Here is a 53829-nt window from a genome sequence, read left to right as displayed (position 1 = left end):
TTCAGAGTTAGTTCTGGCAGAATTTCAATACCAATTGATTTATCCAGAGGTGCGTGTCAGACAGTGTATGTCGGGGAGGCTGCTCTAGATTGTTTACCTACGTATATTTGTTGAGCATCTTACTCTCTCTGTGCATGTGTGCTCGTCTGCCAGGCTGAGGCTGGCCGTGCTCCATGCAGCCTCCATTTCAAGATGACCGTTATGATAGAAGAGGACCTGGAAGCCTATTTAGTTCGTATGAAGCAGCAACAGTTGAATCAGTAGCTCAAGTGCAACAATAAGTGGTATGTATTTACAGTGCAGGTGATGTAGAAGACTGGATCCAGAGCTGTATTTTGAAAAATGTGAGAAACTATAAAAATGACGTTGTTCAGCGAAACAATAAACTTAGTTGACCAAAATAGCGATACTCTACTCGAGCACAAAGCCAAAACACCCAATAACGGACTAAGCGTCAATATCCAAACTCACACATCTGAGTCTATAAACTTGTCTATAAACTTGACAAACAGCTCACCTGTGGCCTCGAATTAGCAGAACGGACAAGAGCTGCATGAACCTGGCATCAACCCATTCATAACTTTAAACAGGTAAATTGTCAACAAACAGTGATAATTCACTTTAAAGGCAATGCTATTGCACACTTCACATTACACTGGTCAATACTTAACACGTTTATCAAAACAAAGACATCATTTACATAAACCTTACCGTTTTTGATGGACATTAAAAACAGCCCCAAAACGGGAGAAACCAAATAACGAAAGGTGTTAAACTTTTGCCTAAGCCGGGAATTTTATGGGGGGTGCTCATCTACAGCCAGTTCACAGCGGTGGTGACTGGTGAGTAGAGACAGGTTGGCGTTTACCGAGAGAAAAAAACAAATCTAAACATTTCCAAATAAATTATAGGTCTATGATTACCCGACTCTGCTGTTTGTAATTAAACACATTACAATACACGATAGAGTACCAAAGTATGAGTCATCATACCCATAAAACCTAGCGGTCAAAGAGGGAAATGGTTTCAATCGTTTTGATACTATTCATTTTTCCCATAGGGGATTTGAGAAAATGAAGGGTCCATATTCCAGTGAACATTATAACGATTTTAAACTTTTTCTCCGTACCAGACAATTAATATCATTGGCGTAGTTGCATGTGATCAAATGCTACATGCTAGATGTTCCCATTAGAAAACCTATCACATTTAGCCCTATGCTAACCTGCAGAGCTGGCCATGATTATATCCGGTAACCTTGTCAGCTCAGGGATTCAATCCAGCAACCTTTCGGTTACTGGCCCAATGCTCTAACCACTAGGCTAAACTCAGTCCAATTCTACAATTTCGGTTCTTAACATTTTATTTTAAACTTAACCCTAACCTGAACCACTCTACTAACCTTATGCCTAACCTTAAATTAAGGCCAAAAAGCACATTTTTCTTTGCCAATTCTGGCTTTGTGGCTGTGGAATTTGACTTTGTGGCTGTGCTATCTAGTGGAAACCCTTAACAGATGTCCAACGGCACGTCCTGATAATCAAACCAACTAGATCAGTGGTTCTCAACTGGTTTTACATGAACCAGGTTGTCTCAGTTACGATCCAATATTGACATTGCACATTTTTTGTTGTTGCCAAAATGCAGTCTGGAAAACTGCTATAGTGATAGTACATGTACCAATTATATGACTAGGGAACAACAGTCCCACCTTTTTCATCGTAAATAATTCAATTTTGTCCATATTCTTGGATATTTATATTTTTTTTGTACTTGGGCCGATTCTGGGCAGTCATTCATTTTGATTCCGAGCCGAGTCCGATACCTGATTCCGGGCCGATTCAATCAGTTCCGGCTCCCAGGAAGAGGGCCGCTTCTGGGCCAATTCCTCATTGCTAACTGGGTACACCCTCGGGCCTTAATATTAAATTATAATCATCCACTTCGTCACAAATGCGTTATTTGAGTCGAGCATCAAGGACCAGCAGTGTTTTCATTAACAAAAAGGCTTGATGCAAGGGGGGCTCAAACCCAAGGTTAATGTGTGCTGTCATTTTAGAGTTTGCCGCTTTAGCGGTGTGCGCCACCAGGAAGCAATTATGATCACGGTACAAGACAGCTATTTAACAAGCCCATAAGGTTCTTGAACTTTTTTTTAATGATGTTTGATTAACTTAAATAGACCTTTATCTTTTTTTCTGTAAAAAAGCACATGGATGTGTTTGAAATGGATGAACAAGAAATGCGTGATTTTGTCATACAGTATATGCGAAAATTTAATTTTGTCTAAAGTTAGTAGCTAGGTAGTCTAGTCAAGAATGCATCATGCAGTATTGGCACGCTACACTTGAGACAGATCAAGTGGAACAAAAGTAAACCTTGAATGTGGAGGTTTTAAATATCCCTCTGGTGGCCAAGTTGACCTATTGTAAGAAATCAATTGGTTGGTGCATATAAAGTCTAAGATCTTTGATAGGCTGATGCAGAATTTGCTACAGGAAATAATCACTGCCACCTGCTCAGGTTAGCATAGGGCTAAATGTGCCAGGTTATGTCATGGGTACAGCTAACATGTAGCATATTATCATGTGCAACTACGTTGACGATTTTAATTGGCTGATGTGCATTTTGAGACAGACGAAAAGTTTAAACTTAAACTTTTTCTAATGTTCGCAAGTATGGCCCCGAAATGTTCACATGAGCACCTCAATGGACAACACACAACTGACAAACAAGGAACTGTTGAGGATGAAGTTGATGTACATCCATTCATGGCAAAATTAAGAATGGTTTAGATGTAGGCCTAACAAAATAACACATTAAAATGTTTCAGAGATGACATATTTCACATTTTGTTATGTTACAGTCTGAATTCAAAATGGATTAAATAGATTTATTTCCTCACCCATCTACACACAATATCCCATAATGACAGTGAAAACATGTTTTAAAAATGTTTGCTAATCTACTGAAATTGAAATACAGAAATATCTCATTTATTGCTTTTATAGTAAATTCAACACGTTTGAGACAAAACTGACACAGCATGTCTATGAGAGCTGTTCTTAAGGACTGTTTACCTAAGTTGATTTGTTGAGCTTGTACCTGAGGAGTTTGTGTGTGTGTCTGTCTGTGTGTGGGTTTTGTGTGTGAATGTCTGTGGTGTGTGTGTGTGTTTACACATGTATATGTGTGTGAATTTACATGTGTGTGCGGGTGTGTTTGACAGACAGAAATAGATTCCTGGAAAAAGGCTGATTGTCACCCTACAGTCAAGACTCCCCATTGTGAAGGTACATTGGCTGTATGGTTTACAAGGTTAACCTGGTATCCTACACTTGCTGTGGTAAAATAAATATGACGTTACATGTGTTACTTCAGATGTACAGTGAGGGGAAAAAGTATTTGATCCCCTGCTGATTTTGTAGGTTTGCCCACTGACAAAGAAATGATCAGTCTATAATTTTAATGGTAGGTTTATTTGAACAGTGAGAGACAGAATAACAACAAAAAAATCATGTCAAAAATGTTATAAAATGATTTGCATTTTAATGAGGGAAATAAGTATTTGACCCCTCTGCAAAACATGACTTAGTACTTGGTGGCAAAACCCTTGTTTGCAATCACAGAGGTCAGACGTTTCTTGTAGTTGGCCTCCAGGTTTGCACACATCTCAGGAGGGATTTTGTCCCACTCCTCTTTGCAGATCTTCTCCAAGTCATTAAGGTTTCGAGGCTGACGTTTGGCAACTCGAACCTTCAGTTCCTCCACAGATTTTCTATGGGATTAAGGTCTGGAGACTGGCTAGGCCACTCCAGGACCTTAATGTGCTTCTTCTTGAGCCACTCCTTTGTTGCCTTGGCCGTGTGTTTTGGGTCATTGTCATGCTGGAATACCCATCCACGACCCATTTTCAATGCCCTGGCTGAGGGAGGGAGGTTCTCACCCAAGATTTGACGGTACATGGCCCCGTCCATCGTCCCTTTGATGCGGTGAAGTTGTCCTGTCCCCTTAGCAGAAAAACACCCCCAAAGCATAATGTTTCCACCTCCATGTTTGACGGTGGGGATGGTGTTCTTTCCTCCTCCTCCAAACACGGCGAGTTGAGTTGATGCCAAAGAGCTCCTTTTTGGTCTCATTTGACCACAACACTTTCACCCAGTTGTCCTCTGAATCATTCAGATGCTCATTGGCAAACTTCAGACGGGCATGTATATGTGCTTTCTTGAGCAGGGGGACCTTGCGGGCGCTGCAGGATTTCAGTCCTTCACGGCGTAGTGTGTTACCAATTGTTTTCTTGGTGACTATGGTCCCAGCTGCCTTGAGATCATTGACAAGATCCTCCCGTGTAGTTCTGGGCTGATTCCTCACCGTTCTCATGATCATTGCAACTCCACGAGGTGAGATCTTGCATGGAGCTCCAGGCCGAGGGAGATTGACAGTTCTTTTGTGTTTCTTCCATTTGCGAATAATCGCACCAACTGTTGTCACCTTCTCACCAAGCTGCTTGGCGATGGTCTTGTAGCCCATTCCAGCATTGTGTAGGTCTACAATCTTGTCCCTGACATGCTTGGAGAGCTCTTTGGTCTTGGCCATGGTGGAGAGTTTGGAATCTGATTGATTGCTTCTGTGGACAGGTGTCTTTTATACAGGTAACAAGCTGCGGTTAGGAGCACTCCCTTTAAGAGTGTGCTGCTAATCTCAGCTCGTTACCTGTATAAAAGACACCTGGGAGCCAGAAATCTTTCTGATTGAGAGGGGGTCAAATACTTATTTCCCTCATTAAAATGCAAATCAATTTATAACATTTTTGACATGCATTTTTCTGGATTTTTTTGTTGTTATTCTGTCTCTCACTGTTGAAATAAACCTACCATTAAAATTATAGACTGATCATTTCTTTGTCAGTGGGCAAACGTACAAAATCAGCAGGGGATCAAAGACTTTTTTCCCTCACTGTACCTTCAGTTGTCCATTTCCTAAAGAGGCAAGGCAATAATAAGGTTAGCGCTCACATCAACTACTACATTATAGGATTATAGTAGATGGATGTCATGTCCTGTGTATTAGACTAGTATTTCACTGTGGTGGAACTATAGGCGCCCCTATCCATTGGCTAATGGTAAAGCATTCAGATGCATATGACTGGGCCTTGAAACATTGGACATATAGAGTGGGGATGAGGAGCAGTCTACCGTGACAGTTATATCTGATTTCGGGATCGTCTATCGATTTGCTCTCCTTAAATGTTAGACATCTGATTTATCCGTTTCAGTCTCTGAATTGTTTAATCAAACGTATTGCCGCCAGCGCCTGATATCAGGTCATAAAACTACAATCTGTCTTTTAAATTGGCCGCACATGCGTACTAGGCCCAAGCTCGTTTTCCCCAGTTTCCCCTGGCTAAACTATGCTAGTTTTCGTCCTCATTGCCAAACGTCTTAAATACTCCACCCTCAACTTCAAAACTCCTTGCTAGTTATACAGTCATGTAACTAAGAAATTTGCTCATAAGATACTTGAATAGTCATCGCTGGTACGAGATATCTGTCGTTAGATGACGTGGTGAAGGACATCATTGCTACTTAACGTGGAACCAAGTTCAGTTTTGAGATCCACTGGCGTTATTGGTGTGGGTTTAGCTGGACGTTTCTGACTGGTCTTGGAACTGTGACAATGGGCAGCTTCTCCCTGCTTGACTCGATGGGATATGTAGTGATTTTGCTAACACACCCAGATATGTACACAGTCTTGTACCCTTAACCTCTTTTCAACTGACTATCGTTTTTGCTGATTAAATCGGATTTTATATAATAAGGGTAGTTATATAATATAATGAATAATCCAGAAATGTCACAAGTTAATTGACATGAGAACATTTGAGAAAATAGTAACTCTACAGATCGCAATGGCTACAACGAATGGCTAATTACTTCCGGACACTAAGGGTCCACAGAGCTCCTCCTCCTCACCACTCTATAACCCCATTGGTCCATATAACGCTGTCGGCAGCTTGCCAACTGGCTGCTTGAAACTACATAGCATGCAGCACTTGTGCCCTATGTTGCCAATATTTGTAAATAGCCCCTGATAGGCTGGGGATGCGCTAGGGAAGTGCATCGTAATTGCAGGTGAATAATCCATTACTTTGGAAGCATTAATCATGCGCTCTTTATTCCAGAGGACTATAATTGCATGCTTAAACTACTTGAGTTTTCCAGCTCATTTCAATGTCTCACACAGATGATCGCACAACTCAGGGTAAATATTTCACAATAATGGAAATAAAACAAAATTGTATTTGTCACATGCACCGAATACAACAGGTGTAGGCCTTACTGCGAAATGCTTACATACAAGCCATTAGCCAACAATGCAGTTCAAGAAACAGAGTTAAGAAAATATTTACGAGATCAACTAAAGTAAAAAAAAATCTAATAAAAAAGTAACACAAGAAAATTACGTAACAATAACTGGGCTATATACTATTCACTACAATTATTCTGTTTTGATGACAAAGTGATTATCACCTGCATGTAAATGCTTACTGATTTAAGATGGCATTATCATTTAAACGTAAGCACATACTCGATTTAGACATATTTGTCATTCAAACTCGCTTACTAGACTCAGATTTAATTGCAATTCACAGGAAGATGCCCCGGGGATGTGAATGTACAGTGATTATACAGAGTGAGTGCGCAGAGACAGAGGGACCCACATGGCTGGGAGCTGCTGTATCTACAGGTGTGTAATATTGCAGGAGCATAATTACACGCCTGATGCACTTTAATGCGTTTCTGCCTGACATGAATCAGCTGCTCCTTACACAGTCCAAATGGAACACCCACATTAATCCGTGCAGGTGCCTCTTAAGCAGAGCCATAATGTCCTCCATAACGCACGTAATGTCCTCTTTATAGCAGGCGACTGGAAAACCTACATGGGCATGGCAGCCATTGATCAATCCGATTCTGGCCGGCCAAATGTATAAAAAAATAAAGCAAAACTTTGTGGTGTTTATGATTTCTAAGGCAGCGCATATACTAAACGTAGATGTTTATTGAAATGCAGCTATAGGACTGTGAATGGTCCTGGCGCACCAATGTGTATGTATATTACTGTAAATATTGATCACATTCCTTGTGTATTATCATATATTTTGAAACATTGAATGTTAATATTGTGAAACTATGTTTTACATTTTTTTTTTACCTCTGGTTTCAGGAAGTGATGTCACTTAGTACTGCCCCTGTATATAGGACCTTCCACCCCCACCTGGGAAATGGATGCCTGATGAAGACCTAAGGGTGGAGACGTTGTTAGAAATAAATATCACCTGGGAGCATGAGCAGCAGTGAGTGGGGTATTCCTTTCTTTTTTCCAACTAGCTAACGTTGCCCATGCATGGAAGTTAGGCTAGCGAGCAAGCATTTTAGCCAGATAGCCTAGGACAACAAAAAATCAAAACGTGTACTGTTTGATAGACCATTTCGTCAACAGAGGAAGAGGATGGCATTAGCGTTTCTCTACAAGTAGGGCGAGTCAACATGTTTTTCTACTTGCGCACACACACACACACACACACACACACACACACACACACACACACACACACACACACACACACACACACACACACACACAGAAATCAGAACCATGGACAGCCACATCATATTTAGCTTATGTTGATTGGACTAAATTGTTTTTGGTATCTTTTAGTTGTCACTGTATTAGACTAAGCCTAGGTGATTTGATGTTGTTTAAATGTTGAAGTTGAAATGGTGCTGGAATAGTGGAGGTATCTCCTGTCTTGTTTGCGACTTGCGGTAACTCTCTGTGGTTCTAAATCAGTAGTTGTTTAGTCGTCCGAAAATGTCGGAAACATTAATTTGCTTGACCATGCTATAGGTCATGTAACTGTCTGTTACATGCAATATGCTTTGTGGACTTCACCAGACAGAGGTAGCCCTGATCAGCCTATAGGGAGGAGGTGAGCCCTGGCCGTGTGGTGCCAGGACAACAACCTCTCCCTCAATGTGAGCAAGACAAAGGAGCTGATCGTGGACTAGGGCTGAAATGGAGCGTGTCGAGAGCTTCAAGTTCCTTGGTGTCCACATCACCAACTAACTATCATGGTCCAAACACACCAAGACAGTCGTGAAGAGGGCACGACAACACCTTTTCCCCCCCAGGAGACTGAAAAGATTTGGCATGGGTCCACAGATCCTCAAAAAGTTATACAGCTGCACCATTGAGAGCATCCTGACCGGTTCTCGGGAAGGTGTTCAACCTTCCCAAGTTCTCTCACGTCACCCCGCTTCTCCGCACACTCCACTGGCTTCCAGTTGAAGCTCGCATCTGCTACAAGACCATGGTGCTTGCCTACGGAGCTGTGAGGGGAACGGCACCTCCGTACCTTCAGGCTCTGATCAGTCCCTACACCCAAAGAAGGGCACTGTGTTCATCCACCTCTGGCCTGCTCGCCTCCCTACCTCTGCGGAAGCACAGTTCCCACTCAGCCCAGTCAAAACTGTTCGCTGCTCTGGCACCCCAATGGTGGAACAAGCTCCCTCACGACGCCAGGACAGCGGAGTCAATCACCACCTTCTGGAGACACCTGAAACCCCACCTCTTTATGGAATACCTGGGATAGGATTAAGTAATCCTTCTAACCCCCCCCCCAAAAAAAAGATATAGATGTACTATTGTAAAGTGGTTGTTCCACTGGATATCATAAGGTGAATGCACTAATTTGTAAGTCGCTCTGGATAAGAGCGTCTGCTAAATGACGTAAATGTAAATGGTGTTGGAGTAGTGTTTGGCCACTCAGTTGTCGGTGAACAGGAAATACAGGAGGGGACTAAGTACACAACCCTGAGGGGACCCAAGTGTTAAGGATCAGCATGGCAGACGTGTTGTCGACGTTGATGTTGAGACTGGTGTTTTGTGGGTACTATTTTTAGAAGCTGCTAGTTAAGGACGTGTGAGATGTCTGTTTCTCAAACTAGACACTCTAATGTACTTGTCCTCTTGCTCAGTTGTGCACCGGGGCCTCCCACTCCTCTTTCCATTCTGGTTAGGGCCAGTTTGCGCTGTTCTGTTCTTAGAAGTTCTGAATAAAAAATTCCTGATGTTTCGCACAATTCGTGCTTCTTCAGAGGAAGGGAGTAGAACACAGCGTTGTACCAGATCTTCCGTTTCTTGGCAATTTCTCACATGGAATAGCCTTAACCCACAAATGCTGATGCTCCACATACTCAACTAGTCTAAAGAAGGCCAGTTTTATTGCTTCTTTAATCAGAACTACAGTGTTCAGCTGTGCTAACATAATTGCAAAATGGTTTTCTAATGATCAATTAGCCTTTTGAAATGATAAACTTGAATTAGCTAACACAACGTGCCATTGGAACACAGGAGTGATGGTTGCTGATAATGGGCCTCTGTACACCTATGTAGATATTACATTAAAATAGTCATTTACAACATTAGCAATGTCTACACTGCTAATTTATGATCAATTTAATGTTATTTTAATGTACAAAAAATGTGCTTTTTTTCAAAAACAAGGACATTTCTAAGTGACCCCAAACTTTTGAATGGTAGTGTAAATATTTACGCATTAAAACATTTCCACCGACATTCTCGCAAAATACATTTTACAGACACAAAAAGATCCTACCTTGTCTAGCATATTTTGTTTTGTCGACATTTAGAAAGTTTACCGAAAATGTTTCTGTTTCCATCAGGCCTGTCATGACATTTGTCACGCGGGTCGTATAAAGAGGACCAAAGCGCAGCGTGTTGAGTGCTCATCTTCTTTTATTAAAGTATAAAGTGAACACTTAAAATAACCACCCGACAGTTCCGTAAGGTACACGGACTATACGGGGAAAAAAACAACCACCCACAACCCACAGGAAAAAAACAGGCTGCCTAAGTATGGCTTCAAATCAGAGACAACGAAAGACACCTGCCTCTGATTGGAAACCATACTCGGCCACACATAGAAAATGAACATAGAAAATGAAAACTAGAACAAATCCCCATGAAACAAACTAACCACAAAACACACAAAAACAACACCCCCTGCCACGCCCTGACCATACTACAATGACAAATGACCCCTTTTACTGGTCAGGACGTGACATTTTTTTCTAACATGTACTTAACTTGCATAAAAAGGTTGGATGGAAACCTGGCTATCTAGAGCATATGAAAGATAAATATCCCTGGCCCACAATGATGAATAGAGGCTGAGGTGGCATCTTATCATCCAGTTTAGAGAGCAGAGTGATTTTGCAGACACTGTATGCATCTAAGCTGTTTTATGTCTAGTCTGGGGAAGAAATTATTGATATAAAGGGTGGAAATTGTGCTTATTGCTTGTGTTCTGGGTCTGTTCTATCCGTATGGTTGTGCAGCTACATTATTATATTACTGCATGCATCGGTTGAAGCTCAATGTTAAATTAAAATCTCCCTACCATCATATCTAAGCCAATATGGCAGAAATGTCGACGTTTAAAATATGGTTAATTTTCGGTTCTGAATGAATGTTGGAAATACTTTCTCTACTTTTTTTTACTGTACTGTAACGCACTCTGCTGTGCTCTACTTCAGTATCTGTCAAACCTCTCCTTGGGGACTATCTGACATTACATTTGTTTTCTGTAGCGCTAAACTAGCTATACAAGAGTTGAGGATTAGTTAACAAGTTGAATCCAGTGATTCTAGCTCTAAATTACATGGAACGGCCTTGTGTTCCCATGGAGTGGTTTGAGAACCAGTGCTCTACTGTACTGTGCTGTCCAAACTTGTGAAACATAGATGTCTATGATTGGTTCAGATTTGTGTCGGACAAAATCTCTACCAATCATACAAATCAAGATCGGTCCGGACCGGACCAAATCTGAACCAATTATAGATGTCTATGTTGGCAAAATGCATCATGTATTTCTGTATTTTAAAAGTTATATATCTTGAAAACGATTGCTGACATGCAAAACATTTTGGGACTATATCAACAATGGACTAATGAAACAAATACCAAAAGATCGTTTTTGGGTGGAATTCTCCTTTACACTTATGAGTCTTTTAACTATGCATCGTTTCTATAATGGTCGAAGAACTCACATATGTTTCCTAAAACACCACGTACTGTAGGGAGAACTTTCAATAAGTGCGTCGTTAGAGCATGTGTCAATACTGATCGGATGAAAAGAAAGTCAGCGGTGCTCTCGGATCAGCGTTCTACATTCAGATCTTACCTTAACATTAGATACTAACAACGGATCGGCTCCTAGAAAGAAATTATCACCTATGGCTGAAAATATTGTGGCGGCTTATTCTAACGCTTAGGCTATGCAGTAAATCAAATATTTGGCACATCATTGCGCACATGTTGTTAGACCTACACATCATACAATTCTGGTTAAAATTACAGACAGTAGCCTACAATTAGCAAAATAGAACTCAATTAAATAGATTTCAATATGATTAAAATATATAGGCTTATGTAGCCTACTGTATTTATCTTTTAATGCAGTCATCTCGGTTTTCATTTGAAGCATGTTATTACCTTTTGCTTTCTCATAACAATTTCAAAGACACTGGCAACGTTTTATTGTAGTGAACTTCGTTCTGAAGTCATCGGCGGTCACGGAGAGACAGATAAACATCTTGATTCTATGTTTAGTGGAGATCTGTGTATAAAGCAATGTTTCCCAAACTCGGTTGTCGGGACCACAAGGGGTGCACGTTTTGGTTTGTGCCCTAGCACTACACAGCTGATTCAAATAATGAATGCTTGATGATTAGTTGATTAATTTAAATCAGCTGTGTAGTGCTAGGGAAAAAACCAAAACGTGCACCCCTTGTGGTCCCGACGACCGAGTTCGGCAAACACGGGTATAGAGTGATGCAGAAAAGCATCTAAACACCCAGTTAGCTGTTTTACAAGTGGTCTGAGGCAGTCGGTAAATAACACGTGTTTTCAAGTGCAACTTTAGTAACAATGGTTTTGGGAAATTGCTCTGAGATTTAACAATTTGACAAAGGTTCTAACGATGACGTGAGTCTTAAGATACTTTTGGGAAACCGGGCCCTGGACAATAAATAACGTGAGACAGCATTTTTTCTTTTAAGAGAATTTGAAGCGCAAATTACATTTTCGAAAGACACTTTTTGGATGTGGAGATGTTGTATAATTGTGACCGACCGCCTCGATTCGGTCTTATGTAGCAACATTTAAAATTGTATTTTTTTTTACATTGGATAAAAGTAGAGAGGAACAATGGGAAAGTAATTATGTATTTCATAATCTAATCCCAGAAGCGAAGGGAGAAATGTATAGTCACTGGACAAATCGCTCTTTACCTGACCAAGCTAAGGCAATTTTGACAAAATTTACTCAAAATGCTGGCCATACAAAATACTGGTTTAGATTTTGTCTCTGAATGAACAGGTGACATTTGGCAATGGTTGTGGTTGGGGGACAGAATGTTCCAGGCCAGCCATGGTGACTCACACAGTACACAAGGAGACAGTGACAAGGATATCAAATAAAAAGAAAATAAGTGTATTGGTCGTGTACAAAGTTTAGCAGATGTTATAGTGGGTGCAGCGAAATTCTTATGCTAGTTAGTAGCTCTTAATGCAGTAAAATGTCAAACAAGTACACAAATAATTAAAATGTGAAAAAACAAGTATAACAACAAAAAAAGAGATCAAGAACATCGGAATGAATCCAATTAACAACCCAAATAGCACTGTAACAGTAATCAAAACGCTATCTATATGTATGTACACCAGAATAATTTAAACAAGATATACAGCAAACTTGATGATTGAGTTGGAGTCATGCATGGCCACGCAGTCATGGGAGTACAGGAGGGGGATGAGCAAACACCCCTGGGAGGCCCCGCGTGGTTAAGATGTTGTTGCCTACCCTTTGATATCCTTGCCACCTGTGGGTCAGCCAATCAGGAAATATGGGACCCAGTTGCACAGGGAGGAGTTCAGACCCAAAACCCTGAGCTTAGTGATGAGGTTGGAGGGAACTCTGGTGTTAAAAGCTGAGCTATAGTTGATGAACAGCATTCTCACATACAGTTGAAGTCGGAAGTTTACATACACTTAGGTTGGAGTCATTAAAACTCTTTTTTCAACCACTCCGCAAAATTCTTGTTAACAAACTATAGTTTTGGCAAGTCGGTTAGGACATCTACTTTGTGCATGACACAAGTAATTTTTCCAACATTTGTTTACAGACAGATTATTTCACTTATAATTCACTGTATCACAATTCCAGTGGGTCAGAAGTTTACATACACTAAGTTGACTGTGCCTTTAAACAGCTTGGAAAATGCCAGAAAATGATGTCATGGCTTTAGAAGCTTCTGATAGGCTAATTGACATCATTTGAGTCAATTGGAGGTGTACCTGTGGATATATTTCAAGGCTTACCTTCAAACTCAGTGCCTCTTTGCTTGACATCATGGGAAAATCAAAAGAAATCAGCTAAGACCTCAGAAAAAAATTGTAGACCTCCACAAGTCTGGTTCATCCTTGGGAACAATTTCCAAACGCCTGAAGGTACCACGTTCATCTGTACAAACAATAGTACGCAAGTATAAACACCATGGGACCACGCAGCCGTCATGCCGCTCATGAAGGAGACGCGTTCTGTCTCCTAGAGATGAGCGTACTTTGGTGCGAAAAATGCAAATCAATCCCGGAACAACAGCAAAAGACCTTGTGAAGATGCTGGAGGAAACGGGTACAAAAGTATCTATATCCACAGTAAAACAAGTCCTATATCGACATAACCTGAAAGGCCGCTCATCAAGGAAGAAGCCGCTGCTCCAAAACCGCCATAAAAAAGCCAGATTACGGTTTGCAACTGCACATGGGGACAAAGATTGTACTTTTTGGAGAATTGTCCTCTGGTGTGATGAAACAAAAATAGAACTGTTTGGCCATAATGACCATCATTATATTTGGAGGACAAAGGGGGACGCTTGCAAGCCGAAGAACACCATCCCAACCATGAGGCACGGGAGTGGCAGTATCTTGTTCTGGGGATGCTTTGCTGCAGGAGACACTGGTGCACTTCACAAAATAGATCGCATCATGAGGGATTGAAAATGATGTGGATATATTGAAGCAGCATCTCAAGACATCAGTCAGGAAGTTGAAGCTTGGTGGCAAATGGGTCTCCCAAATGGGCAATGACCCCAAGCGTACTTCCAAAGTTGTGGAAAATGGCTTAAGGACAACAAAGTACAAGGTATTGGTGTGGCCATCACAAAGCCCTGGCCTCAATCCTATAGAACATTTGTGGGCAGAACTGAAAAAGTGTGTGCGAGCAAGGAGGCCTACAAACCTGACTCAGTTACACCAGCTCTGTCAGGAGGAATGGGCCAAAATTCACCCAACTTATTGTGGGAAGCTTGTGTACGGCTACCCAAAATGTTTTACCCAAGTTAAACAATTTAAAGGCAATGCTACCAAATACTAATTGAGTGTATGTACATTTCTGACCCACTGGAAATTTGATGAAAGAAATAAAAGCTGAAATAAATAATTCTCTCTACTATTATTCTGACATTTCACATTCTTAAAATAAAGTGGTGATCTTAACTGATCTAAGATGGCGGATTTTTACTGGATTTAAATGTCAGGAATTGTGAAAAACTGAGTTTAAATGTATTTAGCTAAGGTGTATGTACATTTCCGACTTCAACTGTAGGTATTCCTCTTGTCTAGGTGAGATAGTGTGGTGTGTAGTGCAACAGCAAATGTGTCATCCATGGATCTGTTGGGGCGGTATAAAAATGTAAGTGGTTCAAGGGTGTCGGTATGGAGGAGGTGATATGGTCCTTGACTAGCCTTTCAAAGCACTTCATGATGACAGAAGTGAGTGCTTCTGGGCGATAGTCATTTACTTCAGTTACCTTAGCTTGTTTTGGAACAATAGTGGCCATTTTGAAGCATGTGGGAATGACAGACTGGGATAGTGAGAGGTTGAAAATGTTAATAAACACTCCAGTAGGATTTCAATTTATAAGCTGTGATTGTCTGAAGTCCCTGCCAAATGCGTCTCGTGTCTGAGATGTTTAATTGGTCATCGGTAGTCTGTTTGTACTCCACCATGTTTCCAGTCACCTTGCAGTTGTTAAATGTGACCCACCGGCTCGATTTGGTCTTATGTAGGTAGCATCATTTGATAAAAAAAAAAATTGTTTTACATTGGATAAAAGTAGACTCATAGCTACAAAATGGTGTATCATACACTGAAGTTGAGGAAAAATTGTAAAGTAATTGCTTTGAAAGGCTGTTTGAGAAGGTTTGAATCCTAAGCAACTTGCATACACATTGTTTGAAGTACAATAGACCAACATAGCTACTGTAGTATGTCAAAGCTGTGTGCTGGAAAATCTTGGTAGGGCAATGGGTGGAGTAGGTGCTCGCAAATTTCCTTTCCTTTAAGACCAATGCCTACTTCTCACTTAAAACACTCCCATCCCGTATTATCTTTGTAATTACTATTTTTCATCTGTAATGCAGCAACAAAATGTGTAATGAACTCTGTGTGCTTCCATAACATTCCCTGCTGGCAGGATTGCTGCTGTCAGGATTCTGCAAAACCTGCTCCTTTCAAAGTGTTCACTCACCTTTGGCTAAAACTCCATTTACACTCTCTCTACCTTCTCCCCAGTGGAGGAATGAACCCAAGGCCAATAGAGAGGTGTGACATTTCACGTAGCCTACCAATCACAATCTAGAACACCTCTCTGGGGTCTGACATGTTCCTCTCTACTATGTCATGTTTTAAATGTATTATATAGACTGTTGCCACAATAGCTATCTTTTTACCTTTGTCACTCATCGGCACTTGCTATCCTTTGCCTAGTCATTAACTTGATGTTGGTTAGATTGGAACAGATACAGTAACTAATACAGTAACTAAGGAAAACGGGTGGTTCAGCTTGTGTGCTAGCGGAGCAGTTTGTTCCACTTGCCCTATCCGGTAACTCTATGGACCCGGAAGTATCAACTTCAGGGAGGTTGCAGCCTATCGATCTTTGAAGGAGTTCCAGCTTGATTTTTTATAGATGTAGTTTTACTTTCCCCTTTCCCAACTCAGTATGCCAGGGCCCAGTATTTCAGCGTGGGTTAGTTGGATCAATGCGAACCCTACTTTAACTCAGATTCAATCCCCACCAGCTCAATGTCTCAGTCTGCTAGCCAGAGACCCCCAGACCTGCAGTCATCCCTGACAAAGCGGGGACCCCTGTGGGCCCTCTGGGTGTTTTGGGCTCCTGTGTTTGTTGTGAGTCAGCTACAGGCCCCTCTGGTTCCTTTGTCATTACGATATCATTAATCCCACTCTGACCCCCTCAGCCTCTAGCCTGTCAGACTGCAACTGCCCACCTCAGACACGGACAGAATACTCAATTCCACCGCTGACACCAATTACACAACCAGCAGCTCAGAAGCGTAACCTACAGCCCACCTCGTGCTCTGTCTATTTCTCTCTCTCTCTCTCTCTCTCTCTCTCTCTCTCTCTCTCTCCCCTCTCTCTTTCTTGTTTAATCAATCTCAGATCCCTCTCATATCTCTGTCTCTCTATCATGCTCTATCAGCGCTCCTCTGTTCAAAGACTCCAATGTCACTCCTATCTTCTCTAGACATGTAAAGCCTGACAGGGGCTGTTTACGTTCCGCCGAGCAGTTTTCCCCCTGGGTGTCGTGTCATGGTGAAACAGGTTCCCCACAGCTGATCTGTTCCCCCTGTCAGAAAGTAATGAGCAAAGTTAGTCAGTCAGCGTTGACAGTCAGTGCACTATGCCAGCAGTGGGCCCTGCCAAGCCACGGCTGCGGTACTTGTTCCTAGCGGCAAGATGTTTTCAGTTCATGCTATTCCCCTTTTATTTCTCTCTCTCCCCCCATCCCCCCCTCTCTCTCGTTCTTGCTTCACAAGGCATTCATATTTCTTTCTGAAGTGGGTCCCTGGCACCAGGTTGAGACTAGTCTGTGACTAGATGATATGCGAGTTGGCAGGACATAGCTCTGTCCCGTTGGTGTGACCGTTAGTCTACAACAGATGTGTATGGTAAACGTTTTAATGAGATGAAACTGTTTGTTCTGAAATGTGGCATTGTTAAACATCCGTAATAACAATATTTAATCTATTTAATTCACTGTGCACACTGATTAGGTACCATCCATTCATTTGGTTAGTTTCATTAATTTGTTAGTTCACCGGGTAGTTTGTTTACTTGTGCACTGTTTGTGCATCTGTTAATTGAATTACTGTATGCCAACTATAATGAAAGTGTATATAGCCTGGTTTTATTATGTGAGAGTCAAACTGCTACGGACATTACCGTTACAGAGCGCACAACCAGTCCTCCTTCACAATCGCAATAAAAGGCTTCCACTCTGGTTTCAAAAACAAACTAACAAGTCAAACTGGGGTTTTTCCACATTAAAGTCCCTGTATCGCGGGTCCTAAGGTCTGTAAAGAAGTCCCTCAGTGGATTGTGTGTGTGTGCATGCGTGTCAATGTGGAGTGGACCTCCCATACTGCTGGGCGTCTGGCAGTGCTCCAACTCAGTCTGCTGAATGTCCCCTTGTGCAAGACAAGAGGCAGCCACCTGAAGAAACGATGGAAGCGTGTGAGGGAGTAAGTCTGGTGGAGAGGGATGGCGTGCACGGAATAAGACCCTCTGACACATCGGTTGGCGGTTAGAAATGAGAAGGTGAGGAGAGACATAGAGAGAGACAGAGGGGGAGTGGGGTTAGGGGGAGAAGAGAGAGACAGGGAGACAAGGAAAGAGAGAGAGAGAGAGGAACAAACACACAGACGGAGAGAAAGCGAAAAATAGAAATCTCCAGGGCCCTATCACCCCTCCCTGTCACTCTGAAGGATATTGTCCCCAGAAAGATCAAGCTTTCTCCGGGGGCCTGTGTTTGATATTACACTGATGTATGATTTATTTATCTGTCGTTTGTGGCCGCTTTATTTCATTTCTACCCCTTCCAGATGCTGACATTCATCCATCACTCTCTCACATCACATTTGGGCTTGACACAATCTTATATAATTATTGTTTTGTTTGTAGGAAGGGGAGAGGGTTGTTTAACATAACGTAACATTTAAGAGCCTTGGAGCTGAAAAGCTGTTTCTATTATTTTTTGGAGTGTTTTGGCCTGTGTTGCTCTGTTGCTTGGCAATGACTATGGGGGAGACTAAGAATTTGATTGACAGCTGATAGCCGGGGGACATCTAAAGTTGGTAAGAGATCGCGAAACAACGTGGCAACATCTCTATCCTACGTACTTCCTCGTCCATCCCTGACACATTCCATCTGAATTTAAATGGGAAATGTTATGACTTATGTGTCAAACAAATCATATCGTGGTGCATCATGCCAGTGGATTGCAATGACTGGGCTGCTGAGAGGAGGGTGTGTTCAAGAGCTTCCACAGTTTCACCTTATTTACAATGAAAACATTTGTTTGCTTATCATACTGCCTCTCCAATAACCATCTGTGGAGCCTGTAAAAGCAGTAAATCTCTCTCTTTTAGCTTATACACATACCTACAGATCACCTTAAGCACATCTTCAGAGCGCCATAAAGAGAAGATTGAGAGAAGAGGGAGTGGGAGGTGCAGGAAACTGAAGAAAACAAAGACACTTATGTCTTGGCATTTTGTTGGACGTCTTTCTCCCTAATTTGTTTGAATGAATGCATGAGAAGCACATTGCATGAGGGGTTGAAAGAGGGAGACGTGTATATAGAGAGAGGCAGACGGAGAAAGAGTAAGAGAAAGACAGAGTAAGAGAGAATTATTTATTTCAAGAGGGAAAGATGAAGAGGAAAGAGAGAGTGACGGATAGAAGAATAGATTTCAATAGAGAGAGAATGATACAGACTACGAGAGAGAGAGAATGGAATGGTGGAATGAGTGAGTGTTAGGCATATGGAGTGCTAGTTTCCGGCGGTTAGGGTTACACCTCTAACAGCTTTAACAATAGAGCCATTCAACCCTGCGGTGTGAGGTTCAGTAAGCTCATTGACTGTCTAACCCTAGCCTGGTTAGAGCAGGCCTCCCCACGGTTCAACATAGGGGGCTCCAACCCTCAACACACACAGGAAGTCATCTGACAGTGAGATCCCGAGTCCTGGTCATGTGACTAAAGGACACCTTGTCTCCTGTCACCCTGTCACCGTCTCTGTCTGTCTGTCACCCTGTCACCCTGTCTGTCACCCTGTCACCCTGTCACCCTGTCTGTCTGTCTGTCTGTCTGTCTGTCTGTCTGTCTGTCTGTCTGTCTGTCTGTCTGTCTGTCTGTCTGTCTGTCTGTCTGTCTGTCTGTCTGTCTGTCTGTCTGTCTGTCTGTCTGTCTGTCTGTCTGTCTGTCTGTCTGTGTCGCTTTCTCTCTCTCTCTCTCTCCTTCTCCCTCTATCGCAAGATTCAGAGGAAGGATGGGAAGATTCTTTGTGGGGAGAAGAGAAAAAGGGGATAAGATTTAGGGGCACTAAGGTTCCCAGGGAGGAGAAACTCCAACAAGCCCACAAGTTAAGTAGGAAATATCAAGCATACATACAGTCTAGACGTGGAGGGGCCTTCTACTGTACTCTGGGGTTTGCCTCAGTTTTGACAGATCAAATTCATTGTGTGGTATTCTTTTGACAAAGAACAATAGTCCCCAATTTGGCCTACACGGATCATACTGATATCTCTTATGGAAACCAAACTTTTCAAAGTAAAAACACGAAGGACAGCGGGTCACAGGCGTACAGCGTCCGTATTATGAAGTCGTCAGTTGTCAGACAAAGCTCCAATAGTGGTCAGACAAAACTCCCTCAGCTGACGACTTCTTCATATGAATGCCGTACATGGTCCTAAACCCCCATGGCCATGCCTGTCCACAATTACCTCCATTCATTAGCTCCCACCATGTAGCCTGGCAAAGCTAAGTGTCCTGTGAATTGATTACGAATCATGCTCTGGCTTTTAACTCCTGTGTTTGTGTGTACAGGGTTGGGTAGTAACAGATTACATGTAATAGGGATTACATAATCAGATTACAAAAAAATGAAGTAACTGTAATCAAACTGGATTACTTTTAAAAATTGTGTAATCAGATAACAGTTACATTCTGAAAAACAGCTGATACGTGTTTTGGATTACTTTATCAAATATCAAGATATAGGCTACAAGTATTAGCCTTAAACTCACTGAAATTGACCATTTCTTTGCACCTTTTAAAGCTGTGCTGAGCCACACAGCTCGGAAGTCAATGGAAGCTTTTCCCTTCTGTTGTCTTCCTTGGTTGCTTTCCACAGATGTTTTTTAAAACCGAAACCGTCTGACCCCCAGTTACTGGGAGCTGAACCATCCCACATGTCATCAGGGTCTTTGTGTCAAAATAAAATGCTCTATTAGTCCCAGCTCCACCCTGTTCACTTCCCAAGCACTGGGATGACATACTATATAATCAGATTTCTCCTAGATCCGCTACATCTGTCTATTTAAGTCTTTATCATACCAGGCTGTTATGATAAGGGCAGGTCATTCAAATGACCATTTCCTCTTTTACTGGCTACAATCTGCTTGGTGGCTGGATATAGTAGGCCTATAATTTCACAATCCAAAAATGAGAGTTGGGAAAGCTTTCCCTGGAGCTTGACAGTGAAGCTGACCTTTCAGCAGTGCTGGAAGTCTAGTCTGGTCCCACCCACTATGCCACAAAGCTACAACCCAACCCTCTGTCTTTGGGTGTCCTTTCTTAAAGGCTTCAGCATGCTTCAGTTCAGTTCGGCTGGCGGCTAGCCGAAGTCGGCTAGAAGAACTGAATGACCGTGCTCGCATTAAAAGACATTCGCTTGAAAAACGAGAAAAAAGCCAAAAATTGTACTGTTTGTCCATTGTGACACGCCGTAGTCAGAATACAGTTCCTCAAGATAGTCCGAATTAATCTACGATAACGCAAGAAATCTGTCGTTAATTTTGACGTTTTTGCCAAGGAGATCTTAGTCGTGTAATTTTACATCTAACTAAGATGTTTGGTGCAGTATTTCTAAAAAATTTTTTTTTTTTAAAGCATGAAAACAAGGCATCTAGCTTTGAATGACAACCAAGAATTTACTGAAGAATCCCTACTGTTGACCAATCACCAACGAAGGGGCGTAGATTTCGGCTATCTACTTTGGCTTGCCTCAAGAAAAAAAATGTGTGTCCCCGAACAACCGAACATCCCCCCCCCCCCCCCAGAAATCCCAAACTAACAAAAACATCACAAAATGTCGTCATAATATATGCACAAACTCTTCCGAACTGTTTCGGCTGGGAAGCATGTGGACGCCTTAACTCTCTCTCTCTCTCACACAGTTTACCCTAGCCTCAGTGTAAGAAGGAGATAGGTGGGGTGGGGTATCTGGTGTGTACGGGTGAGAACTTACAGACCAGAGGTGTTATACTGCCGAGCCGAAAAGTGACAACAGACCAAGATAATACGTAACCCCTCGGCAGGTTCTGGATTGAGCTGGGAGGAGTTTTAGGGTCTACTTGCCGTAGTTACAGCACTGTAAAAGAACAGCTAGCTTTCCCCTGTTGGCTTCCATGTTTTAATACTCTGTGAAAGTACTAAATATGTTACAAACCGGAAAATGTAAACATATATAGTTGGAGCTACCTCGTAATTTTTTAAGGCATGAAGCAGCATTAGCAAGAGAGGAGCTGAAGCTTGCTTACTGTAAATAAGGTCATTGTTTTGCCCAACAGAGTTGATCAAGTTATTTATACTTAACTTCAGCTAAGCACTTCAGCTTCTCCCTCTTGCTAACTACCGTAATGCAGCTTCACCCCTCTTAGAAATGACACAGTGGCTCATTTTGTAGCTGTTTGTGACCTTACACATTCATAGGACATTGTGTTTGTCAAATTGACCCATAAGGTCAAGCTATATAGTGAAAATAGTTATTCAAAGTCAAGAACATTACCTGGATTCAGTGTTCCAAAGACAAGAACACACACAGTGGTGTCTGGTGATGTGGTTATACTCTAATTTTGCCAAACATTTTCCAAACAAATGAAGGAAAAGCACCCTGTGTAAAAAATTATGTTTCCCTATAGTATTTCATGTTTTATTTCGATTTTTCATGGTTTAATAGAAAAACAAAAACATGTAATGTTCTAAGTCCACAACAATGCTTAAAGCACTTTAGGAGGTGGGTGTAGTTGCCCTTTAGAACATTTGTGCACATAGGGGACTGTACATTATTTATAATGAGGGATACCTGGAGAAATTACAATCTCTCTGAAAGGAAAATGGAGGCCGTCCCTTCAGTCCCTTCAGACCCTGCCCTATACCCCAAATAACAATGAAAACATAAAGTGGATAGCAGAAAACATGCCTACCATTTACCCTCACTCCTAGGACAGACCAGAGCCTTAGATATGCAGTTTAAGAAATGTTTCTTCATTTTGTACTCATTACATGGCAAAGTAGCCAGAAGGTTGTGGATTCGCAGACCACCGTGGACAGGGAGGGGGGGGGTGAAAAGCTATCCATTATAATAAAAGCACTGCATGAATGTATTATCTTATTTGCGGGGTCTTTTATGAAGAAAAAAATTACCTGTTATAAATGCATTTCATGCAATTCCACATCATTGGAGACAAGCAGTCACTGGAGACAAGCAGAATCTGTTTATCTACACCGGCTATTGCTAAAAAAAGAGAATAGTCTAAGTTTGAAACAGTGTTAAAGTTGTCTATTAACTGTAAAAATGTTGTGCAACATAACCAGTTACAACTGAAGTATCTGATCATCAATAAATTCGAGAAAAATACGTTAATTGTTTAACACAGTGGCCACATGTCATCAGGTAGGCCTATATGCACTTAAACAAACAAACATATATAATTGGGAATCTCTCATTTTCTAATTGATTCTGTTTTATTCCATGATATTGTTGTTACAAAATCAAAACCAATCAAATTATATTAGTCACATGCGCCGAATACAACCTTACAGTGAAATGCTTACTTAGAAGCCTCTAACCAACCATGCAGTTTACAAAATGCGAATAAGAATAAGCAAAAATAACAAAAATGAAAGAGCAGCAGTAAAAATTAAAGAGCAGCAGTAAAAATTAAAGAGCAGCAGTATATACAGCGGGTACCAGTACAGTCAATGTGCGGGGGCACCGTTTAGTCAATGTAATTGAGGTAATATGTACATGTAGGTAGAGATATTAAAGTGACTATGCATACATAACAACAGAGAGTAGCAGCGGCGTAAAAGGGGGGGGGGGGGGCAATGCAAATAGTCTGGGTAGCCATTTGATTAGATGTTCAGGAGTCTTATGGCTTGGGGGTGGAAGCTGTTTAGAAGCCTTTTGGACCTAGACCTGGCACTCTGGTACTGCTTGCCGTGCGGTAGCAGAGAGAATAGTCTATGACTAGGGTGGCTGGAGTCTGACAATTTTTAGGGCCTTCCTCTGACCCCCCTGGTATAGAGGTCCTGGATGGCAGGAAGCTTTACCCCAGTAATGTACTGGGCCGTACACACTACCCTCTGTAGTGCCTTGCGGTCAGAGGCCCAACAGTTGCCATATCAGGCAGTGATGCAACCAGTCAGGATGCTCTCGATGGTGCAGCTGTAGAACCTTTTGAGGGTCTGAGGACCCATGACAAATCTTTTCAGTCTCCTAAGGGGGAATAGGTTTTGTCATGCCCTCTTCACAACTGTCTTGGTGTGCTTGGGCCATGTTAGTTTGTTGGTGAGGTCGACACCAAGAAACTTGAAGCTCTCAACCTGCTCCACTACAGCCCAGTCAGGAATGTGTGCGTGCTCGGTCCTCCTTCTCCTGTAGTCCACAATCATCTCCTTTGTATTGGTCATGTTGAGGGAGAGGTTGTTGTCCTGGCACCACACGGCCAGGTCTCTGACCTCCTCCCTATAGGCTGTCTCGTCGTTGTCGGTGATCAGGCCTACCACTCGTGTGTCATCGGCCGTGCAGTCATGAGTGAACAGAGAGTACAGGAGGGGACTGAGCACGCACCCCTGAGGGGCTCCTGTGTTGAGGATACCCTTACCACCTGGGGGCAGCCCATCAGGAAGTCCAGGATCCAGCAGCAGAGGGAGATGTTTAGTCCCAGGGTCCTTGGCTTATTGATGAGTTTTGAGGGCACTATGGTGTATATGTGTTGACTGTGATTAGGTCATGGGAATATGAGAGCATCTGCTAGGCTAAATGAACAAACTAGGCATGCATTGCTCACCACACAGTCCTCAAACCAAAGACTAGCCAAACTCGTGCTTTAAAAGTGAATTCAATGGCACTGTAAAATGAATGTATAGCCTAATAAGGCATTTTTCATTTCATTATTATTTCATATTTAAGTAAATACATAGCAGATCCAAATACAATAGCATATAAGCCTGTAGCATAGTAGGCCTATAATATGTTACACCAAAAACACCTCCTCAGTAATTTCTTATCTGAAGCTGAATAGGCAAATACTTTCCTAATGCGGCCAAAACTCAACAGCAAGTGCGTCGCAGGCGATGCTTTGATTTAAACAAAATAGGCCTACAAGAAATGCTAATAGTTTGTTAACATCATCTGCTTTAAATCACTCGCAAAACAGTGATTCAAGAAGATCTAAATCCGTATTCCCATGAAACTGATTGAGATGAAATTAATTATATTTTTTTACCTTTTATTTATCTAGGCAAGTCAGTTAAGAACAAATTCTTATTTTACAATGACGGCCTACCCCGGCAAAACCCTCCGTTAACCTGGACGACACTGGTCCACTGCCCTATGGGACTCCCGATCATGGCCGGTTGTGATAGAGCCCGGGATCGAACCAGGGTCTGTGGTGATGGCTCTAGCACTGAGATGCAGTGCCTTAGTTCACTGCGCCACTCGGGAGCCCAACTGCATGATTGGCATGTGGAGTCACGTCTTTCCCGGCATTTTGCAGCTTGTTTCTAGCATAAAGCATTGCGGACTAAAGCGTCATTATACTGTAAATGGTTCTATATCATCAAGGCCCATTTTATTTGTATTACAATCTATTATAGCAGTAGCAAGCTTTGGATCCCAGGAAGAGTAGCTGTTGCCTTGGCAGCAGCTAATGGGGATCTGGAATAAAATAAAGAAAGAAATACCTCCGGTCCTCGTTCTCATCTTCATGCTCTCCCACCAGTAAAACATGGAGAATTATCATTCATGATTGACAGTGATAATGGCCTACTTTGAAATTAGGTAGGCCTATCTTAGTGTTTGAGGGTATTAGAAATTGAGGATGGAGGATACATTTGAGGATGCATTTTATGCACCTCTTCTATAAGGATGTTCAATCTGTCGGTATTCGGCACAAACTTTGATTGAGAAATGATGATGTCATTGAATAAAAAATGGTGCGCTCCCTCACCTAAAAGGAATAGCACTACACCACTGCAGAATAGCACTACACCACCGCAGAATAGCGCTACACCACTGCAGAATAGCACTACACCACTGTGCCTCTGCTATAGAAGGTTGTATCGCAGCCTCTGAATGTCATAGAGACAAAAGAAAGATATCCCATATGCATCGGAGTCACGTCTTCCCCGGCATTTTACAGCTTGTTTCTAGCATAAAGCACTGCGGACTAAAGCGTCATTAAACTGTAGACTGTTGTATATCATCAGGTCCATTTTATTTGTATTAAAATCTCTAATAGCAGTAGCAAGCTTTGGACACCAGGAAGAGTAGCTGTTGCCTTGGCAGCAGCTAATGGGGATCTGGAATAAAATAAAGAAATAAATACCTCCGGTCCTCCTTCTCATCCTCATGCTCGCCCTCTCAAACGGAACAGGACATCACTAGGCCTAGTCCGCATGCAGATAGAGTGCATGTTTTGAGGCCAAATTCACGTTTTCTTCAGGGTAACTATTGTGTACATTTCGATCTCTCCCTAGCAATAGTCCATTTGGCTAGCGGTGTTTCTGTACTGTACAATGTCCTGCATGTGATGGTAGAGTTTGCTAAACAAATTCTCTCCCAATTGATACAAATCATCATGATATCATTCTGCCAGGTAGGCCTACTTTGCAGTCAATATTTCATTGGGAAGGTTTTTGGGGAAAGACGTTTTCATCAAACGGGGCATGATGACTGAATTATGCATCGCAAAGTTTCAACCAGACCAAACCTTTTCAATACCTGGTTTGCATACCCACTGTTGCCTTAAGTTAGCATTTACTACCGGCTACCGATGTCATTATTCTGTGAGCTGCTCCATGCATGAGACAACCAGTTGAGACCTGAGCGCTATTGCTGCCTGACAGATGATATTCCGCTGAAACTACAGTAGGCTTTGTGTGCGGCATGCATGAGAATATATTTCACGCGCTTTGCGCTTGTGTACGCTATTTTCTGCATGATTTCTCTATTTTACTATACCTCCACTACACTACTAAGCATCAGGGCGGATTAAGAAGTCAGTATATACAATGTCCACTGGGAAAAAAGTGGGTATAACAGTTGCGCAGCAGCCTTTGTGTGTGGGAGGTTGACAACAAGTGTTTTGTCAACTAACAGCCATCCATATTGAAAGCCTAGATGCTTATGCTGTCCAATTCAATTATTTTGTACCACCTACACAGAGGTGTTCTCAGGAGGAGGAACACATCATTATCAAGGCTGCTTTTAAACACACAAGCGGACAGTCTGAAGCAAAGGTTAAGCTCCTATTAATTACAAGTATTTTTACTCATGTAATCCTCTCTTACCTGTCTCAGCTCAGCTGAAATCAGGTTACAATAGCAAATCGAAATGGAGAGACTGCCTACCTGCCTTCCTATGTACTGTACATTAATGTGAAGTGTAGCCTGGAATTGTCAAGGTCCAGCGACAAATGGCCTCATCAGAGAATAGGCTAACACAGCTTTCTTCCGTTCCCCCTCCATTTATCAGCTAATGAGGAATCTGGCAGTGGCATAGCTCCAGCCCTCTTTTTGAAATAGGGCCCCTTATTGCCAAACAAGGCCTTGTCTCCAGGGCTGTGCCCCAACCCTCAACTTACAAGTCTCAAACCCCCGTCCTTCACCCCTAGTCCCCCTCCGGTCCATGAGTCCCATTGCACCCAGAATCTCTTCTCCATCTTCAGAACTGCAGCTACTTCCTTCATGCATTCCACACTCGCAGTCCCAATGTAGGGTGGGCATCAAAGAGGCAAGTCGTCACTCGGCCCCTCAAACACTCTCCCCTCCAACTCCCTGCACCCCTCCCTGGTTTCAACCCTCTCCCTGGGTGCAACCCTCTCTATTTCTCCATTCAGTTCAGGGTAATGCAGGGAGCATGAATTGTGCTGGAAGGCTATAGAAGGCTAGTCTAAACAGAACATACCCTACTAGTCTTCAGCCTGCCGGTGACTCGTGAAAGATCGTCTAACCGGCCCAACACACACTGCCTAGTTCCTAGTTCCCACGAGTCACAGGCACAGCCATGGTAGCTTTCAGAAGGACATAATCACACTCAGGCATTCCCTTGCCGTTTAACCGTGAAAAGAAGCAATACACATTAATGGAGTCGGCTCGTTCTGCTCACTGTTTCAATGACTTGTATATACAGCTAGTGTCAGACGTTTCTCACAGTCCATCTATGGTGTGTGAGGTCTGGTTTGCAGTGCTTTTGGGGTATTTTCCCTCCTCTGCTCTCTTTCTTAGCTGTAACGATAAATGAATGTAAATGACTCCAGCAGGACAGGGGTTACTGATAAAGGGGAAAGGGGGATAAAGAGGTTGGGGGGTCAGCATGGATAACGTCTGTTGGTCTGTGGGAAACTGGAGGTGGCGGTTGATTTCACTTATCTCCATTTCTTTACTATGACGGAGTGTGACTCAGTCTGGACTGAACCGGCCAGGACTGTATTTTATCACTGACTCTACATAAGCAAACTCCACAAAGCATATCTGGCCCCTATTCACTATCCATACTCTGCTCTGTTAAGCCAGGAGAAGCAAAGAGTGCTATTCCAGGATTCATAGACAGTGACGCATCTTCCTCGAGTCCAGCAGAAGCCACAGGGATCAGTTGTCATCCCTCCTGAAGTGAAGAGATTGTTTATTGAAAAAGACCTATGACATATACAGATCCAGTCAAAAGTTTGGACACACCTGTTTATTCAAGGGTTTTTCTTTATTTTGACTATTTTCTACATTGTAGAATACTAGTGAAGACATCAAAACTATGAAATAACATATGGAATCATGTAGTAACCAAAAAAGTGTTTAACAAATCAAAATATATTTTATATTTGAGATTCATCAAAGTAGCCACCCTTTGCCTTGATGACAGCTTTGGACACTCTTGGCATTCTCTCAACCAGTTTCATGAGGTAGTCACCTGGAATGCATTTCAATTAACAGGTGTGCCTTGTTAAAAGTTAAATTGTGGAATTTCTTTCCTTCTTAATGCGTTTGAGACAATCATTTGTGTTGTGATAAGGTAGGGGTGGGTATGCAGAACATATCTTAGGGCTAGGCCCCTTTTTTCTCCACTTCCTGCCTGAATGACGTGCCCAGAGTAAACTGCCTGTAGCTCAGGCCCCTGAAGCCATATGGACATGCATATAATTGGTACCATTGGAAAGAAAACACTTTGAAGTTTGTAGAAATGTTAAAATAATGTAGGAGAATATAACACAATATGGTAGGAGAAAATCCAAATAAAAACCAAACAGATCTTTTTTTGAGAGAGACCATCCTCTTAGAAAGGCAAGAGAAAGGTCATATTGAAAATTAGCTCCCTGGATGCAATTCCTATGGCTTCCACAGGCTGTCAGCAGTCTATGTTCAAGGTTTCAGGCTTATAACTGCAAAAACGAATAAGAAATAACAGTTTTAGTAGAGGGACACAGTCTTGGAAATCCGTATTTGCGTGCGCCATGAAGACATTACACACCTGCTAAAATCGGTTTCCTATTGAACATACTTATTTCCGAAAGAAATACTATAGTTTGATTACATTTTAGGGTATCTGAGGAGTAAATAGAAATGTATTTTGACTTGTTGAAACAAAGTTTAGGGGTAGATTTTCGGATTCCTTTCTCTGCAAGTTGAACGAGTGGATTAGTCAAATCGATGGCGCCAACTCAACAGACTTTTTGGGATATAAAGAAGGATTTTATCTAATAAAACGACACTACATGTTATAGCTGGAACCCTTTGATGACAAATCAGAGGAAGATTTTCAAAAAGTAAGTGAATATTTTGTCGTTATATGTGAATGTTTCAAACCTATGCCAGTGCAAAAAAATATATTTTGATATGGGGCGCCGTCCTCAAACAATCGCATGGCATATTTTCGCTGTAATAGCTACTGTAAATTGGACAGTGCAGTTATATTAACAATATTTTAACCTTTCAGTCAATATAAGACATAAATGTTTAAAATCCATTATTTATTTGAATTGCGCGCCCTCCAGTTTCACCGGAAGTTGTCCCACTAGCAAGACACCGATCCTTAAGAAGTTGGTAAAAGACCAAGTCCATATTACGGCAAGAACAGCTCAAATAAGCAAAGAGAAACGACAGTCCATCATTGCTTTAAGACATGAAGGTCAGTCAATATGGAACATTTCAAGAACTTTGAAAGTGTCTTCAAGTGCAGTTGCAAAAACCATCAAGCACGATGATGAAACTGTCTCTCATGAGGACCGCCACCGGGAAGGAAGACACAGAGTTACCTCTGCTGTAGAGGATATGTTCATTAGAGTTAACTGCACCTCAGATTGCAGCACAAATAAATGCTTCACAGAGTTCAAGTAACAGACATCTCAACATCAACTGTTCAGAGGAGACTGCGTGAATCAAGCCCTCATGGTCGAATTGCTACAAAGAAACCACTACTAAAGGACACCAATAAGATGAAGTGACTTGCTTGGGCCAAGAAGCACAAGCAATTGACATTAGATCGGTGGAAATCTGTCCTTTGGTCTAATGAGTCCAAATTTGAGATTTTTGGTTACAACCGCTGTGTCTGTGAGACGCAGAGTAGGTGAACAGATGATCTCCGCATATATGGTTCCCACCGTGAAGCATGGAGGAGGAGGTGTGACAGTGTGGGGTTGCTCTGTGATTTATTTAGAATTCAAGGCACACTTAACCAGCATGGCTACCATAGCATTCTGTAGCAGCACGCCCATCCCATCTGGTTTGCGACAAAAACACACCTCCAGGCTGTATAAGGGCTATTTGACCAAGGAGAGTGATGGAGTGCTGCATTAGATGACCTGGCCTCCACAATCACCCGACCTCAACCCAACTGAGATGGTTTGGGATGAGTTGGACCGCAGAGTGAAGAAAAAACAGCCAACAAGTGCTCAGCATTGGTGGGAACTCCTTCAAGACTGTTGGAAAAGCATTCCTCAAGAAGCTGATTGAGAGAATGCCAAGAGTGTGCAAAGCTGTCATCAAGGCAAAGGGTGGCTAAAATATAAAATATTATTTGATTTGATTAACACATTTTTGGTTGCTACATGATTCCATATGTGTTAGTTCCTAGTTATTTCTTGAATGAGTAGGTGTGTCCAAACTTTTGAATGGTACTGTAGTTTAGTATACCTTGAAAGTAATTGAATTCAGATTGTGAGGAAGTCTCTCCGATGCCACCAAATGAGAGCAAGACAAGCAGTGCCGTATCTCAATTCATAAAATAACAACAATTTTTTACCTTAGATATATTGCAGCAATGACCCGCTCTCTGATTTTTGTTGTAATCGTATACTATAGCTTCCAAGGTGGATACTCTAGCTTTTCTGTTTGAAGTGGAGGTTTTTAAACAGTCCTGTCCAATATGGTCATCCACTCTTCCATTTTAGAAGATGTCAATATTGCCCCCCCCCCTTCCCTCCTCATCAGTGCTCCCACCACTCCCTTTGAGAAAGAGTAAACCTAAACCTGTGGTATGTGTGGTTAAGGGAACAGGGCCAGGTCTTTCTTTAAGCAATTGTTCTCCAGTGTGGAGATGTGGAGAAGTAATCTGGCGGTGTTGGGGGGGGGGTCTGTAGAGAGAGAGCTGGAACACATGCTATCTCCATCAGTGTAGCAGATAGAAGAAGAAGAAAAGACAGGGGGAATAGAGGTAAAGGTCACGGCCCTCCTCTTCTTCTCCTATCCTGATGTCCTGGTTACCTCAGAGAAGGAGATATATAGGTTAACTGGTTCAGACCAGAGACCAGACCAGCAACCAGCAGACAGAGCAGGCAGCAGGCAGGGCCAGCTGATTGCAAATCCAGACACACTGCTATTGAGAGCTAGAGAGGGGGGAGGGACAGAAGGAGACGGAGAGACTGTCAGTTGAGACACCGTACCTCCTGTCTGAAAGCTTATAGCTTGGGGAATCTGGATCTAGATTGTTGTGTGTGTATGCTAGCACGTGTGTGCGTTATCTTGTACGTTAGTGTGTGCGTTTGGGCTTGTGCTAGCTGGTGCGTTTGTCAGTTTATATGTGTGTGTACATTTCTTAGTAGTTGAACCCTTCCCATCCATTGAGTGCCAGATAAAGGGAGTGGATAGAGAAGTCCTCTGTGACCCAAACCTGTGTACACTTTCTCCAGTGTAACCAATGCTTCGCACACAGACCATTCTAGTGATGGAAAAGTAGCCAACAAGTTCTCAACATATGTGGGAACTCCTCTAAGATTGTTGGAAAAGCATTCCAGGTGAAGCTGGTTGAGAGAATGCCAAGAGTGTGCAAAGCTGTCATCAAGGCAAAGGGTGGCTACTTTGAAGAATCTCAAATATATTTTGATTTGTTTAACACTTTTTTGGTAACTATATGATTCCACATGTGTTATTTAATAGTTTTGATGTTTTCACTATTATTCTACAATTTAGAAAATAGTAAAATAAAGAAAAACCCTTGAATGAGTAGGTATGTCCAAACATTTGACTGGTATGGTAGATATTGCCAGTCATATATATATATATAAAAAAAGGCAAAGGAACAGCTTATGAAGGTTGTGTCAGCCAAGCGACATGGGTGAGAAAGGCTATTGTTGTCTCCTAAATGATATTCACTTTTTGATTGATCCGCAAATTGATTCACAGAGGAGCAATGCCAGAATGCCAATGAGTGGCTATCACTGTCTAACTGATGAGGTTTTGGAGTTGTTTTGACATCAAGGTGATCTATACAATTACAAGCCTTGCAGAGAGCACTTCACTCCATCACCATAGATATCCCTTTTGACTGACTCAAATGAATTCATGCATCAATTAAATTACAACCTGGTTTCCTGCCCCAGCCAGCAAAAATGTACTTTTGGAGGACACTTTGGTAAAAAAAGGAACTCCTCACGGAGATCAAGGATATCGATGCAGCCTCATAGTTTGGCTGGTTAAATTATATTTACTTGAATAGAATTTGGCTCCTTTGGCCCACTATGGTTGTGTTTGTACCCTTGTACCCAGCTCAGAGAAGCACATTTCTAATACGCTTCAGTGTTATTACGCAGAGAAGAAACACAGCACTCTTTTTTTTCAAACTGAATTCCAAAATGTAATGGAATAGACAGACGCCTAAAAACCTGAATTTTGGATGTTATTTTTCCCTTACAATTTAATGTTATATTGACATTCTGTATGATTAAAAAGTTATCTTAAACGTTCTGTGCTGTTTGTTTTAAGGTTGGGAGACAAATTTGAAAACATTAAAGACATTTCTTTGTACGTACCCTGTTGAACCATATTTGGTCTCTGTTCTTTCTCTCTGTCACACTTTTTGTAGGATCTTAATTTGGGCCAGTTTGCTGTAGCAGGAAAATAATCCTACAGCATCAGGAAATGTGAATTATTATGTTGATTATATTTGGTGGACATTTTTTGTAGGGCAAATCAAGTCAAATTACAAACTTTAGAAGCCTTTTTAAACAACAATTACACTACAAAATTGCATTTCCTGATTCCAGGAAATTAAGATCCTACATCTGTACTACTTCTCTCCTCTTTGTCTGACTTTTTAAACTTTTTTCCCCCTTTCCTTGCGTTGAGAAAAGAGGTCGAAATGAACTGCAGCAAAGAAGCGTACATTGTTCAGGGGAAATTCTAAATCCCACTTTTCTGTAGTGAGACTGATTCCTAAGCTCTATAGGCTCACCGTCCTAAGCTGCTATTAATGTATTCAACCTCTTCCTCGTCTCAATGTCCACTTGTATTAAACAGTGCAGACTCTAGAGCTAGTTGGTGAGGCCTGGCCTTGGTAGCATATGTTGTGGAGCAACTCAGATGCAGTTGTCTGAGCAGACATGAACTCTGGGAACATGTTTGTTTGGAAAGCAGGAGGTTGGTCGGGTGACCTGAGAAATGTTAAACTTATTTTCTGTCTTTGACAGGTAATGTTCAACCATAAGGGAGGAAGTTGATCAACTCTCAAGAACCACTGACACTGCGAAAACTGGTAATGTTGTATGTGATATGGTAAACATTGATTATGAGTATAGGCTAGTAGATAGTATGGTTCCTCACTGCACTCTCCTTATCTCATCTGTCCATGTGGAATCTTAATAAATGCTGTTTTTACTGTGAAATTGATACCACCATTGATAATTGAGCTGATGATTTTGAGTCTGTCGATATGGGCTTCTAGACAGTTTTTGGTTAATTGAATGTCCGGATATCCTAACAGACGTTATTATTTGATAACTTGAGTGAGTGTTCATTTAAAAAAATAAAAAATGTAGGCCTATTTTAACAATGAAAAAGCTTTGTCAAATTAAATTATCCTTGTGACATTTTTACCTACAAGGATATACCATTTGAAATTCTTATTTTAATAAAACAACAACCTTTTTGAATTTAGTTTTTATATATAGGTGTGTTGCGCTACTGCTAGAAAATTATTCCCTCCAGGTTGCCCTGACATCGGTATGCTGTTTTCCTCACTTCCAATAGCAATTACAGGTACTCACCTAACAGAGTTTCCACAAGACCTGACACAGATCAATGCAAAACACTTTTTTTTGTAACAGAATCAGTTCTATCATGGCATAAATCGGACTTCTCTTTCGATGTTGCTGTTAGCCAAACTACCATACCTGAGAAAAGCAGCATGTAACTGTTTACCTCTGCTGTGGGCATTTGCGTCATTCTGAGTGGTCGATGCCAGTCACTACAGGGGAACTCTGTTGTGTTGCAGGCACTTTTCTGCACTTGGTGTTCAGAGTAGAACAGAGAAGGGGTGAGGAGGCAGTGCTGGAGTGGTTTAAAAGGGACTTAATGTCTCAACACAGAACATGTATACGAACGTCCAGGAGCTGTCCTTGATCCTATTCTCTGATGTGAAGTGTGCAATATCTCTGTAAAAGGGAGAGACAGAAAGACAAATACATGGAGTAAGATGGATGGATCGGCAAGGGAGGATTTTATGGGTCTTGGCACACCTCCAAAGTGGAGTAAATGAATGCTGCTTCATTTCTTATAATGGCCAGGGCTGATGGAGATTAGACTACCATACTGGGAACCCTCCTACTTTATTAGTAATAACAACCTTTTCTCAGCACAATTTGTGATGGAGAGATTGGTAATTTGTGTCTTTAGGCAATCAGCGAGACATAAATCATGTTAATGTGTCTCGTTAAGGATTGTCATAAATTGGTTATAAATTGGCAGTTGCGGAGCAGGAAATTAATAAGGAGAAAGGAATGTCCCTTTAAAATGTCAATTTCATTTCAAAGAAAATAAATGACTTAAATCATTCAACTTGCTTTTAATAATACAAATTTGGCACCAACCTCCACTCCTAAAAGAATTTGGGTAACATAACTAATGCCCTCATTGAAAACTTGAAAGGACAGAGGACAATACCCTGTGGTGCCCCTAAAATTGGCCTCACTGCAGCTGGTCTGCCTTATCCTGTGATGCTCCCCACTTACTGTACAACACTGAGGAAGCAAGGGAAAACATAAACATTCCTCATTGCCAAATGTCCAGGCCCAGGGGGAGTGCATGTGACCCTTCTTAACTGATATTGAGGTCACATCCCCCTCAGAAAACAGAGACCTAATGAGAGCCAAGTTTGATTCAGTGGGTGTCTGCCTGCCTACCACTACTTTAACTAAGATATATGTCTACCATCGCCGGTATTGTCTCTGCATCCAAATTATCTGTCAACATTTTTATTGAAACGTTTCATTATGCAACAAGTATAAGATTAGACAAGATACATCATTCCCGATTACTAAATAAATCCCATGTAGTCTTGAGTTGCTTTCCGTGGATTGCATGACTTCACTGTTTAGTCCCGGCTTGTCTCCATTGCGGAGCAATCTGGTTCCTGCCGTTGAATGTAGTCTCCTATTTACAGTTTCATGATGTGATTTGTCTCAGAGAATCTGTGTTAGAATCATGTCCTCCTAGATCAGCCTTTTGGCTACATTCTTTTATAGAATGGTCATATATTGTGGATATCAGGGCAGTAAAAGAAGCTTTGAACGAGATGTGAGGAGCAGTGTCCAAGCAGCAGGCAAAACTCTATACACACACACACACACACCAAAAACTCACACAAAAGCCCCCCACACACTGTCCAAAGCCTCACACCAAAGCCCTCCACACACTGTCCAAAGCCCCACACCAAAGCCCTCCACACACTGTCCAAAGCCTTCCATCATACTCCAGACGTTGATCTGATGGTCTCTTCCTGAGCAGGGGCAGACGTGACTCATTGTGTCTAAAGTTATGTATGAAATAGCAGACCTTAGCGTGGGACCCTGTGGATTCCCCAAAGGGTCCAGGAGGGGATCGGAAAGCCTCCCGCTGCTGGGAATGACTTTCATCCTTCTGGGACTGGAAGCGAATGTATTAGGGACAAGTGTTCGTGATCCAGCTGTCTCAGCTAGCCTGTGTTTGAGTCATCCGTCATCGACAGTGTCGAGTAATCACGCACTTGTTATGTGGAGAATGGGAGGGCGAGAATTGCAATCTTTGAATGGCAGATCTTGAAAGTAACTTTGCAGATTGGAGGTTGATGGGAGGTTGATCTGGAAGGATGATTCACTCCTTTCAGCAACAGGAGTACTTTGGAGTGTTTTGTACCGACAGCTATCTTCTTTCTCTACCGCTATCACCGTCTACAATCATGCACTTGTTATGGAGAGTGGAGACTTCCTTGTTAAAGGTACACTGGCCGATCTGATTGGAGATCAATGTTCTGATACGCTGATTCACTTCTTATGGGAGTGCTTAGTCTCATACAGCTGTTACACGACTATATTATACAGTCCAAAATGATTGGCACCCTTGATAAAGATGAGCAAAAAAGACTATAATATATAGGTGTCAAGATTATTGGCACTCCTGTTTTTAAATTGGCACAGGTGTTGTTAGGCCCAAGACTGTGCCAATATATCTTCCAAACACCGGCTTCGAGGGCATTGTCACTTAAGTGTTCTCCAATCTCATATTAAATTATAGAAAAAGTCTTAGTGCCGTTTTCCTTGCAAATGGATGGTGCGCAAAGTATTAAAAACAGTGGTGCCAATAATCTTGACACCAATATTATTTTTTGCTCATCTTTATCAAGGGTGCTGTAAGGGCTGTCTTCAGGAATGGACCAAAATGCAGCGGAGTTAGTATTCATCTTTCAATTTAATTAGAAAGAACACTATAGCAAACAAACAAACAAAACAAGGAAACTGACAGCCAACAGTCCTGTCAGGTGCAAACACACTAAACAAGAAACAATTACCCACAAACCCCAGTGACAAACAACTCCTACATATGTGACTCCCAATCAGGAACAACGATTCCCAGCTGTTCCTGATCAGGAGTCACAAGACACACACCAGACTGCCACGTCCTGACCCCCAAACTACTACACCAGCTCCATCTGCTGGTCAGGACGTGACAGTACCCCCCCCTCAAGGTGCAGACCCCAGAATGCACCTAACCACAACAACAAAAAACCACCAACAAACAAAATCCCCAACAAAACCCTAAAACAGTAACCCTAAACAATAAGGGAGGGAAGGGAGGGTGGCTGCCGTCAACGACGGCACTGTGCTACACCCTCCCTCCCCAACCCACCTATCCTGGAGGCGGCTCAGGCTCTGGCCGTTCCAGGCAGTCTGGGCAGTCTGGCAGCTCGGGGCAGTCTGGCAGCTCGGGGCAGTCTGGCAGCTCCGGCAGTTCGGGGCAGTCTGGCCACTCCGGCAGCTCGGGGCAGTCTGGCCACTCCGGCAGCTCGGGGCAGTCTGGCCACTCCGGCAGCTCGGGGCAGTCTGGGCAGTCCGGCAGCTCGGGGCAGTCTGGGCAGTCCGGCAGTCTGGCCACTCCGGCAGTTCAGGGCAGTCTGGCCACTCCGGCAGTTCAGGGCAGTCTGGCCACTCCGGCAGTTCAGGGCAGTCTGGCCACTCCGGCAGTTCAGGGCAGTCTGGCCACTCCGGCAGTTCAGGGCAGTCTGGCCACTCCGGCAGTTCAGGGCAGTCTGGCCACTCCGGCAGTTCAGGGCAGTCTGGCCACTCCGGCAGTTCAGCGCAGTCTGGCCACTCCGGCAGTTCAGCGCAGTCTGGCCACTCCGGCAGTTCAGCGCAGTCTGGCCACTCCGGCAGTTCAGCGCAGTCTGGCCACTCCGGCAGTTCAGCGCAGTCTGGCCACTCCGGCAGTTCAGCGCAGTCTGACCTCTCTGGCGACTAAAGACTGGCGGGCAGCTCTGACGACTGTTGACTGGCGGGCAGCTCTGACGACTGTTGACTGGCGGGCAGCTCTGACGACGACTGTTGACTGGCGGGCAGCTCTGACGACGACTGTTGACTGGCGGGCAGCTCTGACGACGACTGTTGACTGGCGGGCAGCTCTGACGACGACTGTTGACTGGCGGGCAGCTCTGACGACGACTGTTGACTGGCGGGCAGCTCTGACGACGACTGTTGACTGGCGGGCAGCTCTGACGACGACTGTTGACTGGCGGGCAGCTCTGACGACGACTGTTGACTGGCGGGCAGCTCTGACGACGACTGTTGACTGGCGGGCAGCTCTGATGACGACTGTTGACTGGCGGGCAGCTCTGATGACGACTGTTGACTGGCGGGCAGCTCTGGTGACGACTGTTGACTGGCGGGCAGCTCTGGTGACGACTGTTGACTGGCGGGCAGCTCTGGTGACGACTGTTGACTGGCGAGGCTGGGTTGACACACTAGACTCCTGGTGCATGGTGCTGGTACTGGGCGTACCAGATTGCAAACACGCACCTCCATGCTAGTGCGGGGAGCTGGCCTGGGGCTCCATTCTTGCCCCGCAAAACTCCCCTTGTGCCCCCCCCTAAAAATTTCTTGGGGGTGCCTCCCGGTTTCCCTTACCTCGCCAGCCTTCTTCCGCTGCTTGGTCCTTTGTTGGTGGGTAATTCTGTAAGGGCTGTCTTCAGGAATGGACCAAAATGCAGCGGAGTTAGTATTCATCTTTCAATTTAATTAGAAAGAACACTATAGCAAACAAACAAACAAACAAACACAAACAAGGAAACTGACAGCCAACAGTCCTGTCAGGTGCAAACACACTAAACAAGAAACAATTACCCACAAACCCCAGTGACAAACAACTCCTACATATGTGACTCCCAATCAGGAACAACGATTCCCAGCTGTTCCTGATCAGGAGTCACAAGACACACACCAGACTGCCACGTCCTAACCCCCAAACTACTACACCAGCTCCATCTGCTGGTCAGGACGTGACAGGTGCTAATCATTTTTATACAATAGGTTACCAGCATATTCAAATCATTATTGACATATTTTCATTAAAAATGTTATTTTTATGAATTTATTCATACTATTTCATCCTTCTACAACATATTTATTTTTATTTTTTATTTAACCTTTATTTAACTATTTAATATAGTCCCGACAGAAATCTAGGGTTGCCGGCTGGTTGTTCATAGCCACATTTGTTTAAGATGTTTTCTAGTGACATTTATTTGAATACATTCATAACAATGAGCTAACGAGGCACCTAGTATAGAAAATGTGCTCACTCGTTTGGACACTGTTGTTCAGAGGAGCTAGCAAACAACACAGCTAACGCAATCACCTCAAATGGAAGCTGGAAAGACTGAAAATTAGCTGCACTTAATTTCGTTTGGCCTTTTTTCAATTGAAATGTATTTTAATATATCATAACAATTATGCCAGCTGATTCATGATTTCGACTGAGAAACACTGCCTGCCTGCCTGTCTCGTCGCGACTCCTGACACATTCATTACTATGGGACTGCTGGGGATTGAATTTGAATATTGAAACAATGTTGCAAATGTCGAAGAGACAGACAGCAATGTCTGTTAGTCTAAAAGAAATGTGAGATAATGTCTAGATGCTTTTAATAGTGGAGATCACGTTTATAAATTGCTCAGGGCTGATGAGACAGTGGATTGCTCAGTCAGATTTATTTATTTGATTTTTTATTTCACCTTTATTTATCCAGGTAGGCCAGTTGAGAACAAGTTCTCATTTACAACTGCGACCTGGCCAAGATAAAGCAAAGCAGTGCGACAAAAACAACAACACAGAGTTACACATGGGATAAACAAATGTACATTCAATAGCACAATAGAAAATGTCTATGTACAGTGTTTGCAAATGTAGTAAGATTAGGGAGGTAAGGCAATAAATAGGCCATAGAGGTGAAATCATTACAATTTAGCATTAACACTGAAGTGATTGATGTGCAAGTAAAGATACTGAGGTGCAAAGGAGCAAAAATAAATAAAAATATGGGGATGAGGTAGTTGGGTGTGCTATTTAAAATGGGCTGTGTACAGATACAGTGACCAGTAAGCTGCTCTGACAGCTGACGCTTAAAGTTAGAGAGGGAGATATAAGTCTCCAGCTTCAGTGACTTTTGCAATTCATTCCAGTCATTGGCAGCCGAGAATTGGAAGGAAAGGCGGCCAAAGGAAGTGTTGGCTTTGACCAATGAAATATACCTGCTGGAGCGCGTACTACGGGTGGGTGTTGCTATGCTAACCAGTGAGCTGAGATAAGGCAGGTCTTTACCTAGCCAAGACTTATAGATGACCTGGAGCCAGTGGGTTTGGCGACGAATATGTAGCGAGGGCCAGCCGACAAGAGCATACAGGTCGCAGTGGTGGGTAGTATATGGGGGGGCTTTGGTGACAAAATGGATGGCACTGTGATAGACTACATCCAATTTGCTGAGTAGAGTGTTGGAGGCTATTTTGTAAAGGACATCGCTAAAGTCAAGGATCAGTAGGATAGTCAGTTTTACGAGGGTGTGTTTGGCAGCATGAGTGAAGGAGGCTTCGTTGCGAAGTAGGAAGATGATTCTAGATTTAATTTTGGATTGGAGATGCTTAATGTGAGTCTGGAAGGAGAGTTTACAGTCTAACCAGAAACCTAGGTATTTGTAGTTGTCCACATATTCTAAGTCAGAAGTGTCCAGAGTAGTGATGCTAGTTGGAATTAGTGCTACAGGATGGAAATTTCTGTTTGAAAAAGTTAGCCTTAGCTTTCCTAACTGACTGTGTATATTGGTTCCTGACTTCCCTGAAAAGTTGCATATCGCAGGGGCTATTCGATGTTAAAGCAGTACGCCACAGGATGTTTTTGTGCTGGTCAAGGACAGTCAAGTCTGGAGTGAACCAAAGGCTATATCTGTTCTTAGTTCTAGATTTTTTGAATGGGGCATGCTTATTTAGGATGGTGAGGAAAGCACTTTTAAAGAGCAACCAGGCATCCTCTACTGACGGGATTAGGTCAATATCCTTCCAGGATACCCGGGCCAGGTTGTTTAGAAAGGCCAGCTCGCTGAAGTGTTTCAGGGAGCGTTTGACAGTGATGAGGGGTGGTCGTTTGACCTCGGACCTACTACGGACACAGGCAATGATGCAGTGATTGCTGAGATCCTGGTTGAAGACAGCAGAGGAATGCGGTTTTAATCATTCAGCATTCAAGATTAGACCCATCCGTTGTATAAATTGGTATATCCTTATGGTCTGTGCTTATGTACTGCCCTCTTCAATTCAAACCACAGGTTTTCAATGTTTTTTTTTTTACAATAGACTGAGATGTCTATTGTAAAATGTTGATTTTGTGGTCAATTATCCATTTCTTTGTGGATTTTGATGTGTGCTTTGGGTTATTGTCTTCCTGGAAGATCCACTTGCGGACAAGTTTTAGCCTCCTGGCAGAGGCAACCTAGTCTGGCTAACACCTAACTCAAAGTCTTCCTGACTTTAGAGTCTGTAAAGGCTGTTTCGATGTTGTCGGCACGATGCGTTGAAAATGAAGGAGGCTGTGCTTTTACTGGTTGCTTATTCTCTGTGTCTTTCACACACCCAAATCCAATCAAAGAGAAGTCTCAACCCCCAGGACAGAAAAAATACATTTGAGAGAACCAATCAATGAGTCCGCACAATTTCTGAGTGAATATTTCATTAACAAATGGCCTCCTGTCCAGGCTAGTGAGTTACAGCACTTCCTCGCTGTGTGATCATGTGAGTCGAGTCACCCAGCTCGAGCCATCCAGGTTTTTGGCTAAAATGTCCTGGTACTTGATAGAGTTCAGGATCTCTTTGACCTTAAATAGATATTCTGGAGGAATAGATATTCCGGAGAAATGGACTCGACCTGTCACTGTATGGCTCATACATGCATAATAAACAATCTAAAGTCCTCTCCCAATGGAAAAAGGCATTAAATACTAACCTGCCATCATTTAGTGCATGAGATCTATGTGCATGTTTCTGTCATGTAGTGAATGCGCTATCTGAAGCAACAGGGATTGCCTGGTTGCATGGGCTTACCATTAGTTATTTTAATAACAGTGAAATACATTCAAAACATTGATCAAATCCATGCATCATAAGTTAGAAAACAGAAGTTAGATCTATTAAACCTCTGTAGTAGTTTCAGTTGTCACTTTCAATACATTTCTCTGCAAACCAAGAAGAAAATAGTGTGTAAAGATTGGCATTGTATTCAGAAAAATACATTAGAAGATAATTGTCAACTCGATCAGAAACACTATGCTCACAATCTGTATCTCCTAAATGGTGTTGCTGGTGTATTTTGTTTAAATTCTGAAATATATTGCACGCTATGTTATAAGGTTTTTACCAGGCATGTGTCCATCCATTTATCCCTTTATGCAAATCACAACAACACAACACACATAGAACTTTAATGCGCTTGAGAAATGCACATTATGCTGCAAACTTTCACCCACTTTTAGATAAGAAAATATCGACCTACTGTTCTTTTTTGTCAACAATCCATCTAAATCAAATAATTCCATGAGTCGACCTTTTGTCCTTATAAACATTCACACAGGTATTCATGATAATCCAACACTGCAGTTGATTGCCAGCGATCATCATTCATCACATAGACAAATGCTATATATAATCAATACACGACTTTCAATGAGTAGGACATTTTTATGCGAACGTATCATTTTTCCATTGTATAAAATTACATTATCACAATCACTTGCTTTGCATACTACTCTGAAGTAACAACCGGAACTACCCACAACCGAACATGAGGAACAATGTTGATTGGCAGGTGGGTTGATGTCCAATGAGGTTGCAAGGTTAAAGTGGGAGGTGGGATCAGATCGGCACAGCATTGTCCATTGAGGTTAGATTTCTGTATTTTTATGTCAAAATTAAACATTTCCGAAATTACTTAAAATCCCTTAAAAACTATATGTATGTATCGTTACATAAACAACAATTGGTGTCTCTGCATTGAACTGCCAAATAAATGTATTTTTCAAATCAAATCAAATGTTATGTGTCACATGCTTTGTAAAAAGCAGGTGTAAACTAACAGTGAAGTGCTTACTTGGAGTCCTTTTCCAACAATGCTGAGTTTAAGATAAAGATGAGAAATAAAATACAAAATAGTGACACTAGGAATATATACACAGTGAATAACAAATTTACAATAAATACGGTTCTTAGCTACATCTAAATACTCAAGCAACGCACCAAAATCTGTTTCAGGGAAAAGGTGTACATTTGACCTCCATCATCTAGGACGTGACAATGGTTAATAAAATCAATTTCTGCCCATTTTTTTGCACGGTCTTGCAGGCCTTCTCATACAGCTGCAACTGTAAGTGCATTTGTAAATCAAGACCTTTCTTGAGTTGGGCTCTGGGATGGTGCAACTGTTGAGAATGTGAGCCTATGGTTGTGTGTGGGAAAGGGTGTGTATGAGTGTGTGGGTGTATGTGTGTATCCCACAACTGTTGCGAAGGAGTAAAAGATGTTAGGGACAATAGAGGATGATTCACAACAATTGTTTGCTAATATAATAATTGCTTGTAATAATATAATTTTGATAATGGCGAGACTGGTGAGAGGTAAAATCCTTTTCATAAATCGAGGTGAGGGCGATGGAAATGCATTTGGCGGTTGATCTACTTCTGTTCTGTAATGGCACTGTGTGCTCTTTTCGAAGGATGGATCCCAGTCTTTTCAGGGCTATGGGATACGGGGGGTCGGGGGCGGTCTGCCGGGTATTGGGATGACAACCCAACTCGGGATGAGGAGGGCTTTTAGAGGGTGGAATAGTGGGAACCAATTGGAGGTTGACTTAGTAGAAATGCAAATATCATGGTACAGCTATATAGACACTCAATCATCATGTTACTTTTTAATGGTGCGTTTACAAACATATATTTTGATAAATAGAATTTGAAAGTTGTGTCTCATTATGGTAAGTGGTGAAATAAGTACAGCCTGTTACAATTGTAATGGCCTAGCAGATAATAAGAAAAGACAATCAGTATTTACCTGGCTAAAAGAGACTGAATATAATATATATTGTTTACAGGAAACCCATTCAACAATTTTAGATGAAGTTTTGTGGAAAAAGTACTGGGGGGTGAAATATATTTCTCCCATGGGCAAAGAAATTCAAAAGGCGTGATGGTTTTAATTAATAGTAATTTTAATCCAAATGTGCAAATTGTCCAAACATCATTAAGGTAGATGGATTATTTTAAATATGTTATTGGACAATAAACAGATATGGCTTATTAACCTATACGGTCCAAATATTAATGATCCAAGCTTCTTTGAAAATATATATAAGAATTGATCAACTCTACAAGCAACACTAGAATTTAATACGGTCTTAAATACCTCTATGGACCGGAAAGGAAATCACACTACAAACTATCACCCTCAGGCACTTAAGGAAATCATGAATGTCATGGATATATTGGAATTAGTGGATATATGGAGACTTAAATACCCTGACCTAGTGAGATATACATGGCGGAGGCTTAATCAAGCTAGTCGTCTTGACTACTTTCTTATGTCATTCTCTCTGGCACCAAAAGTTTAAAAAGTGTTGATAGGGGACAGAATGTGGTCGGATCATCACATAATTGGCATATATATTACTCTTACAGAATTTCCACGTGGGCGAGGATATTTAGATAGCAGTTAGATAGCAATAAAAACTGTACCATAGAGGCACAGAATAAGTTAGAGGAAAAACAAAAAGAAATGGAGGAACTTATTGAAGAAAGATCCAGTGTAATATATTATAAAAATAAAGCGAACTGGATGGAATATGGGGAAAAATGCACCAAAGTGTTTTTCAATCTTCAATATAGAAATGCTACCAAAAAAAATATATTAAAACTTGCTACAAATGATGGAGTCACACATGATTCAGCAAATTATATTTTTTGAAAGAGAAAGTAAATTACTTTAAGAATATGTTTTCGTTTCAGTCTCCTCCATCTCCGCTAACTGAAACTAATTGTATGGATTTTTTTCCTAATAATAATGTAAAATTAACATCTGTACAGAAAGACTCATGTGAAGGCCAAATTACAGAGGAGAAACCTCTTGATGCAATTGGGACCTTTAAGGATGGGAAAACTCCAGGGCTGGATGGCATACCAGTGGAAGTATACAAAACTTTTTTTGATATACGCAGAGGACCATTATTAGCATGTTTTAACCACTCCTATATAAATGGTAGATTATCAGACACGCAACAAGAAGGTCTGATATCATTATTACTGAAACAGGACCCAAATGGTATATATAAAGATCCAGTCCATTTAAAAAATTGGAGACCTCTTACACTTCAGTGTTGTGATGCAAAAATCCTAGCAAAATACTTGGCGCATAGAATTAAAAAAGTATTGTCAGATATTATTCATCCTAATCAGACAGGTTTTTTACATGGACAATACATTGGAGATAATATATGACAAGTACTGGAAACAATAGAATACTATGAAATATCGGGTACACCAGGCCTGGTTTTCATAGCTGATTTTGAAAAGGCCTTTGATAAAGTATGACTGGAGTTTATATATAAATGCCTAGGATATTTAAATTTTGGGGAATCTCTTATAAAATGGGTTAACATTATGTATAGTAACCCTAGGTGTAAAATAGTAAATAATGGCTACATCTCCGAACGTTTTAAACTATCTAGAGGAGTAAAACAAGGTTGTCCACTATCGGTATATCTATTTATTATTGCCATCGAAATGTTAGCTGTTAAAATTAGATCCAACAATAATATTAAGGGATTAGAAATCCATGGCTTAAAAACTAAGGTGTCATTTTACGCTGATGATTCATGTTTTCTTTTAAAACCACAATTAGAATCTCTCCACAGCCTCATAGAGGATGTAGATACTTTTGCTATCCTCTCTGGATTAAAACCAAATTATGATAAGTGTTCTATATTACGTATTGTATCACAAAAAAATGCTAATTTTACAGTACCATGTAGTTTACCAATTAAATGGTCTGACAGAGATGTGGACATACTCGTTATACAAATCCCAAAAGAAAGAAATGATCTCACTCCAATAAATGTTTATATAAAGTTAGCAAAAATAGATAAGATCTTGCTACCATGGAAAGAAAAATACCTGTCTATTTGTGGAAAAATCACCCTGATTAACTCTTTAGTCATATCACAGTTGACCTATTTGCTTATGGTTTTGCCTACACCTAGTGACCTGCTTTTTAAATTATATAAACAAAAAATATTCAATTTTATTTGGAACGGCAAGCCAGACAAAATTAAAAGGGCCTATTTATATAACGAATATGAATTCGGAGGGCAGAAATGATTAAATATTAAAGCATTAGACCTCTCACTAAAGGCATCAGTCATACAAAAGTTATACATAAATCCAAACGGGTTCTCTAGTAAATTGGTAAGAATGTCTCATCCTATGTTCAAGAAGGGCCTTTTTCCCTTTATTCAGATTACACTTGCTCACTTTCGGTTGTTTGAAAAGGAAATAATCTCCAAAATATTGTTTTCTCCATTCACTCTCGACATGCTTCCTTGAAAGTTGGTATCTAGGTCAAGGACATTGAGAAAGTTCTGAAAGGGACCCTTTTAATGGCAGTAGCTGTTTAAAGAAGCAGGGGTCTATAGAAGTCATAGACGTCAGGAAGAGAACACTAGTTACCTCTGTGTGTGGCTGTGAACATGGGAAGAGAGGTAGAGGTGATTTACAGACTGCCTGTGGATGGGGAGTAGGAGATAACAATAGGAGATAGCAGTACGTTCCAGTAGTTAAAGAACTGATTGTAAGCAGCAGAGTAAGTGTCTTTCAAGCATATTTGCAAGACAACTTTATTACATTTTGGCTGACTCAACTCTCATATTGTTTGTATCAGACTCGGCTTAAGGCTTATAATTTTTGGATCTTGTGATACATTCCTTAACATTGTGAAAGGATAACATGGCAACAGTATGAATGATGCAGCGCAGATCGATCATTCGATACCAGAGGAGTAGCGTTTTAAGTGTTTTTCACAAAATTTAAAATGGTGGAAAATCCATCATGCAGACCTTATGAGTCCCCAAGGCAAATTTTTTCTTTGTGAGGATAGGGACCTATGTACCACATTTGATTACTTTAGGTCCAACGGGGTGTGGGGCATGACCTTTAACAGTTTGCATTTTCAATCGCTTGTTATAGCGCCACCACTCAGTGTCATTTTGTAAATGCCGGATCTCTATGGCAAGACGCATCATTCACTCAAGTTTCGTCAAAATCGGGCCAGTACTGTCTGAGGTATCGTGTGTGACGAACGTACTAACAGACAGAGACAGATCCACATCGTTGGGGGACAATTAGAGTCTGTATTCAAGCCCAGCAAGGGACTAGTTCTTAGATGCCTTTTTGCAGACACACTATTTGGGAGTAGAGAAGAGCTAGCGATGGGAGTAGTGATCATTAAACACCATTTAACTTCCAAACAATTTGCTGCCATGAAATGAAGCTGTGCCTAGGTCCTCCGGCTTAACGGCTGTCACAAATGGACTTGGGTCACTTCTTGGCTAGAGTTTCACTGCACCGCAGCTCAATCTATTGGCACATGTTGGAGGGGGGCTCGACACCCCTCTACCCCCTCCTATACCTCACTCCCAAAACCTTGTCTTTTGGCTCAGAGGAACCCAGATGTGTGTTTTTCTTCCGTTCCATCAGAGAAGTGTGCCTTTGAGCCTTTGAGCGCCCTTTCCCTGTAGAGAATCATTGTACTATATAAACTGCTGTGAAATATATGTTCCATAACCAAAAATATTGTATTTTCAGCTGTTTGAAGCTGGTGTAAAAAAACGAAAGTGAAAGACGCAAAAACGAAACTTACTAATGGTTAGAATAGAAATAGCACACATAAAACATATCTAGTGCTTCTTAGACTTGCTTTCAATGAGAGTGACAGATCTATAACACACATTTCTATGTGAATTTGGTCAGGTTGCCCAAAAAGTTACATATTGCAACTTTAATTGGATTCCGTGAGTTGCGTTGGTAAAGGAGAATAATCGAGGGATAAGCGAGCGGGGAATGTTCCTTAAAGATGGAATTCGCAGTAGGGGGAAACTGCGCTGCCCCACCACTGTTATTGCTTTTGTTGACGAGCTGAGGAGCATCGCGCAGCATGGCGAAAAAAAAGGAAGTACATATTCTCTTTTATCACACGTGCGATGATGTCTGAGGCAAAAAATCTGTGTTTGCTGTTTGCAGTAACTTCTTCGTTGTTGTAATATCGCAAATGGACATGGCTGTTTCACAATTAAAGGTCCAATACAGACATTTTTATCTCAATATCAAATCATTTCTGGGTAACAACCTTACTGTGATTGTTTTAAATTAAATTTGTCAAAAAGGAACAAAAATAGCTTCTTAGCAAAGAGCTATTTCTCAAGAAAGAATTTTGCTAGGACTGTCTAGGAGTGGTCTGAGTGGGGAGGAGAAAACTGAAAACTAGCTGTTATTGTCAGAGAGGTTTGAAACTGTCTTTTTTATTAGTCTATTAACAAATTTAACCAGGCAGGCCAAAACTCCATCCCACCAAATCTAGCTGAAATTTCAGTCTTTTCAAACAGTTCTTACACTAAAAGGGCATTATTATCATTTTCACAATTTCACAGTATTATTCCAACTTCATAGTGTGGAAATATATATAAAACACAGGTAAATCAAGTTTTTGACTGCACTGGGGCCTTTAAAGAATTCCAGCTTTTAAGCAAACAGTGTTCATGTTCTCTCGACAAACTCTCTCCATGTCAACAATTTAAGATGACAATAACTTGAGAAAGTATTTGAACCCATCTGTCAGGTTAAGCACACAAGAAAATAACAAATGTATAGAGAGGGAAGAAAGGCAGAACAAAGAAAAGATAGAAAATTAAAACTTTAGCGGTGGACTGAAAGGAGACAAAGGCCCGGGGAAGAGACTGATGGGTTCTTGGAACACAGAAAGGGCTTTGTCGGATAATCTCTTTCCTCCTGCTCACTGAATTATTGAAGAAACAAAACCATGTTTAATTGTCATAACTGGATTTGCCTTGAAGGCCTGGTGGGGATGGTGTGAGTGTTTGTGTGTGTATGTGCTTGTGTGTGTGCCTGTGTGTGTGTGGGGGGGAGATGGGGGGTAAATGGCTGGGTCCCAAGCCATTTCCATAAACTGACTTATGAAAACCATACGAGACACTCTGAGAAAAAAACCACACACTGCACTTCCCCAACCCCCCCCCCAAGACTCTCAAAGGCAACACACACACACACACACACACACACACACACACACACACACACACACACACACACACACACACACACACACACTAGCAAAAACGTACAATTCTTTTTTCAATTCCCTCCCTCACTCCTTCCCCTTTTGCCCACCCTCCCTCTCTCTCTCTTTCTGAAATCTGGGGACAATCTGCAAGCACTCAACTCCAGCATAGAAGAGTGAGAAGTCGGAGAGAGAAAGAGAGAGAGAGAGAGAGAGAAGTTTTGAGAGGTAAAGTGCAGATGAGAAGAGAAAAGTTGGTGTATTAAGGAAAAAACAAGACGAAACAAATACAAAAAAAATTAAGAGGAGAGAAAAAAATCAAGCAAAGTATAGAGTGGGCAAAAAAGAGAACAAGAGAGAGAGTTGGAGAAGTGAGCCGTGGAGAGTGAACTAGCAATGGGTTCCCCAGTGCGGTGTGCTGCTGTTCTAGTCCTCTCACTACTGGGTCTGTTCTGTTATACTCGCCCTGTATGGGGCCAGGATCTACAAGAGAGGGACGCTCTGTGCAACAAGGATGGCTGCTTCGTGGTCTACTTCCAGCGCAAGACCTTCCTGGACTCCTGGAGGAGCTGCAAGGAGAAGGGAGGCAACCTGGCCACAGTCAAACTCAAGGAGGAAGCTGACACTATCGCTGCTCTCTTATCTGGCGTGGAGCTACGCGGCCCGAGGACCAAGGTCCAGGTGTGGATCGGTCTCCAGAGACAGCCTCGCCAGTGTACCGCCTCTCGCCCTCTCCGTGGGTTCTCCTGGACTACAGGTGACCAAGATACCCGCTACACCAACTGGCTGCGGGATGACTCGCCCAGTACCTGTTCAGCCCCACGCTGTGTGGTTATGACCTATGGCACAGCAGCCCACGAGCAGCATGAACATTTTAAATGGCTGGACGGCTCGTGTTCGGTGCCAGTGGATGGCTACCTGTGCCGCTACACGTACAAAGGCATGTGCCCGGCGGTTTGGAGCGAGGGGGGCGGCAATACCCTCTATAGTACCCCCTTCAGCCTCCTCAGTAGCCTCCTTACCCACATCCCCTTTGGATCTGTAGCCACGGTGCCCTGCCCGGGGGGCTCCAAGGTAGAGCAGTCTGTTCTATGTATGCTAAGGGAGGATGGCACTGTGGGGTGGTCCAGGGAGATGCCCCTCTGTTCCGACACCGGAGAGAAGAGCTGGTGCGATCGGAACAACGGAGGCTGCGAGCATTTCTGCCAGGAGGCCGGGGAGCACTACTACTGCGAGTGCTCGGACGGCTTCCAGCTCGGCGATGACGGGCAAACATGCGTCGCTGCCGACCCGTGCCACAGTGCCCCCTGTGAGTTTGAATGCCTGCCCCTGTCGGACGGCTACCGCTGTGCCTGCCCCGAGGGCTACATGCTTTCCCCGGATGAGCTCGGCTGCCTGGACGTGGACGAGTGCCTGCAGAGCCCCTGCGAGCAGCTGTGCATCAACTCCCCGGGGACCTTCGAGTGCCGCTGCCGCGAGGGCTACCGACCGGTTGAGGAGGGCGAATGTGAGGACGTGGACGAGTGTATGGAGGACCCGTGCGAACATGCCTGCGAGAATACACCCGGCTCTCACGTTTGCCACTGTCACCTGGGCTTTTCCCCTCCTACCGAGGAGCCTTCCCACTGCCAGGACACTGACGAGTGTCAGATCCCTGGGACATGTCAGCAGATGTGCGTGAACTACGAGGGGGGCTTCGAGTGTTACTGCGAGGTGGGCTACGAGCTACTCTCTGACCACTTCTCCTGCAGGAAGATAGGGGAGGGAGAGGACTCATTCCCAGCAGCCACTCCCTCCTACCCTTGGGTCACCCGCCATCCCGGCTCCATGTGGGACCCCCACGAACCCGTGTACCCCTGGACCCCTGCGCAGACCAACACTGACTGGCCTCTGGAGACGGAAGAGTCCCTGGACTGGCTCACAGACCCCCCCAGGGTGGAGAATGATGTAATCTGGGTCACCAGCGCACCCCAGGAGGAGCCAGTCCCAAACCACAACTCATTCATGGTCCCCCCCATGGAAGAGCCCGAGGAGGAGGAAGAAGAAGAGGAGGAGTATACACCGGACTGGAGCACCATGACTTTGAATTCTCCAGCCCAGGTCCAGCCCGAGCTAGAGTCTATGCCCAGTCCCTCTCCCAGCCCTGAACCCACCTCTACCCCCAGCCCAACTCCCACGTCCGACTGGTATGAGGAGGAGGATGACGAAACCACTACCAGTTCCTCAGTCCTCCATACTTCTACTATCTCGGGAGGGGCGTGGAACTGGCTCTGGTTCAGCCCTGCCAGCCAGGATCAAGTACTCACCACGTCGCAGGAGCCAATCACTGACCAGCACGTCCCCGCGTCCAACTATGATGATACTGATGATAATGAGGAAGAGGGGGACATTGACAATGGGAAGGTGACTTCCCTTCCAGAGCAGGATCAGGGCCAGGGTGAGAACCAGGGCCAGCACACCCCCTCCCTGCCTCCTCCTGTGGCTCCCAAAACCCCAATCACCCCCAACCAGGGCGTGGTGGAGGTGGAGGGGTTGAATGAGAGGGAGCCGCCCCAGGAGGACGAGAGCAGCCAGAAGCAGGGTGGTGGCAACTGGCTGCTGGTGGGCCTCCTGGTGCCCCTCTGCATCTTCATCATTATTATGGTGGCACTGGGTATCATCTACTGCACCCGCTGCACCATCACGCCGCGCAACAAGACCGCCACCAACTGCTACCATTGGATCTCCGGAGCGCACGACAAGCAGGGCGCGCCCAATCCCAGCAAGGGGGTGCAGTCACATGTTTAAATAGGCGAATGAGGAAAGACTTGTACATAAATAAACTGTTAAATAAATAAGAGATAGGAAAAAGGTAAGAGAGTGATGGTTGTTGTACTGTATCTGTCTCCTCCCGTCCCATTGCCACTCTGTTGCCGTACTGGGACTCTGAACACTTGAATGTTTCTGTGGAATATCGGTTGAAAGAGAAGAACAGGGAAGCAATACTAAAAAAACACTAATCCCTTTCATAGGGTCCTTTACATGTGGTAGAAAAAAACTGCATAATTGTTGCTTACACTGATCTCAAAGCACATTATATAGGCCTATGATTGCACTATAGGTACAATAGAAACCGTCCATTGGGATTGTTGTTGAATGCATCTGGTTATATTTACGGATGCTGTGGGAATATACTGTCGATATATCACCAGTTCCATCTAAAACCAAAGCCAAAGGACTGTACTGTAGCTTTTAGCATTTTTGTAGTCCATGAAATCTGGGTGTGGGTCTTTCAAAAAATGCTGAGGTTTTTAATGCTCAATTGAGCTCATTTCTAAGTATGGTGTCGCAAATGACTATTTATGTCAACTTTGTTAAAGAAGCATCACATGCAGCTTCATATTTAGCTATGCAAACTATGCAAGCTTGACTGTCATGACGCTGTTGAGGAAAAGCAATCATTCGGATATAACTTTTATGGCTTGTGCTTTTTAAAGTATCGGAACAAATCAACTCACACCACAGACCAAAAAATGGTATACGCCTGTATATGTGTTTGTGTTACTATAATTGTGTACTGTATAATTTGTAGCAATGAAATTTTTAGAAAATGTGTTAGCGTCATGATTCCTGATTTAATGACGTGTCTTTTGTTTTATATAGACCACACAAAACTCTTGGTAATTCCATGGAATGTCTGTCTGTCTGAGGGGATGTTTCCTTCCATTCAACTCCAATGAAACACTCCTAGTCCTCTCACCCACATTCCTCACATGAGTTAGAGTGCAGATGTTAGATGTGTTTGTATTACACACTATAGGGACTGCAATGGGGGTCACAGGCTCCCGATTGACTTTAGCATTGACCTTGTTAGCGGAGTAGTGATCTTTCAATCGTTCCCTAACACCATGTCACATAACTCTTTAGCACGCCTCCCTCCCCATTGTCACAGGCTTGCCCATAACATTACATGGACTTTAGCCATGGTGGAGCAGTACCAACCTTTAGGTGTTTGAAATCAATGCTCCCTTTAGCAACTTGGGAAGTAACTGCAGTCCCCATTCAAAGGATGACTTATACAATGTCAATGACACACAATCAAATCAACTGAAGATCTGCCTTCTGATCAAAGGACTGTTAAATTATGCCTGAATCCTTTTCATTTTTGTTACCTGTTACGTTTTAAGTAATTGCTAATTAAATGTTACGATAAGGGTTCCATCAATATTCATGTCTTGTGTTTTAAAGGTTCATGGTGCAATCACTTCATGGTGTTGGCCCTAATGCAGTGTCTGCTTTATGTTTTGAAATCACAGTTTCAATGGGATTCCTTGTGCAGAGAGAGAATATGGAAGTCCCAGTAAGTCCAAGAGGCCCTATGGGGTGTTAAATTAACTCCATAAGCTGTCCTTCCAAATCAAATGAAATTCTATTGGTCACATAAACATTTTTAGAAGATGTCATTGCGGGTGTAGCGAAATGCTTGTGTTCCTAGCTCCAACAGTGCAGTAGTATCTAACAATTCACAACAATACACACAAATTGAAAAGTAAAATAATAGAATTTAGAAATATATAAATATTAGGACGAGTAATGTCGGCGTGGCATTGACTAAAATAAGGTTGAATAGAATACAGAATATACATTTGAAATGAGTAAAGCAGTATGTAAACATTATTAAAGTGACTAGTGTTCCATTATTAAAGTGGCCAATGATTCCATGTCT

At 42.5% G+C, this 53829-nt stretch overlaps 1 protein-coding gene across 1 annotated transcript; it reads left to right on the top strand.

The window, feature by feature from the left end:
- The first annotated feature begins 49263 nt into the window (after nucleotides 1-49263).
- On the top strand, nucleotides 49264-53328 carry LOC106577513 (endosialin). The gene has a single exon (XM_014155606.2). It carries the CDS (start codon nucleotides 49521-49523, stop codon nucleotides 51909-51911), a length of 2391 nt encoding a protein of 796 aa, XP_014011081.1. The 5' UTR covers nucleotides 49264-49520; the 3' UTR covers nucleotides 51912-53328.
- The last annotated feature ends 501 nt before the right edge of the window (nucleotides 53329-53829 follow it).

Source organism: Salmo salar, chromosome ssa18 (genome assembly GCF_905237065.1).
Source record: "Salmo salar chromosome ssa18, Ssal_v3.1, whole genome shotgun sequence".
Classification (NCBI taxonomy): Eukaryota; Metazoa; Chordata; class Actinopteri; order Salmoniformes; family Salmonidae; genus Salmo; species Salmo salar.
The sequence above is the reverse complement of the archived record's forward strand: the minus strand, read 5'-3'. Positions and strand labels throughout refer to the sequence as shown.

Bases quoted from the DNA above. Each gene is read 5' to 3' on its own strand.
- LOC106577513 (XM_014155606.2), top strand. From the start codon at position 49,521: ATGGGTTCCCCAGTGCGGTGTGCTGCTGTTCTAGTCCTCTCACTACTG.